The 72,089-nt window shown below is 36.6% G+C and overlaps 2 protein-coding genes across 2 annotated transcripts; both read right to left on the minus strand.

Annotated features, from left to right (window-relative positions):
- Window positions 1-36,162: 36,162 nt before the first annotated feature.
- Window positions 36,163-37,035, minus strand: LOC145100037 (3'-5' exonuclease-like). The gene has a single exon (XM_079037466.1). The coding sequence runs from the start codon at window positions 36,966-36,968 to the stop codon at window positions 36,336-36,338; it is 633 nt and encodes a 210-aa protein (XP_078893592.1). The 5' UTR covers window positions 36,969-37,035; the 3' UTR covers window positions 36,163-36,335.
- Window positions 37,036-44,657: 7,622 nt separating this feature from the next.
- PHYLLO (2-oxoglutarate decarboxylase/hydro-lyase/magnesium ion-binding protein) lies at window positions 44,658-51,955 on the minus strand. The gene is made up of 25 exons (XM_079038475.1): window positions 51,721-51,955; window positions 51,426-51,620; window positions 50,990-51,307; window positions 50,800-50,914; window positions 50,552-50,646; window positions 50,401-50,454; window positions 50,227-50,295; window positions 50,048-50,152; window positions 49,772-49,966; window positions 49,596-49,694; window positions 48,962-49,516; window positions 48,636-48,860; window positions 48,234-48,533; window positions 48,090-48,157; window positions 47,859-48,017; window positions 47,540-47,776; window positions 47,349-47,454; window positions 47,118-47,273; window positions 46,796-47,044; window positions 46,539-46,706; window positions 46,305-46,448; window positions 45,787-46,233; window positions 45,236-45,687; window positions 45,056-45,163; window positions 44,658-44,971 (listed from the first exon to the last, which is right to left on the minus strand). Exons 1-25 carry the CDS (start codon window positions 51,868-51,870, stop codon window positions 44,755-44,757), a joined length of 4,986 nt encoding a protein of 1,661 aa, XP_078894601.1. The 5' UTR covers window positions 51,871-51,955; the 3' UTR covers window positions 44,658-44,754.
- Between the last annotated feature and the right edge of the window lie 20,134 nt (window positions 51,956-72,089).

Below are 72,089 nucleotides of genomic sequence, written 5' to 3' on the forward strand. Positions count from 1 at the left end.
AGTGTGGAAAAACAGATGTTAGTTTCAAAAATTACACTGCGTCAAGTAAGACAGTCGAGTCCTTATTTGAAAATCAATTGAAATTCAAAGATAATCAAAACAAGGGTCTTGGGTATGATAGTGTTCCTCCCCTTTTCAATCATAACTATATATCCATACCTTTGACTCAGGAAGAGATTGACCGAGAACCATTTATGGTATACGGTAAACTAGTTGTTGAACAGGCAACTGAGGATGTTGAGATGAACGATACTAATGATTCTACTTCTTGTGCAGGTAAAGTAGCAGAGGATGAGAACAAGGAGAACACCATTGAACAAACCAACATCTCCTTGAACTCTGAATCTGTTGCTTCGAACTCAGTTGCTTCTGATCAACCTGCCGTTGAGAAATACAGGCCACTAATTCCAACGCAACAGAGTTCTTGTTGCAAGTGTGCATGTGGGAACAACAAGAGACAAGGCAAAGACACGCCACCATGGGCAGGAAGAAACAACTCCACAGTGAAGAAAAAGACATGTTTTCATTGTGGAACACCTGGACACATTGCCAGAAATTGTCCAAATCACGCATACGTTCCCTACTACGTACATGGCTGGCAGAAAACACCAAGAGGGAGATACTCCAAAAGAAACACCTCAAGGCCACATTCAGAAAATAGCGACTGGAATGCCATGAAGGCCACAAATCAACCCCACAATGCCAAGAAATCAACTCCCAAGGTCAAGAAGGGAATGTCGGCCAAGAAGCCAAATCCAAGAGATGCTCCCATAAAGCCAAAATCAAAGTCATCTCAACGGCCGACATCAAGTTCAAAATCAAGTGCTGAGCCACCCATCAGATCGAAAAAGAAATGGGTTAAACCCAACTACAAATGGGTTCCAAAGGCTCACTCTCCCAAATCAACTAATGACTCTAATATTTCTTCATCTTCTGTTTGTGATAAACAGGACATGTCATGGGAGAGAGTATCGTGCAAAGATGACAAAGGTCGGCCCAGTTTCAAAATGGACTGGGTTCCAAAGACCAACTGATCCTGCTCGGTGTCGGAACAGCTATGGAGGCCTATCATCAGACTTCAGTTTGTTGATAGTGGCTGCTCCAGGCACTTGATAGGAGGCATCTCTCAACTGTACAACATCCAGACATTTGTTTGAGAGTATGTGTCCTTTGCGGGAAGGGAAGAAAGGAAGTGATCACTCATGGGGTTTGTGCTTAATGACATGAAGAATTTTCGGATCTATTCTGAGTTTACGCATGCTATTCTCAGAGCTTCTAGATGCAAATTCAATCGGTGACTTACGGTTTAAGTTTTCTTCTCTATACTCCTGAGTTTTTCTTAACCTGATTCGCTTTAAAGACTGATTTTTGTTTTAGGATAGTTTAAATTTGTGCATTTACTTTCATTTCTCTCTTATGCACAAATTTAGGGAGAGAAATAAAAACAAAACAAAAATTTTAAAATTTTAAAAATCCAAAAACATTAGAAAATTAGATAATCAAAAAAAATTGTTGGTTATGAAATGTGCTGCTTGAGGGAGATGTTCTGGGAAGTGATATGATAAAGTGATAACAGGCAACCTGAGTCTGCGTAACGTACCCGAAGTTGAAGGGTCTATGCTCTGGTTTGATGCGTCGATAGGCACGAAAGATTCTAAATGGACATGACTAGGCAGAGTTGAACTTAAGAAATCAAATGACTTGACAAATCTTGACCTAGATAGTTCCATTTAGCCTGACAATACGACGCTTGGATAGGTTGAGCAGGGAGATATATATGGGAATCTACTCGTCACAATAATTGAACCCGTACTTGGAGCCGTGGCTTAACTTTTTCTCGATGTGCGGATTCTGTCCTTAATTCCGGTTGGATGGGGCGACTGGTAAATTCCGATAAATTAGTTATGTAGAATATCATTTTCTTTCTTTCCGTCTGTTAGTCATATGTTGTCTCCTTTGCGTGACTTCCAATCTGACCTGGTACACAACATATGCAACTCTATTTCTCTGCAGGTTATATATGTGAAAGACTTCTTATCTGTTAGCCATATGCTGTCTCCTCTGCGCGACTTCTAATCCGACCTGGTACACAGCATATGCAACCTTCTACTTCTCAACCCCTCTGAAGAAATAAATAATAAGTAATAGAATTCTGAATCTATCCTCTCTCTCTGAATGGTTGTCTGCTCACCCGGTGTAAGGAGTACTCTGGAAGTTCTTGATGGCTGGGGCATATCAGGAAGCGGGAAACACTTTCTAGTACACTTAAAATTGAACACATACAGATTGTCTATAGATCTCGCTGCTCAATTTAAGTGGATAACAATATCCCTGGTCGTCGTCAGATGAATGGTCCTTAAGATATAGTATCTAAGAAATTAGGATCAGATATAATTTTTAGGAACTTAAGTTCACCTGTCTTGTAACAAATAGTATGTCCTAAATTTGTCACAATTTTTCGTGTTTAAGTGGACAACAATACCGACGATCGACCAGACAAAGATGTGAATATGAAAGGTACCGATAAGTGGATAAAGGCTGTCTAAAAACTTTGATCCCAAATCTCTCTTAAAGTTAGATATCATTTTTATTTTTGTTAAATTTTTCATAGTTTCTTCTAATTTAAATATTAGGGGAGAATTAAAAATTAAAAAAAAAATCAGAAAAATTCAAAAATAAAAAAAAAATCGAAGAAAAATCAGAAAATCCAAAAATATTTTTATTTTTGTTTTAATTTTTTTCAGAAAATATCAAAAATCCAAAAAAATATTTTTTGTGTGCTAATTTTTCTTTTAGTTTTGTTTTGTCTTGAAAAGTGATTTCAGACGTAGATGAGACATGTAGAGACTGTATCGAGATTTTTGAGTCAAAGCTTCATCCGTGATCATCGAAGAATTTTCATTCGAAGGAGCAAGAAATGAAGATTATTCTTTCAACATTCAATCTGTCAACCCCAGAAGCATGGTGAAGCTGTACTTGAAGATTACGTGACAGATTGCATTGAAGCCTCCTCAATCAATCTGCTGCTATCTTGAACCTGCTGAAGTGATCCAGAAGTTTTGTTCTCTCCGTTGTTCTCTCTGAAGATTCTCAAGCTGAAAGCGCTATCTTTCAAGAATCAGTACATCAAGCCTCCTCACCTAATCAATTTGAAGACTAATGCTGAAGCCAAGCTCCCAACGAAGATTAACAAGAAAAGCCAGCTACTTTATAGGGGGAGTTTGTTGGGCCAATTAGAAAACAAAGTTATAAACCAAGGGGGAGATTGTTGGGTCAAAAATATGGTTTATACTTTGCTTTTCTAGGAAAATATATTTTTATGTAATGTTGTATGTGTTTGCGGTTTGTGTGTACGGCCGTACACGTGTGTACGGCCGCACACCCTGTGTACGGCCATACATAGGGTGTGCGGCTGTACACATGTGTATGGCTGGAGGTCCATATAAATAGAGGAGTGCATGTGAGTGTACGGTTGGGAAAAGGTGAGAAGAAGAGAGCATCTTGTAGAGAGAGAAAGTTAGAGAGAAGAAGTGTGTGTGTGAGAGAGAATCTATTGTAAGGAGCATAATTCATATTGAATACATCATAGATTCATCTTCTTCTTCTTCTTCTTCTCATTCTCTTCTATTTTGATCTGACATCATCCAATTGATTGGGATTCCGCACCATCAATTGGATCTGATTGATACACAAGCAATTTTGGGGACTTACACCATGGCCTTGGGTGTAAGATCATGTGGGGTAGCCCATGGCAGTCCAAGTAAAGACAATGTGGGGTAGCCCATGGCATCGGGTGTAAGACCATGTGGGTAGCCCATGGCAGCTTAGGTAAAGTGCATGTAGGGTAGCCCATGGAATTCTTGTTGTTTCTTTGTATGCATGGCCTATATGACTTGTACCAGTATTTGTGTTATGTGTGGTGTGGTATGCTCTGGGGAACTCACTAAGCATTTCGTTTACAGGTTGTTGAATTGTTTCAGGTACATCGGAGCCGAAAGGCAAGGGCAAGGCGTGATGGTGCGGCGTGCACTCTATTTATCTCTCTTTTGACCAATATGTTTGGGGACACACTCTGATATTTCATATAATGTAAAAGATGGTGTTTTTAACCAAATGTCTGCTCCATGATTTTATGTCACACGTCATTTAAATTAAATGAAACTTTTTGGTTGTAAAAATTGGGCTGTTACATCTCTTCCCTAGCCCATGAATACCCACTCTAGAGCAAATTTTGGGACGAAATTCCCTCTAACGGTGGAATAATGTGACAACCGGCTATTCTGGGTCAACAAAAGTCAAACAAGTCAACAAAAATCAAACAAGTCAACGAAGGTCAATTTCTTAAGGCCCAAAACATTGTGATTTCGGTTGGCACCTAGGCCGAAATCACATGTGATTTCGGTGGTACCATGACCAAAATCACTTGGTGATTTCGGTTGGTACTAGGCCGAAATTACCTTGAGATTTCGGTTGGTGCTAGGCCGAATCACATGTGTTTTCGGTGGTTCATGCCACTTGATTGGTGGATTTTTTTTCAAGGTGATAAATTACACACTTCAAGACAAATGTAACTTCACCCCACCCCACCCTTCGTGTATATATGCACATATATGACCGAAAACTCCTCATAAAATTCCCATTTACATCTTCAAACTCTCCTACTTTCCTCTCAAGTAACAAGTCCAAGCTTTCCCAGAGAGTTATTCTTCAAGCTTGGTTCCTAGAATTGTGGTAAGCACTTTATTAATCTAGTGTTTTTACAAACACATTTCATGATAGTTCATCTCATTCATACACATTATGTATACAACCACTTTCAAGTATTTTTGACTTGAAGATCTTCGTCGTCACCTCTCTATAGAACTGCAAACACATTCAAGGTGAGTTCATACCCCCTACATTTTTTGAGATTTTCATGTTTTTAGGGTAAGGATACAAGTTAAACACAAGAGAACTTGTATTAATATACAAATCATTACTTATGTTTTCTTACATTTTATGTAAAAATACTAAATACATGAAATAACGTTACTACCAAGCTTATGAACTTTTACATGCAAAGTTTGCTAAAAATACAAAGGTTTTCATTTCAACGGAACATACATTATAAACTATAATAGGTATAGTTTATGGGTCATTTATGCTATTTTGCCATTTCGGGATACAATACAAAAATAATTATTTAAATGCATAATTATTTTACACTACGTAACTACTATGGAAGGATAATACTTCCACATACAAAAATGGTTTTTCATTACACTACACGTAAACCACTACTAGAAAAACAGCCTTTTACGACGCGTAATGTGTGTCGTAAAACACTCAGACGACGCGCAAATACGTGTCATGTCATAACGAGAGACAACATGCTTTTGCGCGTTGTCTATGAATGACGCGCATTTACGACACGCATTTACGACACGCATTTACGACACACAATGTGTATCAAGGAAGGCCCTGTCATAAAGGAAGACGGCACACATTTGTGTGTCGTAACCTTATGACGCACATTTAGGACACACATTGCGTATCATTAAAGCCCCTGTCATAAATGAAGATGACATGCATTTGCGTGTCATAAACTTCAAAAACCATTTATGATATACATTTACGACGCGTCTTTACGATACTCATTTATGCATAAATTAAAAAATATGGAAACAAATATATACTAAAACAATCAATTTCATCCAATAACATCATTTCAAACAAGCTATCAAAAAATTGTTATACATTGATATTAAGGGGATCTAATAGTACATTGTTATTAAAAGGTTTTTCCTAACTATATAAATGATACTACATCCCTAACTATATAACCTGATCTTTCGTGTCATTGGTTTGCCACCTGGTGTACCATGTAAAAATGTTAAACTGGGTGTCATGGGCGGCTGTCCACCAGGCGTGGATGGCAAGTAAGGGCTTGAAGCATTAGCTAAAACAAAATTACTTTTATTAATCACAAAATCAACAAACTTTAGAGGTACCTTATAAGCAAGTGGGAGTATTGAAGTCCTCGAGTTTGCATACATAAGCCTTAAAATCCTCGGCTATCTGCACAACAAGCTAGTTTCCACCAACAACATGGGAAGTGAAAAGGCGTAACATCCACTTGTGATGTTTCTAAACCAGGCTACTTATTTGGCAGCATTAACATTCCGAAATAATTATTTTCATGGTTATTTAATTACAAACTTTAGAATGTGGGGACATAAAATAAAGCAAACATGGACAAAATACAAACATCAAACAATGACTCTGGTTGTCTTGTTCTTGATCTCATAATTGTAACAAATCTTTTTGTTTGTCCCAATACAACTAAAGGGTTGTATGTCAAATTTGAAATGTTGATGCATAGATTCGATGTTCGGTATCTAAATTATAGATTGCTATAATAACAAGTATATGTTTAATAACTCTGCATTTAGTCCCTACTTTCATCCTAATGGTTGTTATATATTGTATTAAAGAGTGTACATCTGGTCAAGAGGAAGTACCTGATCTGGATCCATGGCAGCAAAAAGCTTTGATGCAACTGCTATATCTAACGGAGAAAGAGCAGCATGTACTTCATCGATAAAAGAAAAAGAAGGAAGCCATTTTTGACTATTCCACCGGTAGCTTATTTTTTACTATTCCACCCAGTCATATTTGAACAAAAGATAAACTAGTGAAAATGACTATTTTACCCTTCTCAATCCTCTTCAACCAGAAAATAAGATTAGATTTGAGCAACATGCACTTGTGATGATTTGATTTTATTAGAGCTACTTCTGCTTACTGCTTACTGCTTAGAGAAAGAGAAAGAGAAAGAATGTAGTACAGTAGAGTAGAGTACCTTGAGCATTTCATTTTGTGCTGTCAGCAACTGGTATTTAGTCATGTCTAATTTCGCACCAACACACACACATTATATTATATTACTCAAAACTCAAAACTAACTAACTCAAAAATTACTGCATATTTAGTCATGTCTAATTTCGCACCAAGCAGATCCCTGATCACATCATGTGTCATACTCTCAGTTGTCGCCAATTTAGTGTTTAGCATACATATCTGTTAACACAATGTAACTTACATCATCATTCACAAATCACAAATATATATACATGGGTGCAACTGTGTGTTTGTGTATGAAAGAGAAAGGATCTATATGAATTATTATATAATGATAACCTCTTTTTGTCGACTTGATGCTACTTATTCTAGCTCATGTAGACGAGCCTTGGCCAATGATAGTTCCTGATCCTTCTCTGTGTTCATCTGTTGGACTAAATTCCCAATACATCTGAATTGTGAACTACCCCTTCCTCTCACCAAGCTTTTGTCCAATAACTGTGCTTCTAAGCTAGACTTTGATGGACATGTCTTCATTAAACTAACCATTGCTTCCAGCGACTTGTACTATTCAAACAAATTGCATAATGAATTTTACTTTGTATGGTATTCTTCTACTTGCTGTTAATTCATAACATTCAGAAACAACATAACAAAGTTATATGCTTTTCTACCTTCTGCTGATACTGTAAAGCTTGAGCTTCTGCATGGATTACAAGTTCAGATATATACTCTTTACATTGCTTCATCTGCAAAACAATTCCAAAAAATCAATCATACAAAAAAATATGTCATGGTTTTCCATTTTTTAGGGTCCAACCTCATTAGCTTCTTCTGCTTTTTCATCTTCAAGATCTTTTATCCTTGCTTGAAGTTTCCTGAGATGCCATGCCATCAAATATACCATTATCCAATTAAATCCAAAAGAAAAAAAGGATCCTTTATTTTATTCATCAAATCATGAATAAAATCATACAAAAAATCCAAAAAAAAATGAATTTGTTTCTGGAAGCATATTGAATTATGAACACTTAAAGAGAAGTTATCACTTATCAACAATAGTGGAAGAAGAAAAAAAAGGTAACCTATTTTATCAAATAGGGAGGATCTGGAGCTCTTCCAGAGATTTCATTGTTAGCAACAGCATAGTCAATACCTCTGTAACTGTCAATATGTATCATAGTCAGTAATTAAGGGACATATATGAGTTTTATAGTTCAATAGCTTACAATCCTACATAAATAAAGTGTAGCTCTTTCTTGAACAACTGAGAATGTTGTTTTTTCCCAAATCGCATGAACTTTTCAAAATCATCTTCTGTATGTATGTGAGAAATAAATCGGGTTGAACTAATCAAGTAGGGCTTGAAGCACTTCTAATCAAAGCTCTTTCGTCATACTCATAGACAAACAAAATATACATATCATGCGCAAGAATAAATTTCAAACCAAGGGGCATTTTTGACATTTCCTGATAAAAGCGGGTTGGTATTTTTTGCTTAAAGAAAAAGGAAAGGGAATGTACCTTTTCCTTGGGAAAATTTGCACTGGTGGTTTGAAGGCGATGAAGGTGCTTGAGTGTCTTTTTCTCTTGAGTCAAGTCATCTTCACACCATTCCATCCATTTAACTTCTTTGAACTGTTCATACACTTCTTCTGTGTTTGACATCTCACCTTCCTCTTTAACCAAACCCTCATTTTTCTTCCCACTGCCACTGCTACGTGTCATTTTCATTTTATTTTTAGGAGTTTTGTTTCTCCTGGTTTCCACTGTTTGGCTCTAGTGTGAGAAGTTGGAAATTGATCTGCTTTTTAGTGCCCTTTTGTCCCCTTTTGGCCTTCCCACCAACAGCCACAAGTTCCTTACACAAACAAAATTTAGAAGGTGGAACATGAAAGTGAACGTGAATGATTAATTAAATCACATCATCAAAGAAGATACCATTTGAAGAAGTTGAGAAGCTCTTTCTTTTAATACATCATCAGCCTTGATAGGAACACCAAAAAAATCCAACAATGGCCCCTGATTTGATTAAACATCAAAACAAATCATTTTTAAAGTTAACCACAATCCCATTTCTACTCATGTATTTGATAAGAAACTCTAATGGAATAGAATAGAGCAATTTAAGAAAGTAAGTTAACCTTAGGGTCCATAGTTCTTCCTTTAACTGCTTCTCTGCAACCATCTAATAAAACATCAAAAAGCTCAACATGTGCATCTACTGGAGCAGCTTCAACAGACCCACCAACCTCTGCAGCTATCAACCTCATTTGGCAATAGTTTCCAAACTTTTTCACCTATGATATATTAATTACTCATCTTTATTCACTTCAAAGGAATTAAATTAAATTAAATATGTAAATTATAGAGAGAGACAGAGAGAGAGAGAGAGACTAATTGCACAAAAAAAAACGTGTAGCATCTCTCTATGGTAAGGTCCCATATGAGTAGCCTCTGACCTGAGCAGAAGCTCCTTCAAGTGGTGGTGGTTGAGAAGTAGAATAATCAGCAGCAGGCTTTCTGCGTTTTATATTTATTCCTCTCTCTTGTAGTTGTAATTCAACACCCTTCTTTTTCCTTTTCTTATTTCTCTCAGATGGGATTGACTCAGCATAACTCTTGCTGTTCCTTGCAGCTCTAGGGGCTAAAGCTTCCTACATTTATTTAAATATATAAATACACATTCTCAATATATATATATATATATATATATATATATATATATATATATATATATATATATATATATATATATATATGGGATAGGCAATATACATTACAGCCCCACCTAAGCTTAGGTACTAAACCTCTAAAATATTTCGTTTTAACTTAGTAATTGAACTCGATTTGGTTTTCATTTGGTAAATATATCGTCCCCAATAACATTTCTTCCCTCCATTATCGTTTTACCATCCTTGTTTTCATTTTTCCATTATCGTTTATTACTTCAACCTAGTGAACATTATTGTTTTCCACCGTCACGAAGGTCGAAGATGGTCGATGTTCTTGCTTCCTTATCAAAACTATTGTGTACATCATGAATATACATCTTCAAATGTTAATCGTGAATCCATTAATTGCAATCTTTATATAGTAAAATAACTTATTTTCATGAGGTTTAGTACCTAAGCTTAGGTGAGGCTGTAATGTATATTCACTTTTCCCATATATATATATATATATATATATATATATATATATATATATATATATACACCTCAGCTTGTGAGATGGCATCAGGTTTTATCCAGCGACTCCAGAAACTTCCATTATTTTTAGCAGAGCGGAAATTTGCAACCTGTCAAATCAAATGAGGAATATTATTATTGTTATCACATGATATAACCCTGGAAAGAAGAGAAATTTTATGATATTCTTGCCTTAAATGCACTCAGTAATTCATGTCATGCCTCGTCTTCAGCACCTTTCTGTTCAACTTTCTCTGCTCTTTCAAGAATCTCATCAATATCCATGCTTAGAAGCCGCTTTTTTGCTTTCTTCTTCATTTTTATCTTCTTTAAACAGTTCCTCAGCCCCAAATCTCAAAATAGTTGATAACTCATTCTGGAAACATAACAAAATGAATTAGGTGACTCCTTAAAATTCATTCATTCATATATATATATATATATATATATATATATATATATATATATATATATATATATATATATATATACACTAAAAGCATATATATACTTGTGATCAATACCTTGTCAAATGCATTCCCTTTTTTTGCTTCTTTCTTCTCCAGTCTTCCCTCTGCATTTAGTTTCTGAATAACCAAATGGTCAAGTACCTGAAAAGAATAAATCCAAACATAAGAAAAAGAAGCATATTTGTAGAGCACACATAGAGCTACAAAGAAAAAGTGCATATTCATACTTTCATTAAACCCTTCAAACGAAATATAAATAAAACAACAAATATTTAAAGTAGTTCACATTATCAATACGAGTGAAAAATAATGTATCAATAATATATTATGCAAATTTCTACTTACCATCTTCTTTTTTGCACGTTCCAAGATGTCTTCCACAACACTCTTGCTTGTCACAAACCTATAGATATTAACAACCTCCTGTTGTCCGATTCTATGAGCTCCTTATCACAAACATAATGGTCGTGTATTACCTGCATCAAATTGAAATTGAGGGGATGTTGATTTCATAAGATGACTTTGAATTCACAATATGTATATGGATGTCCACAAATTTGATGCTAAAACCTAGCACAACTGTTTCAGCCAACTTCGACTTCCTCGCAGTCGTCGCCTCAGCGTTGTCGGCACTTTTAGGAACCGACTCATCTTTAACCTCGAAACCATCAGATTCACGCTTCCTAGGTTAAGAGAAACATCGAATTGAAGGCAATCTACGAGTAAGTCGACGACTATTGTTGAGAAGTGTCGAGATAAAGATAAAGTAGGGCTTGTACACCAAAACATACCTTAACCGTAGTTAGGGGCTTGTAACGTTGAGCAGTCGTTGCAGTCTTCGGTGAGGTGAGGTGAGCCCGAGGTTGCCGGTAAAAAGAGATGAGACGAGGTCGCTGGTGGAAAGAGATGAGTCGAGGTCGCCGGTGGAAAGAGATGAGCTGAGATCGCCGACAGGAGGTAAGGTGAGGTAGTGAATGTTACATAGAGAACTCCTTGAAAAAGCCCTAGATAATGGTCTCTGCAATTTTGTGATAAGAGAAATGTTCCGGACACGCACGTTCATTTTAAAAATTATAAAGCGACATGCTCACACGACACACTATTTTTAAAAGGCGCCCTCTGTGTTTTTTTTCGTTTTGACACTAATTTTAGGGCACGCAAGAATGCGTGACCTAAATTCATCAAATTTTAGAGCAGATGACACTATGTTTAGGACATACATTTTTGCGTATCGTAAATCACTGCGTTTCATGGTTTGCGCGTCGTCAAAGGTTGTTTTTCTAGTAGAGAATCGTCAATATATCTTTGTGAGACACGTATTTAAGTACTTACTAGAGTACCTACAAAAGTCCTGTATTATAATCAAAATCTCCGGTAAGAGAGCGTGATAATTGTGTATAGATCTATATGTGACTGGCCATCCCACACCTAAACTATTAGCTATAACTAGACCGGAAGGTCTGGGGTGACAAATTTCTAACATTCCGACGCCTAAGGAATGTCGTTACATGCCAACTAGTCGCTAGCATGGTTATAATAACTCACATGGGGATTTAACAATACATTTGGTTTACGGAGCTATCATACCTTCAAACGATTTTATCTAGATAAACTACATTACACTATTTTCTAGTACGGTACAACTTGCATTTCTGAAATCATACGTACAAATGGTTTTATATAGATTAAAACTACGTTACACTATTTTCCAGTACGATACAACTCGCATTTCTAGAATCATACGCATAAATGGTGTTATATAGATTGAAACTACTATTTTAAGTAGAGTAATACTTATACATATCAGTCTTAAGATTTCTAAGACTAGAACTCATGTTAAGAAAAAATATTGGATTTTCTGGAAACACACTCTATCATTTTACAAGGATAAATGGCAGTATTTTCCTCATACAAAACTCTTATGAGCTTACTAACTTAATTGTTGACACTTTTTCAAAACTGCTTGTATTCTCAGGAAATCCGTAAACATGTAATCAAAACATGTTTTTGAGGATGGAGCGCTACGACATCACATTATATATTTTTGTCACTTGTATTTGATGGGAAAAAATAATGATTTGAATACAATGTAAACGTATTAATTATCCATATGATGGTTGTATGGATTTGATCATTTATATTCAATTGCTATGATAATGTACATGAAGTCATCCACCCCTAGATGTTTCCGCCGTTCTGGTTTGGGGGTGTGACACAGACTGGTACAGGCTCCAGCTCCGACTACCTTGAGGATTACTGATGGGAGTCAGGGTAGAGCAGAGCCCCCAAGGGCTTGGGGACGTGCGTTCTAGCTTACTACTGAGGAGACCAAGACATCACCAGATGTGGTGGCCAGTATGTTTATATTCCTTATCTTGTTGATTATGTTTATTGTATGCTCCAAATATATGTTTGTACCTATGTTAGGTATGTTTTTAGCGAACTACTTCCCTCCTCTTGTATTGTTTGACTCGGGGGAGAGTCGGTCATTTGTCTCTCGATCATTTATTAGGGAGTTCAGTTTGCCTTTAGGAGAGCTAGAGTTTCCGTTACGAGTCTCCATCGCCAACGAACACGGGGTTTCGACTTCATCAGTTTATCGGGGTTGCGTCCTAAAGATATCCGGGGTGTCTTTTCCGATTGACTTGATTATGATTCCCATGGGGGATGTTTGCATTATAGTGGGTATGAACTGGCTGAATCATTTTGGTGCCATGATCGACTGTGAGGGTCAGTGTATGGTAGTTCGAACCCCAAGTGGGGGAGAACTTGTTATCTATGGTGAGGGCACCGGGTTGGGTTCAGGGTCTTGCTCAGTCACCAGGGCTCGACAGTATATTCAGCACGAGTGTGCGGCTTACTTGGCATATGTGGTGGATACGCGGGCCAGGGATCAAGTCTCGGTTTTAGATGTTCTTGCCGTTAGAGATTTTGCTGATGTGCTTTCAGAGGAGTTACCCGGAGTGCCTCCTGAGAAGCAGGTCGAGTTCAGGATCGACCTTGTGCCAGGTGCGGCTCCTATTGCCAAGGCGTCGTACCGATTCGCACTGCCTGAGATGCTGGAGTTGTCATCTCAGTTGCAGGAGCTGCTAGGCAAGCAGCTCATCTGTCCGAGCAATTCTCCATGGGGAGCGCCGATCCTTTTCGTCAAAAAGAAGGATGGTTCACACCGGATGTGCATTGACTACCGGGAGTTGAACAAGTTGACGATGAAGAACCGTTATCCCTTTCCACAGATAGATGACCTCTTCGATCAGTTACAAGTAGCATCTATGTTTTCCAAGATAGATCTGAGGTCTGGGTACCATCAGTTCAGGGTAAGGGAGGAGGACATGGAGAAGACCGCGTTCCTGACTCGTTACGGACATTACGAATTTGTGGTGTTGCCTTTTGGGCTTACCAATGTGCCGACAGTATTCACGGACCTGATGAATCGGGTATGCAGGCCGATGCTCGATCGCTCAGTTATTGTGTTCATCGATGATATCTTGGTGTATTCCAAGACCAGAGAGCAGTATGAGGAGCATCTCCGCGAGCTTTAGGGAGTTTTGTGGCGAGAACGGCTTTATGCCAAATTCTCGAAATGTGAGTTTTGGTTGCGAGAGGTTCAGTTCCTTGGACTTCTCATTAACCAATATGGGATTTTGGTCCACCCAGCCAAAATCAAGGCGGTGATGCGGTGGGAGGGTCTGAAATCTCCCTCGGATATCAAGATTTTTCTAGGTTTGGCAGGGTACTACCGGAGATTTATTCAGGATTTCCCGAAAGTTGCAGTACCCCTCACTCGTCTGACGAGGAAGGGGGTAGATTTCTGGTGGGGCCCGGAGTAGCAGACAATGTTTGAGACCCTTTGACAACGACTGTGCGAGGCTCCAGTCTTGACCCTCCCAGAGGGAGTGGAGGATTTTGTGGTTTTTTGTGATGCATCCGTCACCGGATTAGGAGCGGTCCTTATGCAGAGAGGACGAGTGATAGCCTACGCGTCACGGCAGTTGAAGCCGCATGAGATGAGATATCCCACACATGATCTTGAGTTGGGAGCATTGGTGTTCGCTCTCAAGATCTGGAGGCATTAGCTCTACAAGGTCCGTTGTACCATCTACACGGACCATAAGAGCTTAAGACATATTATAGATCTGTCGAACCTGAACATGAGACAACGCAGGTGGCTGGATGTAGTCAAGGATTATGAATGCAAGATCCTTTACCGTCTCGGTAAAGCGAACGTGGTGGCAGATGCCTTGAGCCACAAGTTGATTAGATCTTCTATTCCGAAATCATGTATGAGGATTTCTGTGGACTCTCCATAAGTGGGATTGATTAAAGAGGCTAAGGCTGAGGGAGTGCGAGAGGAAAATTGGAAAATTGAGATGATCAGGGGCGAGATCACCCGATTAATTCAGGATAGTCGTAGGTTGTTGACCCGCTGTGGTTGAGTGGGCGTTCCGGTGTCTGGCGGGCTTAGATATATTGTGTTGGAGGAGGCTCATAAGTCTCATTTCTCTATTCACCTAGGGGGCACCAAGATGTATTGGGATCTGAGTTTAAGTTACTGGTGGTCGTGCACGAAGAGAGAGATCGCTTATTACATCAAGAGGTGCTTGACCTGCAGGATGGTCAAGGCCGAGCATCAGAGGTCGCATAGCAAGCTGTAGCCTTTGGAGGTTCTGATGTGGAAATGGGAGCAGATCACGATGGACTTTATCACCAAGCTGCCGAGGATGGCGAGAGGATATGATGTTATATGGGTCATCGTGGATTGATTAACCAAGAGGCCCACTTTCTCGCTATTCGGGAGAGTTCTTCAGTTGAGAAGTTGGCCGATATGTATATCTGTGAGATCGTTTCTCGCCATGGGGTGTCGATCTCTATTGTCTCAGACCATGATGTTCGATTCACCTCCCGTTTTTGGCAGAAATTCCATCAGGAACTAGGCACGAGACTGCATTTTAGCACCGTTTACCACCCACAGACAGACATCAAGAGCGAGTGGACCATTCAGACCCTCGAGGATATGTTAAGGGCATGCGTCATCGATTTTGGTGGGAGTTGGGACTCCTACCTACCCCTCACAGAGTTCTCCTATAACAACAACTTTCATTCCAGCATTGGTACTCAACCTTTTGAGTTGTTGTATAGGCGGAGATGTCATACCCCAGCCTGTTAGGGCGAGGTTGTTCACCATGTTATGGGACATACCGAGGTTGTTCTGCAGACTACCGAGAAGATTCAGTAGATCAGGCAGCGACTGCAGACTGCTCAGAGTCGACATAAAAGTTATGCAGACCGGCGCCGATCCGAGTTGGAGTTTCAGGTCGGCGATATGGTGTTGCTAAAGGTCTCACCCTAGAAGGGTGTGATCCACTTCAGGAAGAGAGGAAAGTTGGGTCCCTAATATATTCGACCGTTTTGGATTATTGCTAGGGTTGGCAAAGTAGCATATAGATTGGCCCTTCCAGAGGAGCTCCGTCAAATTCATAGCACTTTCCACATTTCATAATTGCAAAAGTTCATATTAGACGAGGATGCAGTGGTCTCATTGGATGACATTCAGGTTGACGAACGCTTGAATTATGTTGAGTAGCCGGTGCCTATTTTGCAGAGGAAGATAAAGGTCCTACGTAACAAGGAGATCCCTTTCGTAAAGGTACAATGGCAGCATCGGAAAGGATCTGAGTGGACTTGGGAGCCGGAGGAAAAGATACGGGAGTATTACCGGGAACTATTTGCTGTAGCAAGCTTCGAGGACGAAGCTGTGACAACCCGTTATTTTCTATCTTGTAAAAGTCAACAAAAGTCAAACATATCAAAAAAAGGTAAATTTCTTTGTTTTTTTAATTTAATAAAGTTAAAATAAAACAATTTGATATGTATAAGCATTGTGTTAAAGTGTTGTAAAGTTGGGAAGTTAAAACACTCAAGAAACCGAGGATTCTCGCCTCAACCGAAAACCCTCGGACTCCCTTAGAATTTCAGACCGCAAACCGGAGGGCAGCAAACTGAAGGGAAACAAACCATTTATGGCCGAGAACTCTCGGAACGCAAACGTGAGAGGCAGTAGAATACTACCACGGAGGGTTTCCTCTTCGGACCGAAACCCTCGCATGCTTATCTTTCTCGGGTAGAGTTCCCAACCGAGAACCCATCGCCTCGGTTTGTCTTCTCGGCCGAAAACTCTCTAGTATATACATAAGATGCCCAAAATCTTCCCTCATTCTTACACATTTCAGCCGAAAACTACACTTCTCTCTCAAGTATCATCAACCGAAGCCTCTTCTCTCCTCTCAAGAACATGCAGAGCCTCTTATTCTCTTGATCTTCATACGAAAATCACTTGATTCTTCTTAGAATCTTGCAAGTATCATCCATTGACCTTGTTATCATCCATTAACACCTTCCAATCTTCTTATTTTGGGCCGAAAACACCAAAATACATTAGTTTTCAGGAAGAACACGAAGAACACCCATACACTATTCTAAGGATTATTGTAAGTCTTTTTACAATAATAAAGTGTTGTTTAACACTTTAAACTTCATTAAATTATCTAATTTATATTTAATATAATGTTAATATAAATTAGTATTCGGTTTTATCACGGGTTCTAGCTTGTGAAATTAACGCGACTACACAGTATCTTTAACCGGAAACTCACAAAAGGTGAGTTCATACCCCTACATTTTCATGATTTTTAAATGTTTTTTTTTTGGGGGGGGGGGATACAAGTGAAACACAGTAAAAATTTTGTTGATATCTAAATGTTTTTAAGGTTTTTAAAATTTTGTCATCATCAAAATTATATATATATATATATTGATGGGTTTTAGCTATAAGAACATCCTATGTGCTCATACAAACCCTAATGCTTGGATCTAGGTTTCTCTATTGTACATGCAAGTTATCCAAGACTATAAACCCTAGATCTAACATATGATAATCAATATAACATATAAATTAGGGTTTAGATCATACCTTGATTGTTATGTAGTAATAACAATCCCAAATCCTCCTTGTATTGACTTTAGAAAGCTTAGAGTCACAAATGTCACTCCTCTAATGGTTCACAAACACCAAGAGCAAGAGGATGAAGAGGAGAAGAGAAGGAGGCTGCCCAAAACATGTGGAAACCCTAGAAGAAGGCTTGTCCACGTTTTTGGGGCATAAGGGCTCTTTAAATAGTGAGGTTATTAGGGTTATCTAACAAGGAAACCCTAATTTGGATGCTTAAGACCTAAGCAAACCATGGACTCCTTTCCTTAAAGGCCTTGGACGATTTCCAATGGGTTTCCCCATAGAATTCGTCCAACCTTATAATATAAGGCAATCCATGGCCCAATTGCAATTATCTTATAATTACAATTCTAGTCCCTTAAGTTTAATTAATCTCTTTTAGTCACAAACTTAATTCTTATTAATTCTTGACTAATATTAATTAAACAATATGATTTCTCCTTTAATATATTATTCTCATAATATATTAATAAATCATATTTAATCCTTTCTCTCCATAATTCATCCTATCAAGTTGTTTTGGTGAAGGCAACCCAAAAGGACCATGCATCATCGGGTCAAGTACATACCAAAATAGTTATGGACTTAGACACTAATCCAACAGTCTCCAACTTGGATAAGTCTAATAACTATTATGTGTATGACTTCAGATCTTGATCTGCAATCGTAGCTGTCCAAAGCCGTTGTCAACTCTGATCCTATCAGATACGCGTGTCCTTTAGATAAGGGATCATATATTCCTCCATTCTAGATATCGTATGAGACATGATTTCTAATCACTCTCTCTGTACTATTTCTCGACTTCCGATTTATGACGACTGACTAATTGAACAAATCAAATTAGCCCTAGCCCGGCCGAGCATTTACGTTTGTCATCACTAAATCATCGAGGGGCCCAAAGATATCGCTTTTATCCTACTTTGGATAAAAGGAACGGATAAACTTTGATTCAATGTTCACTTGCACTCACTCACTGAATCACACACAACAATATGTTTTATGACACCAAGTTACTGGTGCCTTTACATATTATCAATGTGCAACCGATTTGCAAGATAAAACTCACACATCTCGGTTTCAAGAATATAAGATGTTATCGTCTCACCAATCACTCGTGATACAATTCATGGAGTGATCCAAGTGAGCGTGGGTTTAATCCAATGCTCAAATTCATATTCATAAGCACTCATGAACGTTGCAGCAAACATTTGCTTATGTCTAATACTCTTTAGACATTCCACACACCAATTCATGACAGTCTTCATTCATACCTACTTCCAACATATGAACGACTGTGGTCCGTTCGAATAATTTGATTGTTCTGAACCAATTTAATTATTCAGGAAGTCAAAACATGCAAAGTGAAACACAAGAATAATACTAATCCCATATGGCCCCAAACTCTAGGTATACATAAAACATTTTATTTAATCACCATATTGATTACTCATTATTTGTTGTTTCGGGTAATCAACTTCTTACTTGAATTATTACAACACTTGTCCCATGCTCTTAGCATGCACATAATGTTTACCTATGGTTCTTACTTTGTGAAATAGATCAAATGAACACATATCCAATCATACTCATTTCACAACTCCGAATCCTTTTCACAAGTGAAAGAATATCAAATTCTTGCCACTTATGGAATATGATCTAACATTTTATGCAACGATCCTTTTTGTAATGTCACTGCACTAAAGTCACAATGACTATTGCCAATGAAATTACAAAGTCCTCTATCGGAGATTGTTACAATACAATTCCTTAGATGTGATGTCTCTCACTCAAACTACATTCCTTTGAGCATCCTTTTGCATAAAAGTTTCTAATCTAGACATAGATTCTCAATATTCAATTATGGAAAACTTTCCATACTTACCATATGAAAACTCATTCTCAATAGAATCTTACCTATTCATAGTAATGTCGATATGGTCCATCCAATACTATACTTCCAACTACTCACAAGTGACCAATCCTAGGCGAACTTTGGATTGTCCTTTGATAGTTGTTTAATTATCTTAGTCACAACCGATTCTTGTCCTTTTTCCCTCTAAATGCGCTAGACATTTGGAAAATTTTAGAATAGTCAAATATTATAGCATTTGCAACCAATCCTATACCCGAAGCGTATGGAACACGATGCATAATGTCTTACATGAAGATTCGATACTTTATCAATCTTCTGCCATAATATTTTATGTGCTACGTTCTCAAAATTCGAACTATGAAGAGGAATGCCATAATCATAATCGAATTTTTAAGAACGCGCTATGTTTCCTTGACTAAATTATTAACATTCCACAACCTAAGCCTTTAGATTTGAAATGAAGCATAATATTCTCTCCCTTAATTATAGCAAAACAATTTTTTAACCCTTACAACTTTGCAAAGTATAACTCTTGTTTTCTATAATTAATATTGCTAACTTGCAATACTTGCCTTAATAATCATACAATCATAACATTTATGCTCCCACTATCATGATGATTATTATAAACATAACACTTATGCTCCCACTAGCTTTGACATGTATTCAGAAACCAGCTTAACTTCCAGAAAAACAATACTTCTTGAATTTCTTAAGTTCATGTTTTTAATACCTAATGCTTTGATAATCCTTTATCAAAGCTTATACACCTTTGCCTTAGATAGCTCATATGTTTGTCTAAACAATTCAGATTAATTGCTAAACCTCATAATTCAAATAATGGAAAGGGATACTGTAACCATAATCGAATTCGAGAATCCAATTTTCACAGTCACTATCTTTTTAAAATCTCTCTTAGTGAAAGCATTTCCTCACTGTCATTTTTATGAAGGAGAGAATCTTATGACACTTAGATTTTAATGGTGTATGTGTTCCTATCCATGTGAATTTGTCAAAACCAAAGTTTACGACAAATTCAAACTCATATGGACCGAACTTTCTTAATCTTGACTTCTTTCCTTATGGTAGCACAGCTGCCCACCATGTCTTCCAAGTAGTTAAGCAGCTCACCTTTTCCTATCAATGTACTTTCCATTGATCAAAGTGCCTGCCTTTTATGCGTTCAAATGAGAACTCATAGAACTCATATGCATAATTAACTCAATTGGAACGGCACAGAAACAAAATGGTGTCAACACGATAGGCTGTAATCCTCAACTCATGTGCTAGTGATGATCGATAAGGTTTATTTTGATTTGTTCTTGAAACCTTTCAAGACCATTAAGACTCCCACTGACTCCTTGACATATAAGATTCTCTTGTCAATAAACATTTCTTGACAAACAAATATTCAAGAGTTAGTGTAGTTTTTATCAAAACACTTCATAAATTGGTCCTAGTTGGTCTTTGTCTTATCCAAGACACCACAACTTTCCACATTTGATGAATGTTATAAACCTTCTTAATACTTTTCACTCAATATCACAATCTTAACTCTAAGACTTGTTTTGGAACGAAGTATGATTGACTTCTTGATTTAACCATTTCTTCAATTCTTGATTCCTCTTCTTAGACATACAATTGTACTAAGACTCACTTAGAGGATCAATTGAGATATGGTTCTTAATCATTAAGACCTATCATAAAGCATAAAATGTACTCTCCCTTCTTCTTAGAATGGAGAAACTTTTATCTTTCTGCCTACTTGATTCTTCTTATTCGTTCTGCTATTGATTTAAACTTTTTCAATCAATTCAGAATTACACTTAACATCAATTTTTCATACCCGCCATTGCAAGGATAAATAAATAGTATAAAATCAAAATTTATTTTATTGCGGAAAAATTTGTCCTTACAATGCAATTCATTAAAAAAAACTATGCTTATACATATTTCTTAGCAATCTCATTCTAACTCTAAGTAGTAGCTCAAGAATCTAATCTTCATGTAATGCGATCGAAATCCATTCCTTCATGGTTAGATTCTGCTCACTTCTTCCCTTAAGCTTCCTCTTTTTTCTTTGATCCTACAAAACATCAATTGTAATCTTATCACATTATGTATTAAGAATCTAGAATAGAAGCTTAAAAGAGTTAGTCAATGGATTTTACCTAAAGCAGAGCCATACGTTTTGACTCTCCCATCTCTTAGATCTCTTAGGTAAATAGGGCAGATTCGTCTCCAATGCCCCTTCTCTTGGCAATAAAAGCAAGTTGACTCTTTTGGAACAGGACATGGAACTACTTCAGACATTGCCTTTCTCTTATGATCAAACTTATAGCATGTCTTTCGTTTCCATTGTCTATATCTATAGAGGCCTTGAAGGCAGATTCACCAATCAACTTTGCTTTTCTATTGCGCCAAACCATTGCTGATTCAGCAGCAATAAGCATATAAGTGAGATCTATAAGGGTCACGTTGTGGTTCATCATATAGTACTCTCTTACGAACTCACTATACGAGTTAGGAAGTGACTGAAGAACCCAATCAACAGCCATCTCCTCACAGACAACGGATCCTAACATTCTTATCCTATCAATGTGTGACTTCATCCCTAGGACATGTGCATGTTGGATTAATGTCTAAGTCCATAACTATAATTGGTAAGACTTGACCCGACCCGGCATGGTCCATTTGGGTTGCATGGCATCATGCACTTGGATAGACTATAATGAGAGAAATAAGACACTTATGGTTATTAATATATTATAAGTTCTAGTATATTAATAATAAGAATAATAAGATTATTTAATTAGTATTGATCAAGAATTAATCTAGGATTAATTAAGTGATCAAAAGAAGACTAATTAAATATATGGGTTGATTGTGTAAATCATCCATACTTGTATAGTGGGCTAATGCTCCATGGATAATCAAGTTGGGCTAAAACCCATAGTATGGTCCATGGATGCTCCATGGTGTATTTGAACCCATGGATCCAAGGAAATTGAAAGTCATGACAATTAGGGTTTACCCTAATTGTAACACTATATAAAGATCTTATTCTTGACAAAAATCGGCCACTAGAGTGTGTAAAAATAAGGGCTAGCCGATTTCATGAGTTGTAGATTTCTCTCAAGTCATTCCATGTGTATTTGGTGTTGTGTGAACCATTTGAGGTGTCACACTTGGGGCACTAGGCACTCAAGCTTCATGAAGACTTTCTACATCAAAGAGGTATGTATTCTATCTTGTTATATTCATTGTTGTGTATGCTAGATTAGGATAATACCTTGGATGTTCATATTTGCATGTATAATAGAGAAAACATAGATCCAAGGTATTTAGGGTTGCATGTACACTTAGGAGTGTTAGAATGCTCAAAACCCAACAGTGGTATCAGAGCCTAGGCTTGTTTTCTTGTTATACTTGCAAAACTTCTTAAAAAATCGAAATTGTTGCTGTCTGATCATCAGAATCGGCGAGTCCATCAGGAAACTCGGCGAGTCCATGCCTAAAAAGTGATCAAATCGATCCAACTCGCCGAGTTGGTTCATGAACTCGACGAGTTGGACCCCCAGACAGCATAAATTCAACTTTTTTGGCTGGAATTGGACTAGGAACATTACCCTAAGATGTTTTTGAACTTATAAACTTGTTTTTGATGTAGTAATGTTCATGCTAATCCAGTTTCAAAGATAATTGTCAATAGATTCATGTTTTCTATTAGTTTAAGGTTTAGATTAATTACATGAAAAAGTTTGATTTGAATTATCTTGTTCTTATGAGTTGCTTAGATTAATAGAAAAGTTGAGTGAAATAGTTGTTTTCAATCCAAATTAATCTAAGAGTTGATTCTAAAATGTGTTTTTGTAACTTGTCCTCAAGTTATATGAAAAGTCACATTTAAGTTTCATAAAACTCATAAAAGTTGGCAATGGTTACAAAAGATGAAGAGTCTTGTCCTTAAGTTATAGAGGTTCAAGAGTCACTTCATTAATAAATAAATAAATAAAGTGTAACCTTAATTAATTCCATAAGTTATAAAATAAAGAAAAGTTAATTCTTTTATTAGTTTAAAGTCTTCCATAACTTGTCCTCAAGTTATGGAACTTGAAGAGTTTTTGGATTAAAACTACTTTAAACACATAAGTTATGGAATTAATTAGTTTTGAATAGTTTCAAAACTTGCCCTCAAGTTTTCGAATTTGTAAAGTTTTCTCTTATGAATACTTTAATTCCAAGTTAGCCCTTAGAATTTTAAAAGTTAAAATTCAACCCTTATACTTTATAATATTATAAGTTAATAATATATATATATATATATATATATATATATATATATGTATAAGAGTAAAGTCAGTCTTACCGCTAGTACGCCTCATTCACGAAGCCGGTCTATAAGGTGGGTATAAGGTTGTTGCCTATAAAATGGCAACTTAATGGGTGTCCACTCTCACCCACCGCTTGCTTGACTGGTGGAGGGTCGTTAGCCGAACGGGTTTGACAGGACTATAATTCTCCCTTCATTAAAAGTATTAATGATAAATACTAAGTAACTAAACTCTTAATAATACCCAATCTTAGTTACTTAGGAAAATGTGAATAAGGTGCTAATCCATGAAATTACACTTTGCACTTTGTTTAAGTCGATTAATGGAGCGTGTGTGGTTAACCGGCAGACTAACTCGTATTTAACAAGGTAGGCAAAGGGTAACTTAATGTTTATCATAGTATCGATGGAGCGTGTGTGGTTAACCGGCACATCGATTGAGGGGTAAACACTTAAGGGTACCAAGTAATTTGCATGGTTACTTCACACCTTGTTTTGTGATCCTCGGCATCCCAGTCACAAAACCTGAAGGGCACACTCGAGATTGAAACATGCCATTGAACAGTTCAATGAATCTCAAAGATCTAGGAGTTTCAAAACCAATTAAAACCTAATAATACATTTCGTTTATCTTGGTGGAAATTGGTGAATCGTCATTCACCTACCTTCAAATATTTTATAGCTTTGATTACGGCCTACCTCTTCTTAGTTATAAAATAGTTTGTTGGGTCCTAGCCTTAATATTTCATATTGGGTGTCATATTAAGGACTTAAGATCAACTATCTTGAATATCTCCCAAAAGATGTCTGGTTTAGACATTTATGATCTTCCCAAATCACTTGAAACAAGCTTTCCTAATGAAGATGATGTCCCATGGATATCATACTTCTTCACCTCTTCAAATTATTCTCCCCAACCCACAAGTTCTTGAAAAGTTTAAGGTCACTCAGGCCCTATTGGCAAAGCAAGGTCTAGGTGTGGTCACATCTTGGAGATGTAGTCACATATTGACAAGCCGGGAGAGTTGGGTGTCAAAGTCTTGAGAAAGTTGGTGGTTCAACTACTTTCTAAGTCACATAGTGAGTTCTTTTGGAACACCTATGAAACAGACTATGACAAGACCCTTAATGATCTTATCTATGTGATAAGATCAACTTCTTAAAACTTGATGGACATTGACAATAGTGACACAGGAAGGGACATTGGTAAAGAGAAAACCTAAGTCCGTGATAGTCCCGTGTACCATTATCAAAGGGTCCATATGTTTATATTGCCAAAGAAAGGGGCATTGGTTGAGAAGCTGCCAAATTTACCTAAGGATGTTAAAGTCAATGAGTTTGACTCTACTTCAGGTAAAGTCCACTATCTAACTCTGTTAAGTTTCTATTTTGAGATTCTTATTACATGATGTGACTGGGTCACATGTTGATGTTTTAAGAATCAAAGAAAAGTGAAGAAACTTAAAGAAAGAGTATGTTGAATCTGATCGCATAGATGGATTTATATCACACAGTTTGAAGATCGGATTCTTGAGCTACTTCTTAGGAGTTATGAGATATTGCTTAGGAATAGATAACAACAAGTTTTCATATGGATTGTAAGGATAGTTTTTCCGCAAAGTTTTTAAAATAAAAGAAAAAAAATGATGATTTTATTTGTTTTAAAATATCCTTACAATGGCATTTGAGGAAAAATTGTTGCTTATATGATTCCATTAATAGCAAAAGTGGAAATATGAAATTGATTCTTTCATTTGTGTAATGTCTAAATTTACCAAATAAGGAAAGATTCTCATCACCCAGTTTCAATTGGACTGGAACTTGGAATCATGCAAGTTGTATTGCATGATGAATGAGAACTTTCAATTATTGGAAAAATTAAGACTAATTACTTGTTCACATGGATGTGTGAGTCAAGTGAAGGACTAAGGGATCGAGTACACATTCTTGTGCACTGATTAAGTCCACCACAAAATTCGTCATAGTTTACTAAAGCTCAGTAAACATGATTATACTTACAAGCTTAAGTGTAACTCTGAGACATTAGAAAAGGTTCCAATGTATGGCAGAGCGAATAAGAAGAATCAAATTAGGCAGAAGGATAAAAGTTTCTCAAATCTGAAAAGATGGGAGAGTACTTTAGTATCAGTTTTGTGATCATCTTAATAATTAAGAAACCATAGCACAATTAGTTCTCTAAGGAAATCTTAGTGCATTCTTATGACTAAGAAGAGGGATCTTGAATTGTTGAAATGGTTAAATCAAGAAGATGAGTCATACTTCGTTCCAATACAAGTCTTAGAGTCATACTCCAAGATTGTAACTTGAGTGACATATCTTAAAGAAGGTTTAAAACACTTGTCAAATGTAAGAGTAAAAGTTTTCTACTCTTGTACATTTGAAATTGGTAAGTTGTGATGTTTTGGATAAAACAAAGACCAACTTAGGCAAATTTTGTGAAGTGTTTGTCTTGATTAGAATCCACACTATCTCTTGAATAACTGACAAGAAAGTCTTATGTGTCAAGAGGACAGTGGGAGTCTTAAAGGTCTTGAAGGTCTCAAGAACTAACCAAGAATAAAACCTGAAGTTCTTCACTAGCACACGACTTGAGGTTTATAACCTATTGTGTTGACATATCCTGTGCCCATTCCAGTTAAAGTTGGCTTTGCATATGAGTTCTTAGAGTTCTCAATTAGTTGCACAACAACTTGGAAGCAATGGCAGGCCCTTGAGCTGCCAGGTGGCAAGAAATTAAGATTGAGTTCAATCCATATGAGTGTGGATTTGTCATTATCCTTGTCTTGTTTCTATGGTTTTGACAATTCACATGGATAAGAACACATACACCATAAAAATCTAAGTGTCATAAGGTTTTTCTCCGATTCATGAAAATGGTGGTGAGGAAACACTTTCACTAAGTAGATTTTAGCTAGATAGCAATTGTGATATTTGCATTCTCAAAGTCGTTAGTGGAGCGTGTGTGGTTTACCGGCACACTAACCTGGACTTGTGAGAAGTGGCAAAAAGGTCTAACCATTATGATTACGGCATCCCTCTTCATAATTGTTTAGACACACAAGTGTGCTATCTAAGGGAAGGTGTATGATTTTGATAAAGTTTTATCAAAACAATCTAGTATCAAAAATCTGAACTTTGGTAAGAAAGTCAGCTGATTTCTGAGTACATGTCAAAGCTAGTGGGAGCATAAGTGTTATGCTAATAATCATCATGTTAGTGGGAGCATGATAATTATGATAAAGGTTGCAAGTTAGCAATGTTAATTATAGAAAACAAAAGGTTTCAATTGGGAAAAGTTGTTTTGCTATAATTAAGGGAGAGGAAATTATACTTCATCTCAAATCTAAAAGCTTAGATTGAGGTTTTAATCGTATTTAGTCAAGGGTATATATATGAATTTCATGTTGGAATGGCTCAACATAAGGAAATTCTATATATGGGTCCATTATTTGCGTTCTAAAATTTGATTATGATTACGGCATCCCTTTTCATAATCTGAATTATGAGAACTTGGCAAATTGAAATGGTAATAGTATAGCAAAAGACTGGTTTAGTCTTTATGTGAGACATAATGAATCGTGTCCCATATGCTTCAGATATAGGATCGATTACATGTGCTATCTTCATCCTTTCTAAAATTTTCCAAATGCCTGGGGCATTAAGAAGGGAAAAGGTTTAGAACTGGATATGACTAAAAGGATTAAACAATTGTCAAGGACAATATAAGGTTTACCAAAGATTGGTTGCTCAAGGACAGTTGGAAGTATAGTGATAATTCTGGAAGGACCATATTGACATAATCTGTAAGGAGGCAACTCTTGTTCAGAAGTGATAGTCAAAAATGGAATCTGGAAATGTTTCAAAGTTAGAATTTTTAATCTTTTTAAGATTAGGAAACTTAATGCAAGAAGGATGTTTCCAAGGAGCTGATCTCCTTTGGAATACTTTGTAATGATTGTTGTCAAGTCTTTCTGACTTTGTGCATAATCATTACAAGAGGATCTATGCATATAAGTTTAGAATCTAACAGATTTCAATAAATGGCATGAATTTGGAATTCTTGCATTTGCAGTAAGGATTTGGGAGTGTGAAAAGAGAATCATTGGAGTTATGTTCAATTGATTTATTTCACAAAGTAAAGATCATAGACAAACATAGTATGCATACTTGGTGTGTGGCATGACTAGTGTTTAGAAAACATAGTGTACATGCTTGGAGCATGGGACTACTATTGTTTTAAATTCAAGAATAAAGTTGATAGCTGAAACAGTATACAATGAATAATGTGCAATCATATGATGATAAATAAAAGGTGTTTTATTTATGTTCATAGGTTTTGATACCATATTGGATTCAATTATTATTGTGTTTCATTTTGCATGTTTTGACTTCCCGAATAAACTAGGTTATTCTTCCGGAATGACTAAGTTATTCAAACCATCCACAGTCGATCATATGTTGGAAGTAGATATGAATTAAGACTGTCATGGGTTGGCTTGTAGAGGTCTAAGGTGTTGGACAAAGGGCTACAACACTCATGAGTGCTCATAAGTTCTGAGTATTGGATTCAACCCGCGCTCATTGGAATCACTTCATGGATTTTATCACGAGTGATCATGAGACGATAATATCTTATATTCTTCAAACCTAGAGATATGAGTTGTTACTATGAGTTGGTTGTACATTGATCGCACGAAAACGCATTTGGTAACTCGGTGCTATAAAACGTGCCTTTGTGTATGATTCAATAAGTAGTAGAACAAGCCATATGAGTCGAAGTTTATCCATTCCTTTTACCTTCGGGATAAAAGCGATATCTGTGGTCCCCTCGATGATTTGATGATGACAAATGGAAGTGCTCGGCCAGGCCAGGACTGATTTGATTTGTTCAATTAGTCAATCGTCATAAATCGGAAATCGGGAAACAACAAATGGACAGAGAGAATGATTATAATCCATGTCTCAGTCCCTATGATATCTAGAATGGAGGAATATATGATCCCTTATCTAATGGACAAGTCATTGACAAAGGTCTGAGTTCATCGACAAGGTCAGAGTTCGACAGAAGCTTTTGAGAGCTACGATTGCCAGTTGGTTCCTGAAGTCATACGCAATAATAGTTTTAGACTTATCCAAGTGGGAGACTATTGGATTAATGTCTAAGTCCATAACTATAATTGGTAAGACTTGACCCGACCCGGCATGGTCCATTTGGGTTGCATGGCATCATGCACTTGGATAGACTATAATGAGAGAAATAAGACACTTATGGTTATTAATATATTATAAGTTCTAGTATATTAATAATAAGAATAATAAGATTATTTAATTAGTATTGATCAAGAATTAATCTAGGATTAATTAAGTGATCAAAAGAAGACTAATTAAATATATGGGTTGATTGTGTAAATTATCCATACTTGTATAGTGGGCTAATGCTCCATGGATAATCAAGTTGGGCTAAAACCCATAGGATGGTCCATGGATTCTCCATGGTGTATTTGAATCCATGGATCCAAGGAAATGGAAAGTCATGACAATTAGGGTTTACCCTAGTTGTAACACTATATAAAGATCTTATTCTTGACAAAAATCGGCCACTAGAGTGTGTAAAATAAGGGCTAGCCGATTTCATGAGTTGTAGATTTCTCTCAAGTCATTCCATGTGTATTTGGTGTTGTGTGAACCATTTGAGGTGTCACACTTGGGGCACTAGGCACTCAAGCTTCATGAAGACTTTCTACATCAAAGAGGTATGTATTCTATCTTGTTATATTCATTGTTGTGTATGCTAGATTAGGATAATACCTTGGATGTTCATATTTGCATGTATAATAGAGAAAACATAGATCCAAGGTATTTAGGGTTTCATGTACACTTAGGAGTGTTAGAATGCTCAAAACCCAACAGTGCACACACCGACTTTCCTTCTCTATGTTTCCTTGCCAAAAGGGCTTAAGTGAGCTTGAACTTTTCAAGCCTTCGAACTCGTGGGTTAGGGAGAATAATTGGAGGAGGTGGAGGAAGAGAAGCGTGATCTCTTGTTCCTCGATCAAATCGTGGAATATCATCTTCATGTGGAATGCTTGTTCCACGGGATTTGGGAAGACCATAGTTGTCGAACTTTGACATCTACAAAACGGGAGAAAACAAATTCAAGTCAGTTGATTGATTGAGTCCTTAGTAAATCACCCAAATGAGATACTAAGGCTAGGACCCAACACAATACGCTACAACCTAGAAAAGAGATGTCGTAATCTAGTTGCAGAATATTTGAAGGTAAGTGAATGACGATTCACTAATTTCCACCATGAAAAACGAAAAAGAATTTTAAGTTTTAAATCTATGAAAACTCCTAGATCCTTTGAGATTCATTGAACATTTCAATGGCATGTTTAAATCTCGATATGCCCCTCTAGTTTGTGACTGGGATGCCGAGGATCACAAAGCGGGTGTGAATAACCATGCAAATTTACATGGTGCCCTCACATGTTACAGTCACCTATTCGATGTGCCGGTAAACCACACACGCTCCACCGAACTATGACAAACATTGAGTCGCCTTTTGCTACCTTTGCTTAGAACCATTTAGTGTGCCGGTAAACCACACACGCTCCACTAACGTCTTCGCAAGGGCACAAAGTGTAATTTCATGGAATTGCATCAATTCACTTTGCCTAAGTAACTAAGATTGGGAATTTGTAAAACATTTAGTTACTTTTGTACTTCATTATACTTATAATGGAAGGTTTCGTCCTAACCTACCCGTTCGGATAACGACCCTCCACTAGTCAAGTGTGCGGTGGGTAAGAGTGGATACCCATTCAATCACCATTTTATAGGCAATTTCCTTAAACACCCCTTATAGACCAGCTTCATAAATGAGGCCTACTAACGGTAAGACTGACTTTTACTCATACATATATATAATGTTAGACTTTTAATGTTATATATAGTATAGGGTGTATAGGAGGTCAAATTTAACAATTATACTTTTAATTCAATTAAATTGTAAACCTAAACTTTTATGGATTTATTAAACCTCTTTTAATTACACACCTTAATTAATTAATAAAACCATAAGGGTGTGATTTGAACTTTTCAAAACAATACTAGGGTTTTAGAATTTAACATTCCTAAATTAAACTTTTAAGCAACTTTTAAATTCCAAAACTTGAGGGCAAGTTTTGAAACATTTCAAAACATTAGGTTTAGAATTTAAATATATATCAAAATTAAACTTTTAATCACAATTTAAATTCCAAAACTTGAGGGCAAGTTTTGAAACCTTTTCAAAACATTAGGGTTTCAACTATTTAAATTTCAAAACTAAACTTTTGAGTTTAAATTTAAACTATAAAATGGAAAAATTGAAACTTTTCATAACACAAGGATCAAATAACAAATAATATAAGTTAAACAATTAATTTCATCATTATCTATATTTGACCTAATTTTCAATTTCTTGCAAAATAAGTTACCCAATTAATACAAATAATCAACTTTAATCATATAAGGAAGTTATAATCTAATCAATTGGTAATTATCTTTTGTTTAATCAAGGATATACTCAAAAATATGAATAAAATCGGATTTTAATGATCTAAAACAGATAAGGCAAGTATCCATGAGAAAAACAGCAAGAAATCCCGAAATCCCCTCTTTCTGACGCTCGAACTCGCCGAGTACCCATATGGACTCGCCGAGTAGGGGCCTACTCGCCGAGTCCACAATGGGACTCGCCGAGTTCATCAGGCAGTTTCACAAAAATCGAATTTTTCAACTTGAACAAACAAACAAGGTATCAATACAATAGAAACCAATCAAGGCTCTGATACCACTGATGGGTTTTAGCTATAAGAACATCCTATGTGCTCATACAAACCCTAATGCTTGGATCTAGGTTTCTCTATTGTACATGCAAGTTATCCAAGACTATAAACCCTAGATCTAACATATGATAATCAATATAACATATAAATTAGGGTTTAGATCATACCTTGATTGTTATGTAGTAATAACAATCCTAAATCCTCCTTGTATTGACTTTAGAAAGCTTAGAGTCACAAATGTCACTCCTCTAATGGTTCACAAACACCAAGAGCAAGAGGATGAAGAGGAGAAGAGAAGGAGGCTGCCCAAAACATGTGGATAACCTAGAAGAAAGCTTGTCCACGTTTTTGGGGCATAAGGGCTCTTTAAATAGTGAGGCTATTAACAAGGAAACCCTAATTTGGATGCTTAAGCCCTAAGCAACCCATGGACTCCTTTCCTTAAAGGCCTTGGACGATATCCAATGGGTTTCCCCATAGAATTCGTCCAACCTTATAATATAAGGCAATCCATGGCCCAATTGAAATTATCTTATAATTATAGTTTTAGTCCCTTAAGTTTAATTAATCTCTTTTAGACACAAACTTAATTCTTATTAATTCTTGACTAATATTAATTAAACAATATGATTTCTCCTTTAATATATTATTCTCATAATATATTAATAAATCATATTTAATCCTTTCTCTCCATAATTCATCCTATCAAGTTGCTTTGGTGAAGGCAACCTAAAAGGACCATGCATCATTGGGTCAAGTACATACCAAAATAGTTATGGACTTAGACACTAATCCAACATATATATATATATATATATATATATATATATATATATATATATAAAAGGATATTTATACTTGTGATCAATACCTTGTCAAATGCATTCCCTTTTTTTGCTTCTTTCTTCTCCATTCTTCCCTCTGCATTTAGTTTTTGAATAACCAAATGGTCAAGTACCTGAAAAGAACAAATCCAAACATAAGAAAAAGAAGCATATTTGTAGAGCACACATAGAGCTACAAAGCAAAAGTGCATATTCATACTTGCATTAAACCCTTCAAACGAAATATAAATAAAACAACATATATTTAAAGTACTTCACATTATCAATACGAGTGAAAAATAACGTATCAATAACATATTATGCAAATTGCTACTTACCATCTTCTTTTTTGCACGTTCCAAGATGTCTTCCTCAACACTCTTGCTTGTCACAAACCTATACATATTAACAACCTCCTGTTCTCCGATTCTATGAGCTCCTTGTCGCAAACATAATGGTCGTGTATTACCTGCATCAAATTGAAATTGGGGGAATGTTGATTTCATAAGATAACTTTGAATTCACAATATGTATATGGATGTCCATAAATTTGATGCTAAAACCTAGCACAACTGTTTCAGCAAACTTCGACTTCCTCGCAGTCGTCGCCTCAGCGTTGTCGGCACTTTTAGGAACCGACTCATCTTTAACCTCGAAACCATCATATTCACGCTTCCTAGGTTAAGAGAAACATCGAATTGAAGGCAATCTACGAGTAAGTCGACGACTATTGTTGAGAAGTGTTGAGATAAAGATAAAGTAGGGCTTGTAAACCAAACCATACCTTAATCGTAGTTAGGGCTTATAACGTTGAGCAGTCGTTGCAGTCTTCGGTGAGGTGAGGTGAGCCCAGGTTGCCGGTAAAAAGAGATTAGACGAGGTCGCTGGTGGTTAATCACATAAAGTTTCCAAGTTTATGTGCATGCATGGCTAAATGGGACTCTAGAGCTCAAAAGAGCTTAATACTTGACTTAATACATGCATGGAACCAAAACACCATAAATTTTGCACCTTTATGCCCAAGGAACTCTTGATATATCTAGATCTACAATTTTAAGCTTCAAAAACGACTTTAACTCCCACTCATCAACCAAAAGGGGTCAAAATGACCAAAAATGCACCAAGAAGAAGATCCATGAAATGAAAAGGCAAGGTTTGAACTTTTTACCTCCCAAGCTACCAAAAAGAGATGCAAGTGTCGGATCTCAAAGCTTTCCTTCAAAGAACAAGTCTTCAAGTTTTTCATTCTTCTTCTAGATCCACAAAACCCTCCACAAATCTCACAAGAGCTTCAAGATCACCAAACATGGGCTAGGGGGTCAAATTAGGGTTTTTAGAGCATGGAGATTGTCTTAAAAATGATCAAAAGGGGATATCATAAAGCTTATATAGGGAATAACACAAAAATTAGGGTTTTCTAACTGACCCTCGTACGCCCAGTGTACGAGGCCTCGCACCCCTGCACTACCCTTCACAGTACGTCATGCGTACACTAGTTTACACCAAGCTTAATGACCTCTGTAGCAGTACACCCCGCGTACTCCCTTCGTACGCCCCGCGTACCAGGGTTCCCTATAAAACCCTAAATACTCCGAAGGCCATAACTTCCTCGAACTAAGTCCGATTCCGACGAACTTTATATACACGAAAAGGTGACAAGAAAACCTACACTTGAGCAACTCATTATAGCCTTGAAGTTCCCCGAACCAATACCCAAAATTCATGAAGGACCGAGTTAACAAATTACGATTATTCCCTTGGGCTCCGAAACACCATCGAACACTCGAGTCACTTAAACTTTAACATCCTCATCCAAAAAGGGCCAAATCTTTTCTTCCCCAAGCTCCCAAGCCTTATGATAATTGATGATCGGGCTGCAGCCCCGAATAATGAAGCAATTAGAACCTCGGTGTTATAGAATTATATATATTAAACTATGAATTGACTATATTAAGGTGGTATTTTTTATGTATTAAATTATGAATTGATTGTATTAAGTTGTAAATTAGTTGTATTAAGCGGGGATTTTTTTTTTTATGAATTTTGTGTTGCTTTTGAAACATGAAATGAAAGAAGCATTATATACAAATATGATTTTCTCTAATTTTGAAAAAAAATATATATGTGAAATTTAAACTGTGAATATAGTGTAAATAAACTTTAAAATAAGCACTTTGCTATAGATCTGAAGGTATCCATGTAAGTTATAAGTTGAAAATATGGTTATGAATGTATAAATTTTGTTTATTAAGTTGTTAAACTTTATATTAAGATGTGAATTTTGTGTGTACTAAACCGTGAATTAATTGTATAAGCTGTGAATTGACTATATTTAATTATGAATCTTTTTTATGAATGTTGTGTTAAAATATGAGTTATTTATATATGAATGTTTGTATTAATTTCTTGTGAATATATTCATTTTTTTGTGTTGTATAAATACATAAGAATGTATTGGTCTTATGATTATTTTGCATTAAACTTTGAATTAGTGAACTAGTTTGTTTATTAAACTATGAACATGGTATTTAAGTTGTGAATCCATGATTTTATATATAAAGATTTGTTTTGGTAGAAATTATTATTGTACCGGTAACACATGTGGTAGGTGTCTGCATGTGGTATAGCAGTGGTAGAGTTTGAGTTTGACTTCTTTGAATATGTGAATTAGTGTATAATTGATTATATTATGTTAGTTTTATGTATTAAACTAAGAATTGAATGTATTAAATTTAATATTTTATATAAATTTTGTGTGAAAATATGAATGATTGTATGCATGAAAATATTAAAATATGTATTATTGAATTAATGTATTTATTAAACTATGAATATTGTATTTTAAACTGTGAATATGTCTTATAAATGATATATATTTTTTAATAAAAATCTACAATTTTGAAGAGAGAAAAATAAATGTCATGGTCTATCTATTTTTCTATTAAATATTGTATATTTGATTACAAAAATGAAATGATATGCGTCAAAAAGTATTACCAAAGAAAATTGAAACTACAATATTTGTTCTATTAAACTGTGAATACCACCAAAAATATGCTACTAAATTTTGTATTAGTCCAACGGTTGGTCTGGCGGTGGTTCGATAGCGATTTGAATACAAATAGCAACAAGTTGTAAAGTAAGGAATAAAAAAAGTTTATTTAATATGATATTAATGTTTAATTTGTCCAAAACGTCCTTAATGAAAGCATTTAAAAAATGGTTGTTAGGTTCTTGTTTGAACCACTCCATATATATATATATATATATATATATATATATATATATATATATATATATATATATATATATATATATATATATATATATATATATATATATATATGACTGTTTGGTATATTATTTGATTATATTAACTAATAAAAGAATAGTAAAAAATCAACATCTAAATACTAACACTCTGCTCTTGAGTTGAAGGAAAAAAAAATTAAAAAAAAATAAAAAAAATAAATAAAATAAAATAAAATAAGGAGAGAATAGAAGGGAAAACAAATTTGTCATTGCTCCGAGTTGGAGAGAAATGGAATGAAAGTTAAACATTTTATTCTTTCTTTTCAAATACTTCCAAATCGGAAGAAAAATTAGGAAAGAAAGTGATTTTTCTATTTCCTTCCACTTTCTTCCATTAATAAGACTCGGGAACATCAATCTCTCTTACTTTCCTCTCATTTCCACCTATTTTATTTCTTTTCTTTCCTTAAGGTGAACTCGGGAGCGGAGTGTAAAAAAAATTACAAAAACGTATTCAGATAGTAAACATTTTATCATAGTTTGCTTGAATTTTCACCAACTCCAAAAAGTTAATTGGTGCAACGCAATTCTTGATTAAAACAAACCATAGACCAACTTACCAAAACCTTGTAACTCGACACATAAGGCATAACCACATGACTAACATATGTTGCAAACAAAAACCTGAATCTAATCTGAAAAGAAAAGCTTGTAAGCAATCTTGTATGAAGCATAGGCATCGATACATCCATATTCAACTTGATTTTCATTTAAAACTCTTGCCTCCCAGTTACTCATACACACATGCTTTGGCTTCTTCATGTGAATCCCTGCAACTTCCATAGCCATATCCTTCAAACCTGGTCGTCGAAACCTTCCAGGAAATTTCTTTTTCGCCTCTTCACGAATATCAGCACTTTTAGCACAATCCAACCCATACTCATTCTTCAGCTTTGATATATCACCCTCAACCTCAATGCCCACAAAAGTGAACTTAGGGTTGAGAAGAAAACTCTTTAGGGACAGTGGGATTTCATCCATGTAAAACAGTTGAAGGATTAAACACTTGGTGTCGATGCAGAGTTGGAGGGTGGCAGATTTGTTGCTCATGTAGCTGATATGGTGAGGACGCCATTCAACATCCAGACCTACCACCATGCTTGGGTGGTTCGCATAGAGCATGACGATTTCGCCCACCCATTCCTCAGCGACGGCAGCTTTATCAGTGACAGTTGTTACAATGGTTTTGCGGTCGTAGTTGACGTGATACTTGGAGGATGTAGAGTCGTATGTTATAGTCGGATTGGTGCTTTGAAAAGCCATGGCTGCTGATCGTTGTGGTAAGAAGAAAGGGCAAAGCACTAGAATAGATTTAATTGATCGGTGAAGCAATGTCAATTTATATGGGGTAAATATGATCCACATTTAAAACAGAATATAATTTAGCATGATACACATGCATTTAAATTTTAAAATCCAATAATCTAAAATTATATTGTATATATAACATTATTTGATGGTATCCTACATGCTATAGTTGATTTTTCAGTCCTATTTTCAATTTTTATAATGCGAATTTCATTTTTGTTATTGGCGGTTTAAATTTTTTATTAACTAAAAGAACTTAGATTAAGAACCTAGTTTAATTGAATAAATCAAACATCTTATATAATTAAATAATATATGGGGATACCAATAGAATCACGATTTTTTTTTTTTGAACGGCATGCATAAATTAAAAGAAAACTAGCCAGGGGCTAGGAGGTACAAAGTGTTCCAAAAACAACAAACAACATAAGACAGCAAAGGAAAGAAAAGAAGAGAAAAAGAGAAAAAGCTACATTCTACAATAGCACTCCAAGATTGGGTCACAACACCACTCGATCCATCGAAGATTTTGTCCTTTCCGACTCCGCGTATTGATCCAAAGGTGCGAATGAGCTTGTACTTCATATGCCAGTGCCGATTTTGATAAGGAGTTTGTGTTCAAATGAGTCTTGTTATTTCTGAATCTCCAGATTACCCATAAGAAGACCAATATTATAGCCTCTTGAACCACCTTCAGCCTTTGATGTCCACCTAGCAAATTCTTACAATCTAACAACTCTCGACAAGAGTTAGGAGATAGATCCAGTAACCTCCACCAGCTACAGACCTGCAACCAAACTTCCTTTGAGATCTGGCAACCCACAAAGATGTGATCTACCATTTCTGGGGCTTCATGGCACATCGGACACAGGTCTGAAGAGCTAATGCCGAACTTAAATAGGTGCCCCATGCATGGAAGTCTACCATGGCAGACTCGCCAAGCAAGAATGTTTAATTTGCCCAGCACCAGTGGGTTCCATATCCATCTGTCGTTACTATGAGGCAGGGCCAGATTATCGATATGAATCCATAATGAAGAAACATAATATTCCCCCGAGGGATCAAGCGACCATGACCATTTATATGTACCATCTACATTTAAAGTGTTCTGGAAGTAGTTTAAAAAAGGCACCTGATCCTTTTCTAACATTTTTGGCAGGCCTGCAATTGTACCCCAACAACTGCTTCTTCTTTTTGCTGTCATTGGGCGTGACACTCCTCCATCGGGGCCATGAATGGCTTTAATCACCAAAGCCCATATGCTTTCATGCTGATTTCTGAAACGCCACTACCATTTTCCCAAAAGAGCAAGATTTTGTGCCTTTAGGCTGCTAACACCGAGCCCACCTCTTTCTTTAGCTGTGAGGATCATGTCCCATGCGACCCATGCCATTTTCTTTGATTCCATGCAACCTCCCCAAAAAAACCTCATCCGAATTCTTTCAAGAATTTTAATCACCTTTGCAGGGGCCTTGTATATAGAGAAGTAGAATGAGCCAAGGCTACTTAGAACAGCTTTGCATAGGGTCAATCTACCCCCGAACGACAAGGTGGAAGCTTTCCATCGAGATAATTTCGCCTGAAATTTTTCAATGATCGGTTTCCAATTTGATTCTCGAGCCATAGAAGCACCTACTGGAAGACCAAGGTAGGAAAATGGGAGAGAGCCAATCGAACAATTGAAGCTACGGGCCACTAATTCCAGCTCACAGTTTTGTACACCAAACCCATACAATTTGCTTTTTGACATATTAATCTTGAGCCCCGATGACAGTTCAAAACATCTTAGAATTCTGATCAGGTTTTTCGTGTTTTCCAATGACCATGATCCCATAAATATTACGTCATCAGCGTATTGGAGGTGGGAGATTATTGGGCCACGGTGAGGTAGCTGGATTCCTTTAAAAATACCCTTTTCTTTCGCCGATTCTAATGCAACATGAAGTCCTTCAGCTGCGATGATGAACAAGAACGGGGATAATGGATCCCCCTGCCGAACACCATGCTCCATACTAAATTCTTTTGTTGCTGACCCATTGATAATGACTGAGACCCGTGTTGAAGCTAGGCAACCTCGAATCCATGATCGCCATTTAGCCCCAAATTCCATTTGTTGCATGGTTGAATCAAGGAATTCCCAGTTAAGGCTACCGAAAGCCTTTTCAAAATCTACTTTAAACGTGAAAGCTTTCTTTTTATTCTTCTTTACCCAGCTAATGACTTCGTTTAGGATAAGAGGCCCATCCAGGATATTTCTATTTTTAATGAAGGTTGTTTGTGTTGATTTAACCACAAGATGCACCACCTTTTTCAACCGTTCAGCTAGGACCTTTGAGATTGTTTTATATAAACACCCGATTAGGCTGATAGGGCGGAAATCGTTTATTGTGATCAGGTCTGGAACCTTTGGAACGAGAGTGATAAAGGAAGAGTTACATCCTTTATCAATGAGCCCTGTAGCTTCAAAATGCTTTACTGCAAGATAAAAATCCCCACCAATCACATCCCAATGTTTTTTTAGAAAAGCGAAAGAGAATCCGTCAGGCCCAGGAGCCCTGTCCGAGCCACACGCCCAGATAGCTGACCTGATTTCATCGAGAGAGAAAGGCCCTTCCAAGAACTCAATCGCATAGGGGGGCAGTTTCGAGAATTTTGAGCTGAGAAATTTAGGGCACGATTTAACAGGCTCAGCAAATCTCTCCGTGAAATGCTTAGTAACCCTCTCTTTGATGACAGTCGGATCGGTTATCCAGAAACCATTTTCCTTAATACCATTTATCCTCTAAGATCTTTGGTGCTTTTTAATCAGACCGTGGAAGAATGCACTGTTCTCATCACCTTCTAGAGCCCATTTGGTTCTAGATTTTTGCTTTAGGTCCTCAATGCGCCCAGATTCGATTTCAATGATTTTTTGGTAAGCATCCTGTCGACTTTTAAGCAATTCATTATTTATCGGTCCCTTCTCAGCCAGGAGATCAATGTCATTTATTTTGGATGTGATCTCATCCATCTCCCTTCTAGTTTTTCCAATAACTTCCTTCCTCCATGACTTTATATGCTCCCTTCTAGAATCACGAATTTATATTCATCTTGTAAGTTACAAGATGTTTGGAATTCCCATGAATCCTATCAGTCAATAGACCTTTTGGATTTCCACACGTATTGTGTCAAATATCGCTTAAATTAAAAAAACAAAAATCTTTTACTCCGGATAAAAATTTTCACTTTAATGTTGTTTTATTAATCTAGTCTTTATGGACAAATTATGCAAAAGACTCAACATTTTGGGATTTTTTTTCATTAACGCAAACTTGTCTTTTTCTTTTCTTTAAAGACAATTTTTGATGGGTTATGGTCATAAGACATCCTATGTGCTCATACAAACCCTAATGCTTGGATCTAGGTTTCTCTATTGTACATGCAAGTTATCCAAGACTATAAACCCTAATTCTAGCATATGGAAATCGATATTAACATATAATTAGGTTTAAGGTGTTACCTTGATTGTTATGTAGTAATAACAATCCCAATTCCTCCTTGAATTGACTTTGGAAGGCTTAGAGTCACAAGTGTCACTCCTCTAATGGCTCACAAACACCATAAGCAAGAGGATGAAGAGGAGAGAGGATGGAGGCTGCCAAAACTCGTGTGAAACCCTAGCAAGAAGCTTAGCCACGTTTTTGGTCCTTAAGGGATCTATATATAGTGAGGCAATTAGGGTTATCTAACAAGGAAATCCTAATTTAGTTGCTTAAGCCCTAAGCAACCCATGGAGCCCTTTCCATAAGGCCTTGGACGATTTCATATGGGATTCCCCCATAGAATTCGTCCACCTTATGATATAAGGCAATCCATGGCCCAAATTGCAATTATCTTATAATTACAATTCCAGTCCCTTAAGTTTAATTAATCTCTTTTAGTCACAAAACTAATTACAAATTAATTATTGACTAATATTAATTAAACAATATGATTTCTCCTTTAATATATTATTCTCATAATATATTAATAAATCATATTTAATCATTTCTCTCCATAATTCATCCTATCAAGTTGCTTTGGTGAAGGCAACCCAAAAGGACCATGCACCATCAGGTCAAGTACATACCAAAATAGTTATGGACTTAGACACTAATCCAACAATTTTTTGTCTAGAAATTATTTTCATTTTGATTCATAATTTCCATGTTTTGTTGCTACTGATTGGTATATTATGCCCAATTTTTGTTGGCAAAATTAGACTAGTTTGACATCTTAGATTGAAAAAAACTAAATAAATAGGGAAAATGACTCTTGAGGGTAATTAACTTTTGCGTTTGTACTTTTGACCGGCTTTTGACCTGTGATTGTAACATCCCGGATTATCAAGAGTAAAGTTGAAGGGTTAAAAGAGTAAATTGGAAAGGGCAACTCGGCGAGTCCACGAGTGGACTCGGCGAGTAGGGTCGCGATTTTGGCCGCGTGTTGAGTGGCCGACTCGGCGGCTGGACTCGGCAAGTAGGCGCTGAGTGGAGAAAACCCTAATTTCGGAGGATGAGCCCTATATAAAGGACATTATACCCTCTCCCCAGCCTCCTTACCTTCCCTTAAGTCCAGAAAACCCTAGAAACGCGATTGTGAAAGATTGGAGTGCAATTGAACCTTGGAAAAGAGATTTGGAGGAAGATCTTGGAGAGTTAGGAGGCTTGGAGCAAGGGGCTTTGCTTAGATTCAAATTTATTTGCTGTTGAGGCTTCCTTTTGAGGTATAATCTCGTTCTTGGGCTGTTATTCTTCTAGATTCATTATTCTTGGAATGTATGGGAGGTTTAGCTTGTGGTATCTTGAGTTTGAAGAGTAGATCTGAGGTTGCTACCTCAGATCTGGAGTGGAGGAGGTCTAAAGTGCATTAAAGTCTATGTTTTTGAGTGGTTAGTGAAGCCATCATGTCCCAAACCCTAGCCCTAAAGTGTAAAATGCCTAGATCTCTTTGGATTCACATAAAGTTTGCCACTTTACGTGATGGATGGGTTGTAGGAGGCTAGATCTACGTTTTGGATCAATTGCATGGCCTGGAAGGTTCTGTTTGGAATGAGATCTAGAGGCACTCGGCGAGTCACAAAGGTGTACTCGGTGAGTTGCTTGAAGATGGTCTGGAACTCGGCGAGTTGGAAGAACAACTCGACGAGTAGGTTGAAGATAGCCTTGGACTCGGCAAGTCTGTTCTTGAACTCGGCGAGTCTGGTCGTAAGGTCCAAGTTTCTTCTGGTTGAGCTGTGACTCGGTGAGTCGAGTGAGAAATGACTCAGAGTTGTTGGACTCGGCGAGTCTTGGGGTGAATCGGCGAGTTAAGTCGCGGTTGGGGGAGATTCTGTGTATGTGGACGGTGAGTCATTGGGATGACTCAGCGAGTAGAGTCAGTCAGGGGTTGGCTTTGGCCAAGGGTTGACCAGTTATTTCCTAGGGGCATTTTGGTAATTGTTGGATATTGTTTTGAGTTCAGTGTCTTGGTGTTGGCCAGTGTTGGAGATCGTATCAGTGGTTGGAGTAGCTTGGGTTATCAGTTCAGTCGGCAATTTCGAGGTGAGTTATCCTCACTATATCAACAAGGTCTAAGGCACCAAGGCCGGCCCTTTATCGGATTGAGATCCGGGTAATTGTTGTTATGATATTGCTTTAATATGTTGCATCCTGGTAGCTGGGATGGTATATGTTAGAGACCTGGTTGAGGTCGGTATCCTGAGATGTAGGGTGATGCTATGCTAGTGACCGGTTAGGTCGGTATCCTAGTTAGGATGATGATATGTTATGTGATCTGTTTGATCGGCTTGTTGATTGTGAATTGTTATATGATTGTATGTTTATGTGCACATGGTTGTTTGGACTGGAGTTGGGTTGAGGCGGGTCCTGCTTTGTGCTGTAGGCCAAGATACCCAGGGCGGACCGGTTGCCCCGAAGGCCCAGCGAGCGGTCCGGATAGGCTGTAGGCCCCAAGAGGGCGGACCAGATGTGCCGAGGCTCGGAGAGTGGACCAGGCCGACTGAAGGCTCGGTGCGGGCGGACCAGTCATACTGTAGACTCGGAAAGTGGACCAGGTGGATTGAAGACCCAGTGCGGGCGGACCAATCACACTGCAGACTCGATGTATATGGCTAGACTCGGAGGGTGGACCAGGTGGACTGTTGGCCGGTGCGGCGAACCAGTCACACAGTAGACCCGAAGTGCATGACTGTTTTGTGATCGGATATGATATGGCATGATTATGCGTGTATGGTATATGTGGTTGGTATTTTGGGGATATCTCACTAAGCTTTCGGGCTTACAGTTGTGGTTTTATGTTTTTCAGGTTCTTCAGGAGACCGTGGCAAGGCGAAGGCGTGATCGTACCGCTCCTCATGTTTATGTTGTGATGTGATTCTGGGAATACTCTAAATAAATTGTATTTAAAACCTTTTTGTAATAATTTAATGAAATCGGGTTGTTTTTGAAAAGTTTAAATTGGTTGGAATTTTTCGGTCGTTACAGTGATAGTCGGTCAAAGGGTTATGGTGAACACAAACAACAAGTTCGATGGTATATTGAGTACAAAAAAAAGGATAGGGACCAAATGAGAACAAACGCAACAGTTGGTTACCCTCCTGATTCATTTTCCCTTTACTCATTTACAACAAATCCTACTGATATTAATGACTTTATGAGATTCATTCTTGCTTCTCTTCAAAACATAACCTACGAAAGGACATTATTCATGCATGTACAACTTTGTAATGCACTTGAATATTTATTAGGGGAATCTTGACTAAGCAGACGCATTTCATAACTACATTTACATTTCCAATCAAATGATTTATCGTATCATGGATTCTAAACAAGTCTACAAACGAGTGGAATCACAAGTGTTATGATTTTTGAGTTTACTTAGCTTTAGGATCGAACTCATGGGATAAGATACAACATCCATATGTACAATATTATGATGATGTGTCTACAAAAGCAGCATGATATTGTACATATTGATGTTGTATCTTATTCCATGAGTGCGATCTTAAAGCTAAGTAAAATCAAAAATCACAACACTTGTGATTCCACTCGTTTGTAGACTTGTCTAAAATCCATGATACGATAAATCATTTGATTGCAAATGTAAATATAGTCATGAAATGCGCCTACTTAGTCAAGATTCCCCTAATAAATATTCAAGTGCATTACAAAGTTGTACATGCATGAATAATATCCTTTCGTGAGTTATGTTTTGAAGAGAAGCAGGAATGAATCTCATAAAGTCATTAATATCAGTAGAAGATGATGTGGGATTTGTTGTAAATGAGTAAAGGGAAAATAAATCAGGAGGGTAACCAACTGTTGCGTTTGTTCTCATTTGGTCCCTTTCTTTTTTTTGTACTCAATATACCATCGAACTTGTTGTTTGTGTTCACCATAACCCTTTGACCGGCTATCACAGGTCAAAAATCGGTCAAAAGGGCTATGGTAAACACCAACAACAAGTTCGATGGTATATTGAATACAAAAAAAAAAAAAAAAAAAAAAAAAAAAAAAAAAAAAAACAAAAAACAAAAAAAGGGACCAAATGAGTACAAACGCAAAAGTTAATTACCCTCACGAGTCATTTTCCCAAATAAATAAACAAACAAAAAAACATATAAAGTTGTATACAATGGTAAGCCCATAGGAAAATCAAGGGAATCGACCCACAAAGTTTGAAATTATTTATTATTTTGAGTAATGCATATAACTGACTCTGTTTATGAATCAAGTCTAGTGAGAAACTCTGTTATCGATCGGATTACAAGGAGTGGGCTCTCTATATGAACAGCATGCCCACAATTAGGAACCTCAACCACTCTACTCTTGCCAAGTGTCACGCACATCCTCTCACCAATCTTCTTAAATTTCTCATCTCTCTCACCAACAATAACCACAACAGGAGATTTCACATGCTTTAGATCTTCCCACAATGACCTATCATCAAAACTCATAATTAATCATATACCAAAACAATAAATGAATTATTTATTTATTTATTTATATAATGATCAAACATACGGTTGTCTTCCGGTGCTTAGGCCAGAGAGTGTTTTTACAAGACCTGACACGTCATCATGTTTTGACCGGTCAGCAACTATTTGCTCAAATTGTGGATGGCTTCTTAAGCTGCATCATTCATAAAAAAATTATAAACACAAAGTAACTACAAAATTTATTTATTTTTAAATATTAAATTACCTTTCCCACATCTCTCCAGAATACCATGTCTCAATGAATAATTCAACACCATATGAAACAAGTGCACATGCTAAAGAATCGTCTTTAACACTTCTAGACTTTCTTTTTGCCACGTCATCCAATCCAGGGCTTCCAGATATCATCACTACTCCTTTTACCATATTTTTGAATTTCAAAGCCATGTATAAAGTGATCCTCGCTCCCATGGAGTATCCGACAAGTGTCACTTTTTTAGTGGTAAGCACAAGGACCAGTTTCTCTAGCATATCTGTAACTACCTGCATTGAAAGCTCAACTCCTTGTGCCACGTCATCAATGGCATCCATCTTTGACCCACCATGACCAGGGAGGTCGATTGCGATACATCTAGAAGATGCTGACATGGCGTTCATGATGGGAATCCAATCTTCACTACTCCCAAGGAATCCATGAAGAAATACAATAACATTATCCTACATTTAAAAAAAAAAAAAAAAAAAAAAAAAAAAAAAAAAAAAACATCATATACATCTGCTAAAACATATTAAATTAGAAAACTTTCACTTTCTTACATTTCTTTTGTCTCCAAGCTCTTTCACATTGATGGAAAATGTCATCCCCTCAACATCCACCTTTTGTGTATAATTCCGTAGTTTCTCACTCTCAAAACTCCGGAATACCGAATTCCGATTGATTTTGAAGTTGGTCAAAGTTTGACCGGCATCAAAAACAGAAGCTTGACTTTTCGTAAAACACAATGACTCGGTGATGATGACATCATCTTTGAGCCACTTGTATGTTCCAAGACCATGTGCCACGTCAGATACAATTTCCTTATTCATTATTTTGCAAATATCTTTATTTTTCATTTCAAGAAAACAAGAAAATTGAACGTAAGCTGACAAAGATATTCCACTTTCGAATGCAGCACTGACAACAGCTAATTTTCCATGATGGTGGGCCCACCTTGCAATGTATGCAGCCTTCTCAAATCCACCAACAAAGCTTGGTTTAATTACCTGAAAAGAGGTAATTAAATAAATTACTTAATATTTAATATGTAACAATTAATCATTAATCATTTACTTACAACAGCAACAATTTTGTCATGTGTGAATCTTGAAAGAGCTTGAAGAGGATTTTCTTGAAGATTGTCAATGGTTTCATCTAGGGCTACAGGTATTCCGCTTTCTTCACAAAATTTAATTATATCATCTTCATCATTTACAGGCTCCTGAAATTTGGAAAGTAGATTTTTATATTTTTACTATATAAAGTATAAACATATGCATCAACCAAGAACAAAATAATAAATAATAAATACCTCAATATATTGAAGTTCACATTCCTTCACATTAGAACCAAATTGAAGAGCATCATTAAAAGACCATTTTTTATTTGCATCAACACGAAGTTGAATATGGAAACCGATTTTCTTCCTTATTTCTTGTATGACTTGAGCATCTTCAATAGGATGGGCCCTACGTGCCACCTGTCAGTTTATTATGGAAAATGGAAAATTGGAAATTACTTACTTTCATATGATAGTAGAAACAAACATAAGATCAAATTTTTGCTTACTTTTAGTTTGATTGTAGTGAAACCTTCTTCAACAAGTTTGGATGCAAGATAAGCAACTTCAGAAGGAGTTCCATTAGAGTCAAGAAGGGCACAAATTGTAATATTTGATGACTTTTGAGGACTTTCTTGTTTGGGTGCTGAAGGGTGAAGGATATTTAACATACTGGAAGAACAACCTTGTACTGAAGCTATAGCATTAAGAATCGCCATTTCCAAACCACATCTAACACTTGGAAGAATAGAATCTGGCTAAAAAAAAAAAAGATTTTCAAGACTTTTAACAAATTTTGTAAAAAGAAATTACTGGATGAGTAGTACATACTGGGATTCCTAAATTGGTCCATATCCATGAAGAGAAGGATCCATTTAGAAGAGGAAGAGATGAATGTAAAGTGGATCCTTTTATAACATGTGTAAGAAACTGAAGTTGCTCTTGTGCATCTTGAAGAGTTCCCTTGTGGGTCCCAAGTGGTGCCACCTGTCATTGTGAACAATAATTAAACCTTATAGGTAAATAAATAAATAAACTTGAGATAGAAAAGATAAAATTTACCTCTCCAATTCCAGTACTTCCATCTTCAAGATACAAAGTTAACACAAATCCTTCTCTATAATTGTCATTAACAACAGGAGTTGTCAATGGAGCACAGAGTTGAATTCTGTCATAACATGATAATTTATACATTATAAATTTATAATAAATCTTTATAGATGATAGATCCATTTTTTTAGTAAAAAGCTGACCTGTATTGAAAAAACTCCAGTTTATGAACTTTAATTGAATTGAGAACTGATAGCTTTGAAATAATGGATAAAGAATTCCCTGCTGCTTGACATGAAAATTGTCTTAAATTACTGTGAAAGTTTTTATTGGCATCAATGGAGCTCTCAACTTCAATAACACAATCACTTTCTTCATGTTGAGAATTTAACAGAGCCTTTTGGAGCTCAGATTTTGTGCTGACATGTACATGCTTCACACTATCATGTGAATAAATAAATAATCTCAAATTAGCAATCAGAAATGATGATGAAATATGAATTGATGAATGATGATCATTACCCATGTGCATTGCATAAGTTGTGAATTCCAACATCATGAGATGTGTAAAAATATTGACTCAGTATTTTTTCTTCAGCTTTATTTGCAATAGGTAGAAGACTAAAAATCGCACCTCCATGGTTGTTGATCACAATTATTGTCATCTGTTTTCTTGAAATCCTTCAAAAACATATGAAATAATAAATATAAATATAAACTGAATTCAAAATCTGAGAAATATATAAGTTGTACCTCTGTTTCAAAAGTGCTAATCCATTTGTATCATGTAAAAAGGAAACATCTCCAATCACACAAACAACCTGAATTTAAATTGTAGAAATATTAAAAGTATAAAAAAGAAAATAAAACAAAAAAAAAATCAGATACTATACTCACTTTTTTGTTGTGGCCTACAGCAAAACCAATAGCAGTACTGAGTAAACCATCGATACCACTAGCACCTCTGTTTCCAGCCACTTGTATCCAGGTGAATGGAAAACCTGAGGGTAATTTGGTAATTTTACCATGACTACCCTTTCCATGACTACTTCCATACATATCTGCATCGCGTATTGGCATGCTATTTCCTATGAACATTGTGGATCCAAATTCAATAGCTTCTGAAGTCACATGAGCAACATATGGTTCACTCAAATTGTTCTCTGAATGTATTAAAAATGATATCTCCCACTCAACCTACAAAATTAAAAATCCAATAAAAGTTATAAATTGCATTTTTGGATCAGATTTCAAAGACTGAAACTAATAACTGTTTACTGTTTACAGTTTACAGTTTACCATCATGTTTATTGAACACAGGAAATTTGTCCATTGGGTGTTGATTTTGGTTGTGCAAGATCTCATCACACAATTGGTAAAATGACGGATATGACCTTGAATCCTATGTGTAATTGCATGTGAGGGATCATGTCGATTAGGATGGTTATCCACTAATATATATTGACATGGAGAAGAATCTTGTATCATCTGTGAAACACGTTTGCTTGTTATTCTGCTTCCAATCTGTATTCAAATTTCAAAAACTATAAATAATAAACCCATAAAAAAGTCAAACAAATTAAGTTGACCTGACCAGTATATTTTCTATTTTTCTCTAACTATACCTGAAGAATAACATCTGGATTTATCCGATTTCTGACTTCAGGAGAAAGTAGCAAATGATCCAAATGATCAACAAAAAGAATACTCTCATTAAGTTTCAAAACAGAATTTTTATATTTTCTCAACCTTAAACCTGATAAAATATCAGCAAAAACTGGCCATTTAAGGTGTTTAGCTAATAATAAAGATGCCCAGATATCATCCTCTTTAAAAATCGCACCAATTAGCAGAATCCCATGTTTTGCACCTTGTATTACACCTAACACATCTGCCACATCACCATGTGTGAAAGAATCATGAGATTGGAAATAGTTTGTAAATGGTTGACTACTTGATACCCAAAACTCTAATCCTTTTAAACAACTTTGACTCCATTCTTTTGGTGTGTTTTCTAGAGGCTCCCTGAAAGGACAATTGATATGTACAGGTCCACAAGGTGATGACGTGGCATGATTTACAGCAGAGTCAACAGTTGTTAAAACCATTCTTGCAGAAATATCGTCTGTGGGTACAGGAAGATTGAAAAATTGCCTCACAAATGACCCAAATATGTTAACCTAGAAAAGAAAATGTTTAAAAATGAATATTTAGAAAGAAAAGTAATAAATAATAATCATTAATTATTAATTAACATACTTGATTAATTGCTTGGTTGGCTCCAGTATCAAGAAGCTCAGGGGGGCGATCTGCTGTGAGTAATAGAAGAGGTAAAAAATCTTGAGAAGCTTCCACTACCTGTAAAAGTGTAAATTATCCAACTTTTTATAAAAAATGGAAAAGGATATAAATTTATTATTTTTTTACAGACTTACAGCAGGTAAAAGATTTGAAACTGCAGTGCCTGATGAGGTTATAACCACAGCTGGTTTTTGAGAGCCTTTTGCATAACCAATAGCATGAAAAGCAAGTGATCTTTCATCAAAGCATGCAATGCAATTTGTCATAGGGTGAGAAGTTGCAGCAATGGCTAGTGGAGTGGAACGTGATCCTGGAGCTATACAAAAGTACTAAACAAAAAAAAATTAAAAAAAAAAAAGTTAAGAGTTTTTAAACAGGAAAAAGGAAATGAAATTTATCATTTATCTTACAGTTAAACCGAGTCGATAGCATTCTTCGATTATTAGTGATGCCCACAATGTATTGATGTTTGAAGATTGTTTTAAAGAATGAGCTATATCTCTGAACTGATCCAGCTGATTTTGAAATTTTATAAAATATAAACAAATGTAGCATGTAATTATGTACAAAATGTATAATTCTACCATACCATGTTATTGCAGACAGCTACAGTAGCTGAAAGTCTTAGGGAGAACTGGCATGATGATGATGTGTTTTCCTATGGAGTAAAAAGGGAATTTAAGAAGGATAAATTTATACACAAGATTGAAAAGTGAATAGAAGAAATATTGAAGTTAAATAATTACCAGGATAAAGAAGATACCAGTTCCATGTGGTCAAGGCAACCTTCCCTCAGCAAAAGAGCATCTGTATATACCTACAAGAAGAGTGCTACCATTTATATGATTAAAAAAGTTTATATAATTAGAGTAGTTAAGTTAATTTGTAGTGTAAGTGAATGTTAATGTATGTACCATTTGTGCATGTTTATCCTCCACCATGTTGAACTTTTTTAGAACAGCATTAATTGATTTGTTCAGACATTCATTTGCAATGGGCCTTGTAAGAGCTGGCCTAAAAGAAAATTTTGTAAAATATGACAATTGTGCACATGAAATACATAACAGAAACCTGTAGTATGAGTGTAGTTATTCAAACTATAGGTCTGTATTCTGTATAAAATATTAAACACTGGAGAGTAGAGAAGATAGCCACAAAATACCTGTTGTGAGATAAATAATAACATCAAAAGCCTTGTCATATGGATAAAGGGAAGAGTCATTCCATGCTAGTGTGGCGGATAATATGGATAACCCATCAGACTCGACTAATTCTATCTGTGAAATTTTGAAATTCAATTAAAATCATGAATGTATTAAAATTTAATTTGAAAGTATGGTTATGTGGATTACTTGGGGAATGAACATGTAGGGTGATATGTTCTCATACTTTAAAGAATTGTGGCCAAATAAACTATAAGCCTGCAGATGTGCTGAATCAAGGGACTGATATCTTCTGAAAGAAATGCCCTCTATTGAGGTAGAGGAAAAAGGAGTCTTGATGAAAACTGCAGCACCAATTCCAAAGACTCCATGACTTCTAGTCAATGAGAGAAACTTATTGGTTGGCTTCTCAACCTCTGTAGAAACAAAAAACTGAGGAAATACTCCTAGTGATGGATCTTGACTGCAAAACAAACTCAATGCTCTTGAACCAGGGGATACAGCAATCTGCAAATGGCAAGTCAATATTTTGAACAGATAACGTAAGAAATTTGCTAGAACAAGCATAAGACAAGTGAAATTCTTAATTATATGTTTCTAATCAAAATTGAATAAATCTGAAAACCTGATATCTGTACATTCCAGCTTTAGCACGAGGTTTCGACTTCAAGTCCTCAACCGAATCTCTAATCTTTTCGAGTCCCGATTCTAGCGTTAGTGCTGGAGGCAATGTACGCGTAATGCAGGTAGCCAGGAGTAGTTCGGCCTCCTCCGCCTCCATGAATTTAACTTCGTTTACTTGCATTGAACTCCGCACAATCTATACACACAAAATCATATATTTCTTACAAAATTGGAAAAATTATTAGAGGAAAACAGGAAGCAAACGCTGAATGCACATGGAAATTCGTAATTTGGACCTTGAAATTCGGAGCATTCCGGCGCTGACGAAGAAATGTGAAGCGATTGCGGGAGGGTATGGTGATGTTGGTTTTAGAAGGCAGAAAGGTGATAGTATGGAAATGTAGGAAGGAAGAGGGAGAAGAATGTAGCTTGATCTGGAGATTCATAGTGTCACCTTAGAGGATAAGGAAACAGGGTTTCAGGACCTAAAGGCGTTTTCCCATAGGATAAAATAAACCGAGTTCGGTTTTAAAAGATATGCACACCTTGAAAACCTTATTTATTAATTTCATTCGATCGGGTCCCTTCCACTCGAAGGACCCAACCCCTATATTTCGTATCAATACTAATTTCTAGGAGGCCACTCTGGGACGCAAATCCTAGGACGACTCTAACAATCTCAGTTATGAATGTAAAAATGTAACAGGTATCAAATCAAGGTTTGCTAGTGGTACCGAAGCACACAATAGAAGTTACAACTTGAAAAGCCTCGTGACGAACAACCGAGTTACATCAAGTGGCGCTATCCATGGGACCCCCATCAAATCAGTCACAACCTCACGTGGTCTTATCCATTCTTTCCTTAATCTCGACACACCGGTTAATATTTGGCTACCGAAAAGCTTCGACATCGAAAAGCTTCAAAATGTCATGTTTCTTTGAAAACTCATATACATTGTCTTCATCATAAATTCTTATATTACCAAGTTTCTAAATAAAGCAAAAGAAATATGATAATTAGTTATGCTTAAGCCATTAAAGGTTATACAACCGAAAGCTTTGCCAAAATAAATGTTTTTATTTTTTGCCTTGCTCGTTATGTACATAATATATTCATAAAAGTATATGTTTCTGGATATAGTACATATTGCATCGTAGTTTGTATTATCAACCGAAAACAAAAGTCAAAGTCAGCGTCACGTCGTAACCATTCCTTGGTCATGTCGTGGGGATGCAAAGACAAAACAATCACGAATCCGGACTTCGGCACGTCATGGTCATTCACTGGCCACGTCATGGTAACTGGCAATTTGCTCCAAAACTCCATTAAGAAGTTAATACATACAGATCAAGGCCCAAAACTTCAGATCTACTCTTTCCACCCGACTTAATAGATATGGTTTCCAAATTTATCCATTAGGATCTCACCACAAGACAAGATCTCAAACCCTAAGTCTATAATAGCATAAAATCTTCCCAAAACATGCATGGCTTTAAGAACAATATCAAGATGCAAACTTTCCCGGTCCAATCAAGATTATGAGGTGATAAAATAAGCTTGAAGAGGTGTTGGAGTTCACTCAGCTCTAACAAAAGTATGGGTTCAATGCATCTGCTGGAAAATATGGGTTCAATCACATATGGTTAGGCATTTGTGTTTGGTTCGGTATATGTTGCTCAGCATCTCCAGAGTTCGGTATACATATAACGATATGCTTCGGACATCGGTGGTTCCGTATATACAGTTCGGTATATATGCTTCCGTTATTTGTGGCTTGGTATACATAGAACGTTAAGTTTTGGTCATCGATGGTTCGATATATATGGTTGACTTATCTATGGTTCGGTGTTCATAAAATGATATGTTTCGGTCATCTGTGGTTTGATATGTATGCTCTATGGTTCGGTCATCTGTGGTTCGAGCATCTACACTTCGGTTGTTTGTGGTTCAGGCATCTGCACTTCGATCATCTACGGTTCGGGAATCTACACTTCGGTATACATGGATCGACTTCACAACTTCAGTCACGTATGGGTTGGCATCCACGGTTCAGACAAAGTGGTTACCTATAGATCTGATTTCGTTCATCATAAATTTCCCGCCCTACATCTTGAATCGAATTTTGTAATTAAATTTAGTTGATAAACACGCCCTGTGAAACCTCTTACTTATGTCATCCACGTAAAAGTGTGACATCCCTAAAATCACGGCCAGAAAAGACCGGTTTAATTAAAGATTTTAAAATAATTTTAGAGTAATCATTTGATTAAAAGAGTTGCGAAATTTGTTCCCAAAACAAAATACGATAAAAATAAGATTTACCAAAGCATTTCTTAAAGAAATGTATTTTTCATTATATAACAATACTCAGGATGTCATGTTCCGATAAACAGACCAAAAGCATAAACATTTCAATACATACCTTACAACAGTTAAATATAATGACAGGTCTATAATCCAAAAATAACTTGACAAGTCATCCAACTTATGCTTTGACGCCACTACCTGTAATACAAAGAAACCGAGTGGGTCAAACTTGGGAGCCTGATGAGCATATAGGATTTTCAAACCACAATAAATAATTATATTTAATTCCACCAACCAACAATAACCCAATTACCCATTCCCGTTATTCTCACTTTACGTCCCTAAAACAACTAACACAAGGGACCTACTCTTAGAATATTTCATCGGGGCGACAACACATGAATTCGGGGGTTTCCCAGCAATATATGTCAAATAAGACAACCATGAGGGGGATGGAGTACAACGAATGAACACCCAAGTTCATTAACACCTACAAGTGGCGAACCTGCTAGCGTTCCACAGGACTGTCTAGAAAGTCCGTGGTCGTCATCTAAACTCCGCTAGATGACTGAATCAAAAACAACATCGAGGCCTCTCATCTGTTTATCACACATCAACTATCTACCCATGTTCTACCCAACATATTAGTAGATAAAAAAATATATTTTTATACATAGTTTAAAACCTATATAGCATTCTCATTCAATACATATTCCAAACAACAGATCAGACACATACACATGACACGTATTTCATAGAGAATAAATCATATCTATGAGATAGAAGAAAGTGAATATACATTCACACATATAACAACAAAATATACACTAACATGTATTTCGTATAAAATACTTCATAATTATGCGTTAGAAGAAAGTGACTACACACTCACTTGATCAGAAGATGATCGGACAGCACTACGGCTTGTAGAAGTAGTATTATCCGGTAGATCTGGAAGATCTTCACAAAAACCGGGCTCCTCGCGGGCAGAGCTTCGGCTCGGGAATTTTACTTCTCGGGATCTTCGGGGCATCGGGACTTGCTTCGGGTCTCGGGAATGATATCGGGGCTTCGGGATATTTCTTGCACGAAAAACGAGGCAAAACGGGAGAGAAAGAGAGAGAGAAGAGCAATTGAGCAAAGAAACTCGGAAGCCTCGATTCCCTTTTATAGGGGGTTGGATCCTTGATTTACGCTGGGCGTAAATCCTAGTTACGCTGGGCGTAACCCGGATAAGATCGCTAACTCCCCCCTTTGGATAATATCAGAATTTATAATTAAATTTAATATTTTAATTATTTAATAAACTTCAAAAATTCATATCTTCCTCATACGAACTCCGTTTTCGACGTTCTTTATATCCCCACGTAGGTGAGACTACGCTCTACAACTTTCGTTTAGACTCCGTCGGAGAATTTTGAATTTATTTTTTTATTATTCATTTTTAGTAGGCCGGGATAGGAAAACTCCGTTATAAATTCATAACTTTTTCATCTGGCGTCCGTTTTCGCCTGTCTTTTTATCGTTTCACTACTATTAATGAGATCTTCGATTCTTGTTTAGATTGTTTCGTCTAAAAACCGTTTGGTCTCAAATCGAGTATTCGGGCTGCATACTGCTAAGTCGAAACTTCGAAAATCATAACTTCCTCATACGAAGTCAGATTTGAGCGTTCTTTTTATGCACGCTCTCGGTTTAACGAACTCTATGATTTTCTTTTAGATTACTAAGGCTAAATATCGCTCTAACATAAATTTCACATTTTACGTCATTCAGCGTTGCCGGTTCTGTCGCAAAACTTCGACAGGTCATAACTTCTTCGTTATAACTCGGAGTTCGGCATTCTTTATATCTCCGGAATCCTTGTTTCAACCACTACATATTCATGAAAAGATATCGGTCTTATCTCACACTTTAATTTTAACGCTTATTTTATTCTTAATTCATTAAATTATAATAATTAAGAAAATAAACACATAATTCACATAATACTCAAAGATTTCATCATTAATACTTCAAAAAGAGTTACAAGGGTTAACCTAGAGTATTACATCAATGATAATGCCTAGCCTGAAAACACGGGCATTACAAAAAGTGCTCGATGTATTTTCACGTTGAAGCATATATCACCAAAGTAAAGGTACTTCATACTAATAGAAGAAAGCCAAGATGGCTTTGATGTTTTGTGCTCTCAAAACAAATCGAAGAACCGACCTCCTATATATCTATTTCAAAATTACTCTAAAACCGAACATCCATAGTCACCTACTGATATTCAAACAATTAACCATTTTTGTCCAGACATCGCAATAATAGCCATAGTGATGCAGTTTGATCTTAACCATGTCTACCGCATAAATGTTCCTTATTTTTCTGGATTGAATCTTTGAAAGAAATATTGCATCCCCATACATTTATCTGTGATAATTTCATAAACATGCTATTGAAGGGAAGAAAGAAGTTGCACACTTAAGAAGGGTCACCAAATTTCAAGCTATGAAGTAACTTAAAGATCAATCTGAGGCTGTATCACATTTTGAACATCTCCCAATCTACTACCATGACATGTCAATACTTCATATACATCTGATAATTAAAAAGAAGATCCTCCCTAGAAACAATCAGACGAATGCGACTATTTTCTCGGTCAAACTAATCAATCTCATAAGTTAAAAGAATATAATTTCACTACGGATATATCTACCTGATTTTAAACCACCAGCTCTGCAATTTCTGCCATATTCATGATAAAGAGTTGTTATCATTCTTCATGTTTATCTCAAAAGCTTCTTCAAGTGCAACCCAACTTTTTATGTTTTCATAATCCACAAATGGTTTCTTCAAACTAAAGGACAATCATCAAACCACAAGGAGAAGATATTCATAACAGGTGAAATCGACAACTTATATTAGGATATGCTAGTTCCAAGGAGTACCATAAAGACTAAGAACCTCTCAAACATTAGGAATCGACAACCATACTTTCTACTATTATGAGCTCTCACACATCTTTTTGATGTATTGTCGTTTGCATTGGGTTCATGATCTTTCTATATATATATATATATATATATATATATATATATATATATATATATATATATATATATATATATATTAAACTTTGTTCTATATTTTCTCATCATTGACAGTTGGAAACAAATGCCTAAATTGGAAAAACATAAGAAAGGAAAGGCACTAATCTAGGAACATAAGAAAGGAAAGGCACTGATCTAAGAAGTAATCTAGGAATAAAGAAAGGAAATCAAATCAGAAAATATTTTCCATTCTATACTCCCCTCAAGATCGAGCGTGTAGATTACAAACACCAAATTTGTCAAGTACAAGCATCAGTTGTCCAGCACACCAGATAAATTGATAAGCCGGGCATTCCCGGCCCACCAAGCGAAACCAGTGGTTTCTTGGTCACGACCAGCTAAAGCTAAAGTTCCATTAAAGAGCGTTTCCACGGGGTAGAACCTCCTCAGGGAATATAAGGTTTTCATGAGGCTGATCTTGAGCCGCCATCCAAGCACGAATACCTTCGTTTAAGAGAATATTTTTCGTGTAGAAAGTTTCAAATTCAGGATCTTCCGCCGCGCGAATTTCCTGAGAAACGAAGTCATAGGCACATAGGTTCAAGGCCAGACCGACTACTCCAAGAGCACTCATCCATAAACCAGTTACTGATACAAATATATTAAAGAAATGTGGCCTTTGTGAAATTTTGAAATTCAATTAAAATCATGAATGTATTAAAATTTAATTTAAAAGTATGGTTATGTGGATTACTTGGGGAATGAACATGTAGGGTGATATGTTCTCATACTTTATAGAATTGTGGCCAAATAAACCATAAGCCTTCAGATGTGTTGAATCAAGGGACTGATATCTTCTGAAAGAAATGTTCTCTATTGAGGTAGAGGAAAAAGGAGTCTTGATGAAAACCGCAACACCAATTCCAAAGACTCCATGACTTCTAGTGAATGAGAGAAACTTATTGGTTGGCTTCTCAAACTCTGTAGAAACAAAAAACTGAGGAAATACTCCTAGTGATGGATCTTGACTGCAAAACAAACTCAATGCTCTTGAACCAGGGGATACAACAATCTGCAAATGGCAAGTCAATATTTTGAACAGATAACGTAAGAAATTTTCTAGAACAAGCATAAGACAAGTGAAATTCTTAATTATATGTTTCTCATCAAAATTGAATAAATCTGAAAACCTGATATCTGTACATTCCAGCTTTAGCACGAGGTTTCGAATTCAATTCCTCAACCGAATCTCTAATCTTTTCGAGTCCCGATTCTAGCGTCAGTGCTGGAGGCAATATACGCGTAATGCAGGTAGCCAGGAGTAGTTCGGCCTCCTCCCCCTCCATGAATTTAACTTCGTTTACTTGCATTGAACTCCGCACAATCTATACACACAAAATCATATATTTCTTACAAAATTGGAAAAATTATTAGAGGAAAACAGGAAGCAAACGCTGAATGCACATGGAAATTCGTAATTTGGACCTTGAAATTCGGAGCATTCCGGCGCTGACGAAGAAATGTGAAGCGATTGCGGGAGGGTATGGTGATGTTGGTTTTAGAAGGCAGAAAGGTGATAGTATGGAAATGTAGGAAGGAAGAGGGAGAAGAATGTAGCTTGATCTGGAGATTCATAGTGTCACCTTAGAGGATAAGGAAACAGGGTTTCAGGACCTAAAGGCGTTTTCCCATAGGATAAAATAAACCGAGTTCGGTTTTAAAAGATATGCACACCTTGAAAACCTTATTTATTAATTTCATTCGATCGGGTCCCTTCCACTCGAAGGACCCAACCCCTATATTTCGTATCAATACTAATTTCTAGGAGGCCACTCTGGGACGCAAATCCTAGGACGACTCTAACAATCTCAGTTATGAATGTAAAAATGTAACAGGTATCAAATCAAGGTTTGCTAGTGGTACCGAAGCACACAATAGAAGTTACAACTTGAAAAGCCTCGTGACGAACAACCGAGTTACATCAAGTGGCGCTATCCATGGGACCCCCATCAAATCAGTCACAACCTCACGTGGTCTTATCCATTCTTTCCTTAATCTCGACACACCGGTTAATATTTGGCTACCGAAAAGCTTCGACATCGAAAAGCTTCAAAATGTCATGTTTCTTTGAAAACTCATATACATTGTCTTCATCATAAATTCTTATATTACCAAGTTTCTAAATAAAGCAAAAGAAATATGATAATTAGTTATGCTTAAGCCATTAAAGGTTATACAACCGAAAGCTTTGCCAAAATAAATGTTTTTATTTTTTGCCTTGCTCGTTATGTACATAATATATTCATAAAAGTATATGTTTCTGGATATAGTACATATTGCATCGTAGTTTGTATTATCAACCGAAAACAAAAGTCAAAGTCAGCGTCACGTCGTAACCATTCCTTGGTCATGTCGTGGGGATGCAAAGACAAAACAATCACGAATCCGGACTTCGGCACGTCATGGTCATTCACTGGCCACGTCATGGTAACTGGCAATTTGCTCCAAAACTCCATTAAGAAGTTAATACATACAGATCAAGGCCCAAAACTTCAGATCTACTCTTTCCACCCGACTTAATAGATATGGTTTCCAAATTTATCCATTAGGATCTCACCACAAGACAAGATCTCAAACCCTAAGTCTATAATAGCATAAAATCTTCCCAAAACATGCATGGCTTTAAGAACAATATCAAGATGCAAACTTTCCCGGTCCAATCAAGATTATGAGGTGATAAAATAAGCTTGAAGAGGTGTTGGAGTTCACTCAGCTCTAACAAAAGTATGGGTTCAATGCATCTGCTGGAAAATATGGGTTCAATCACATATGGTTAGGCATTTGTGTTTGGTTCGGTATATGTTGCTCAGCATCTCCGGAGTTCGGTATACATATAACAATATGCTTCAGACATCGGTGGTTCCATATATACAGTTCGGTATATATGCTTCCGTTATTTGTGGCTTGGTATACATAGAATGTTAAGTTTTGGTCATCGATGGTTCGATATATATAGTTGAGTTATCTATGGTTCGGTGTTCATAAAATTATATGTTTCGGTCATCTGTGGTTTGATATGTATGCTATATGGTTCGGTCGTCTGTGGTTCGAGCATCTACACTTCGGTTGCTTGTGGTTCAGGCATCTGCACTTCGATCATCTACGGTTCGGGAATCTACACTTCGGTATACATGGATCGACTTCTCAACTTCAGTCACGTATGGGTTGGCATCTGTAACGCCCGTAGATCAGGGCTAGTCAATTTAGAGATGATAGGCGTCAAAAATGAATTTTTGATGAAAGATTATTTAGAATGAATAATCTTAACTAATTTGTAGTATATGTTACAAGGATTCCGTACATATAAAGAACGCTGAAATCCGAGTTATAACGAAGAAGTTATGACCTGTCGAAGTTTCGCGACAGAACCGGCACGACACAACGCGACGTAAAAAGTGAATTTACGTTAGAGCAATATTTAGCCTTAGCAATCTAAATGAAAGTCGTAGAATACGTTAAACCGTGAGCGTGCATAAAAAGAACGCCCAAGTCTGACTTCGTATGAGGAAGTTATGATTTTTCGAAGTTTCGACTTAGCGGTATGCACCCCGAATACTCGATTTGAGACCGAGCGGTTTTTAGTCGAAACAATCTAAATGAGAATCGAATATCTCATTAATTGTAGTAAAACGATAAAAAGATAGGCGAAAACGGACGTCAGATGAAGAAGTTATGATTTTATAACGGAGTTTTTCTGTCCCAACCTATTAAAAATAAATAATAAGAATAAATTCAAAATTAGCCGACCGAGTCTAAACGAACATTGTAGAGCATAGTCTCACCTACGCGGGGATATAAAGAACGTTGAAAACGGAGTTCGTATGAGGAAGATATGAATTTTTGAAGTTTATTAAATATTTCCGATATTTAATTTAATTATAAATTAACCGATATTATCCATGGGGGGAGTCAGCGATCTGATCCACATTACGCCCAGCGTAATGTAGATTTACGCCCAGCGTAAATGGGTTTCCAGCCCCCTATAAAAGGGTGTCGAGGGCAACCGACTTCTTTGCTCATTTCTTCCCTTTCTCTCGCGTTTTTGCATCGTTTTTCGTGCAAGAAATATCCCGAAGCCCCGGTATCATTCCCGAGCCCCGAAGCAAGTCTCTAGGCCCCGAAGATCCCAAGAAGTGCAATTCCCGAGCCGAAGCTCTGTCCGCGAGAAGTCCGGTTTTTGTGAAGATCTTCCAGATCTACCGAAGAATACTACTTCTACAAGCCGTAGTGCTGTCCGATCATCTTCTGATCAAGTGAGTGTGTAGTTACTTTCTTCTAACGCATAATTATGAAGTATTTTATACGAAATACGTGTTATGTGTATAATATAAAGTTGTTTATATGTGTGAGTGTATAGTCACTTTCATCTTACACATAGATATGAAGTATTTTATAAAATACGTGCTATGTATATATATATATATATATATATATATATATATATATATATATATATTGTTGTTTATATGTATGAGTGTGTGGTTACTCTCTTCTAAATACATAAATATGAAGTATTAGCTATGAAATACGTGCTATGTGTTATATATTAGTTGTCTATATGAGATGGGCTTGGAATTGATGTTTTTATATGGGTGTTAAATGATTTAAACTATATATATAATTTATATCTACAAATATGTTGGGTAGAACATGGGTAGATGAAATAGTTGATGTGTGTTGAAAGAATGTGATAAGAGAAAGGTGAGTATATAATGGTGATGATAATTAGGTGATGAATTACGAGTCCAGGCGATGTTGTGGCTACGTATTCATGCGATGATAGTCTATCCCTTATTATGAATTACGAGTCCAGGCGATGTTGTGGCTGCATATTCATGCGATGATAGTCTAACCCTTATTATGATTTACGAGTCCAGGCGATGTTGTGGCTGTGTAATCATGCGATGACACCCTAACCCTTACTAGACATATATTGAGGGAGTGATCCCCGAATTAGTATTGTCTATATGATACAGGCGATAATCCTTAGGAAAAGTTCTTAGGAACAAGCATATAAGGATATAAGATGTAAGGAGATGAATGGTAAATATGATATAGGAGATGACCCTTAGGATAATATCTTTAGGGAAGATTAAAAGAAGATAATGGGGATGGGTAATTGGGTTGATTGTTTGATGATTGAATATAATAATTATATTATTGTGGGTTGAAAACCCTATCTGCTCACCAGGCTCCCAAGCCTGACCCACTCAGTTTAATTGTATCACAGGTATTGATACGAAGCTGCTTTGCACTGAGAGATTAAAGGAGATGTAAATCATTAGTGTAATTGAATGTAAGTTTTGTTTATGCTTATATGTCTGTATCGGAACATGACATCCCGAGGTTTTATTATTAAATGAAAATACATTGTCTTTGAGAAATGTTATGATAAGTTATTATCATATCTTGTTTTGGGAACAAATTCCGCAACCGTTTTCTTTAAAAGATTACTCTGATTTTATAAAACAAAGCATAAACAAATCATTCTTTTCTGGTCGTGAAAATGGAGATGTCACAGCATCCACGGCTCAGACTAAGTGGTTAACCATAGATCTGATTTCGTTCATCATAAATTTCCCGCCCTACATCTTGAATCGAATTTTGTAATTAAATTTAGTTGATAAACACGCCCTGTGAAACCTCTTACTTATGTCATCCACGTAAAAGTGTGACATCCCCAAAATCACGGCTAGAAAAGTCCGGTTTAATTTAAGCTTTTAAAATAATTTTAGAGTAATCGTTTGATTAAAAGAGTTGCGGAATTTGTTCCCAAAGCAAAATATGATAAAAATAAGATTTACCAAAGCATTTCTTAAAGAAATGTATTTTTCATTATATTACAATACTCGGGATGTCATGTTCTGATAAACATAGCAAAAGCATAAACATTTCAATACAGACCTTACAACAGTTAAATATAATGACAGGTCTATAATCCAAAAATAACTTGACAAGTCATCCAACTTATGCTCTGGCGCCACTACCTGTAATATAAAGAAACCGAGTGGGTCAAGCTTGGGAGCCTGGTGAGCATATAGGTTTTTCAACCCACAATAAATAATTATATTTAATTCCACCAACCAACAATAACCCAATTACACATTCCCGTTATTCTCACTTTATGTCCCTAAAACAACTAACACAAGGGACCTAGTCTTAGAATATTTTATTGGGGTGACAACACATGCATTCGGGGGTTTCCCAGCAATATATGTCAAATAAGACAACCATGAGGGGGATAGAGTACAACGAATGAACACCCAAGTTCATTAACACCTACAGGTGGCGAACCTGCTAGCGTTCCACAGGAATGTCTAGAAAGTCCGTGGTCGTCATCTAAACTCCGCTAGATGACTGAATCAAAAACAACATCGAGGCCTCTCATCTGTTTATCACACATCAACTATCTACCCATGTTCTACCAAACATATTAGTAGATAAAAAAAAATATTTTTATACATAGTTTAAAACCTATATAGCATTCTCATTCAATACATATTCCAAACAACAGATCAGACACATACACATGACACGTATTTCATAGAGAATAAATCATATCTATGAGATAGAAGAAAGTGAATATACATTCACACATATACAAAAAATATACACATAACATGTATTTCATATAAAATACTTCATAATTATGCGTTAGAAGAAAGTGACTACACACTCACTTGATCAGAAGATGATCGGACAGCACTACGGCTTGTAGAAGTAGTATTATCCGGTAGATCTGGAAGATCTTCACAAAAACCGGGCTCCTCGCGGGCAGAGCTTCGACTCGGGAATTTTACTTCTCGGGATCTTCGGGGCATCGGGACTTGCTTCGGGTCTCGGGAATGATATCGGGGCTTCGGGATATTTCTTGCACGAAAAACGAGGCAAAACGGGAGAGAGAGAGAGAGAGAAGAGCAATTGAGCAAAGAAACTCGGAAGCCTCGATTCCCTTTTATAGGGGGTTGGATCCTCGATTTACGCTGGGCGTAAATCCTAGTTACGTTGGGCGTAACCCGGATAAGATCGCTAACTCCCCCCTTTGGATAATATCAGAATTTATAATTAAATTTAATATTTTAATTACTTAATAAACTTCAAAAATTCATATCTTCTTCATACGAACTCCATTTTCGACGTTCTTTATATCCACACGTAGGTGAGACTACGCTCTACAACTTTCGTTTAGACTCCGTCGGATAATTTTGAATTTATTTTTTTATTATTTATTTTTAGTAGGCCGGGATAGGAAAACTCTGTTATAAATTCATAACTTCTTCATCTGACGTCCGTTTTCGCCTGTCTTTTTATCGTTTCACTACTATTAATGAGATCTTCGATTCTCGTTTAGATTGTTTCGTCTAAAAACTGCTTGGTCTCAAATCGAGTATTCGAGCTGCATACTGCTAAGTCGAAACTTCGGAAAATCATAACTTCGTCATACAAAGTCAGATTTGGGCGTTCTTTTTATGCACGCTCTTGGTTTAACGAACTCTATGACTTTCCTTTAGATTACTAAGGCTAAATATCACTCTAACGTAAATTTCACTTTTTACGTCATTCAGCGTTGTCGGTTTTGTCGCGAAACTTCGGCAGGTCATAACTTCTTCGTTATAACTCGGATTTCGGCATTCTTTATATCTCCAGAATCCTTCATGCAAAGATATCGGGTATCTCACACTTTAATTTTGACGCTTATTTTATTCTTAATTCATTAAATTATAATAATTAAGAAAATAAACACATAATTCACATAATACTCAAATATTTCATCATTAATACTTCAAAAAGAGTTACAAGGGTTAACGTAGACTATTACATCAATGATAATGCCTAGCCTGGAAACACGGGCATTAAAAAAAGTGCTCAATGTATTTTCACATTGAAGCATATATCACCAAAGTAAAGGTACTTCCTACTAATAGAAGAAAGCCAAGATGGCTTTGATGTTTTGTGCTCTCAAAACAAATCGAAGCACCGACCTCCTATATATCTATTTCACAATTACTCTAAAACCGAACATCCATAGTCACCTACTGATATTCAAACAATTAACCATTTTCGTCCAGACATCGCAATAATAGCCATAGTGATGCAGTTTGATCTTAACCATGTCTACCGCATAAATGTTCCTTATTTTTCTGGATTGAATCTTGTAAAGAAATATTGCCTCCCCATACATTCATTTGTGATAATTTCATAAACATGCTATTGAAGGGAAGAAAGAAGTTGCACACTTAAGAAGGATCGCCAGATTTCAACCTATGAAGTAACTTAAAGATCAATCTGAGGTTGTATCACATTTTGAACATCTCCCAATCTACTACCATGACATGTCAATACTTCATATACATCTGATAGTTAAAAAGAAGATCCTCCCTAGAAACAATCAGACGAATGCGACTATTTTCTCGGTCAAACTAATCAATCTCATAAGTTAAAAGAATATAATTGCACTACAGATATATCTACCTGATTTTAAACCACCAGCTCTGCAATTCCTGCCATATTCATGATAAAGAGGTGTTATCATTCTTCATGTTTATCTCAAAAGCTTCTTCAAGTGCAACACAACTTTTTATGTTTTCATAATCCACAAATGGTTTCTTCAAACTAAAGGACAATCATCAAACCACAAGGAGAAGATATTCATAACAGGTGAAATCGACAACTTATATTAGGATATGCTAGTTCCAAGGAGTACCATAAAGACTAAGAACCTCTCAAACATTAGGAATCGACAACCATACTTTCTACTATTATGAGCACTCACACATCTTTTTGATGTATTTTCGTTTGCATTGGGTTCATGATCTGTCAATATATATATATATATATATATATATATATATATATATATATATATATATATATATAAACTTTGTTCTATATTTTCTCATCATTGACAGTTGGAAACAAATGCCTAAATAGGAAAAACATAAGAAAGGAAAGGCACTAATCTAGGAACATAAGAAAGGAAAGGCACTGATCTAAGAAGTAATCTAGGAATAAAGAAAGGAAATCAAATCAGAAAATATTTTCCATTCTATACTCCCTTCAAGATCGAGCGTGTAGATTACAAACGCCAAATTTGTCAAGTACAAGCATCAGTTGTCCAGCACCAAGGGCCTTTGTGAACAAATATGCAATCTGGTCTTTAGAATTAAAATTTAATGGCTCAACCTCCTTTAACTCAACTTGTTCTCTTATAAAGTAGCAATCCATCTCAACGTGCTTTGTATGTTCATGAAAAACCGAGTTATTAGTTATGTGTTTCACAACTAGGTTGTCACAAAATAATTTAGTTGGATGATTCTGATCAACATTCAACTCCTTCAAAAGCCATTGCAACCAAAGAACCTCACTGACTGTGGTTGCCATCACCCGATACTCGGTTTTTGCCGAAGATCTTGATACGATTGATTCCTTTTTTGATTTCTAATATACTGGTGCCCCTCTTAGAAGGAGTAAAAAACCATTTCTTGATCTTCTCGTGCCTTGACAGACAAGCCAATCTAAATCTGTGTAAGCAACAAGGCTTGTACCACCCTCCTTTGGGAGTAAACTTCCTTGCCCTGGAGTCGTTTTCAAGTACCCCATAACTCTGAAAGTTGCCTCCATATGACTTTGTTGTGGATCAACCATAAATTGTGTAACGTCCCAAAAATACAAGCCAAAAATTTCATTTTTAAAACATATACTTAGCAAAACATTTAGGAATAAACGTTCAATGATCATATCATTTCACAAAGATGTTGCATGTCTGGAAAACATTTTTATAAAACATAAAAGTGTCAGAGTACAATTCCCAGGAAGATCTCATAATGCGGAATACAAAGCATGTGTGTGATGTACCGCTACCGCGCCAACTCCTTCCCTTTCGAAGAAGAGGTACCTGAAACCAAAACTGAAAACCGTAAGCACGAAGCTTAGTGAGTTCCCCCAACATACCACATACCATACAATCACGTATCATGCATACTTCCGGGTAATTCTGGGGTGCCCGACCTACCCGGTACGACCATTCTGGGGTGCCGACCTACCCGTGTCAAGCCGTTTTGGGGTGCTGACTACCCATCGGTCCTAACAACCGATCCTCGGGGTCTATTTCACCCCCTACTGCTACTATCACATATATCATAACATAACATATTATCAGAAACTTGGGGACTATTCGCCTCCTACTACCACTATCACATATAACATATCATGCCAGGATATAAACATATCATCACATACTGTCAGACATATCTGGGGTGTCTGACCTACCCTTCAGTCCTGACAACCGAACTCTACTACTATCATATATACATATCATGCCAGCATATAACATATCAGGTAGTAGCAAACCTAGATGATATCATAAAGACAATCATCTAAAATACATCTCCTACTGGTGGGCCGGCATTGTGGCCGTAGACCCACCGCTACTGGAAGGTAACTCACCTCAAAGTAGCTGCTGATCGGTGTGGGAACTGACTGTCTTCTGCTGCTGCTGCTCCGGAAATCCTCCAGCTATAATTCCCACAAAACACTTAGTCAAATACTGCTAACCGACCTCAGGGTAAAACGACCATTTACCCCTTATCCAAACCAAGAGTCAAAGTCAAAGTCAACTGCCAGTTGACCCGACTCGCCGAGTCCATGAACAACTCACCGAGTCCATGCGAGCAGACTCCCCACTCGCTTCCAGATCCTTATCTGAACATCCTTATGAGGATTTGGGGTTTCTGGGACTAACGGAACATGTTAGATTGCTAATCCTTTGTGAAAACACGAAGGGTTGGACTTCTGGCACTTAAACCCTTTGTACTCAATAACAGTTCATGCAACTCGCCGAGTTTGAAGAACAACTCGTCGAGTACCAGACAATCTTCATAGGACTCGCCGAGTTGTTCATCCAACTCGCCGAGTCTAAGGCCATATTCATAGAACTCGCCGAGTCCCTTGACCCATTTCCCATATGAGCCAAATCTGCGACATGCAACTCTTCAAAACCATAGATCTATGATCTGAGGGCATGCTTAACACGTAAAGTTGCAAACTTTACGTGCATGCATGGCCCTATAAGCTCAAAAATGGAATTCTAAGCTCTTTAAGAGGTCATGCACTCCATGGGATCCTTAATCACTTCAACCACAACAACTTTATGCTTCTAACACGTCCATAAAGTCTAGATCTGAAGTCCTTTCGGATTATTAAGCACAAACACATGGAGTTTGGTGTTTTAGGGCTTGCAAACCACCAAATTGGGACAAAATGGGATCTAAAGAACTATAGATCAAGGTAGAGACTTTAATACCTGAATGAAAGCTTCTCCCAAAGTAGATTTCGGATCTACTCCCTCTCTTGCACTCTTCAAACTCTTCTTTTTCTTCTTCTAAGCTCCAATTCCCTTCACCAAGCAAGGACTCACTCACAAGCACAAAATGGGGGACTAGGGACCCTCACTACAGCTCTCTGGAAGTGTTAAGGACAAGGGGCCGAGTTAATGTGCTTAAATAGGGTGACAATGCTCGGGTTAGGGTTTTTGCCCAAACAAGGCCTACTCGCCGATTCGGGAGACCGACTCACCGAGTCCACGGCTCGGACCCCGTGTCCCATCTTGCTCCTACTCGGCGAGTTGGTCCTTCAACTCGCCGAGTCCAAGGCAAAATGCAAGAATTAAGAATTTAAAAATTACAAGAAGTACGTACCGGGAACCAGGTGCTACAAATTGACCGAATATGCGGTGTTTGGTTTGGTTTCTTGTAGGTAAAGGAGTCTACCTACTAACATTCGATATTTGCTATCATCAACACGCACTTCTTCATCATCCCTTCTAAGTTTAGAATTTTGTTCCATGGGAAAGGCACTTGGTTTGCACCTCGTCATTCGAATATCCTCCAGAATATTCATGTTGGGAAGTCAAAAATCTTGGGTTCATTATCTTTTATCACGGGGATGTATCGGTGTTGTATCGAAAAGCATATTCAAAGAACCTGACATTCCTTGACACGACTATTTTGTCATGCTCTACGTCATAAACTTTGTAGCCTTTCATCCCCGGGGGATAACCTAAAAACACTCCTGGTATCCCCCTTTCCTTGAACTTATCACATCCTGTTTCACTATTATGAGAATAGGCAAGGCAGCCAAAAACCTTAAAAAAAACTTATAATCAGGTATTTGATTTTAAATAATCTCATACGGTATCTTATTTTCAACTTGTCGAGTTCTTCTATGGACTCGACGAGTTCCTCTATGGACTCGATGAGTTCCTCTGTCTTTTTGGGCCATCTTAACGGATTAAGCCCCTACATTTGAGATCTAAGCTTCTTGTTTCTCATACACACTAAAAACGTCCTTTTAAGGGTAAAGTTTCCAACTTTACCCATTAATAGCTTCATTTGACGAGTTTGGCTCAAACGCTAACTCTTTAGGACTTAGATCTTGGTCCACAAGTCATCCATACTCCAAACTAAAGCATACAAACAAAGATCTAGGCCTTAGACATCATTTGAAAACGTAAAGTTTTTGCCTTTATCTCCATGCATGGCCTTTTGGGGCTTAAAAGGGCCAAAATGTCATCCTAAAGCTTGCATGGGGCTTCAATGGCCATAAAGTTTGCACCTTTATGCCATGATAGCCCTCCAAGGTCCTAGATCTAGAAGAATACCCACCTTGGTCGTCCATTTCCCAAAAGCTAACATTCTTGGACCAAAAACCTGTTGGGTTTTAGTATACTACAACATCCTATGGTGAACATATAACCCTAAATGCTTTGGATCTATGTGTTCTCTAATTATACATGTAATATTGTTTTCAAAGCATTAAGCCTACAACTAGTATACAATTGACATAAACAATATTGAATACTAGTTAGGAGTTTACTTCTTTATATAGTTTGTAGAACTTGTTGTATTTGGCCTTTAAGAACTTAGCACCCCAAGTGTGCCTCAAACGGTTTACAACAAACCTAGGACAAAGGAGAACTTGAGAGAGATGTTGCTAGCTCCAAATCGTCTCTAATGAACTCCAAGAACTCTAGTGTGCGATTTTGGGTGCTAAGGGATTCGTTTTATAGTGTGGCAAAGTCTAGGGTTACATCCATGCAAACTCTAATGCCCATGACCTTCCATATTACTTAGGATCCATGGGTTAAACCTCCATGGACTATCCATGGAATACCATATTGGTTTAGCCCATCCTAAATAACAATTGGTCCACACCATAAGAATCATTGATTTATCAAATCAATCCCCGTATATTTAATTAGTCTCTTTTGATCACATAACTAATTCCAAATTAATTCTTGATCAATACTAATTAAATAATATGATTTCATATTAATATATTAGAACTTATAATATATTAATAAATCATAAGTAACCTCTTACTCAAGTATCCATCCTATCAAATTGTCCTTGTGATATGCAACCCGAAATAGACCATGTTACTCTCGGGTCAAGTACATACCAATTATAGTTATGGGCTTAGACACCTAATCCAACAAAACCCCCATAAAAGTGAAATGAAGAGATCTAAGAAATCATTAAGCAAGTTTGAGACTTGCTTACTCGAAATGCTGCAAATGAAGTGGACTTTCTGTATCTACTATATTCTTCTTAAGTCATCTAGCTTCCTCTTCTTCCACAAGCTTCAACGGCACAAGATTTCTCTCAAAAAGGTCTCACAAGCTCACACAAGGCTCTAGGGTTTCATGGCTAGTGTTTTGGGACTTGGAGGCTGTAAATGAGGCTGGCATAAGGGGATTAAGATGCTTAAATAGGGTGTAAAACCCCAAAATCAGGGTTTCACTCTGGCAGTCCTACTCGTCGAGTTGAGGCTTCCAACTCGTCGAGTAAACTACAAAGCCCGCGTCCAAATCCATTTTCTACTCGACGAGTTTGGGCCTCCAACTCGTCGAGTTCCTGACTAAAAATGAACAAAATTATAATTTAAAAACATACCAGGAACCTGGTGTTACATGACTCTCACATATAACATACATACATATGTATAAAAATATATAACATAGAGAGTGTGTGTGTGTGTGGGTGTGGGGGGGGGGGAGGTTTAACTCACCTTGTTAGTTCATGAAGATTAACTAGCCCTCCATAACTCCTATCTTCATTGATGTATCTTGGCTCATCTTCTTGCTCAAGGCCTATTAATACAAAATTTAAAGTTCCTTAAAACTTGTCTTAGCCTATTAAGAGCTTATCTACTTCTTAGTGTCAAAATGATCACTTAATTGATCATAATTCTAAACTTTGATGATCTACTTCTAAATTCAATCCAACCAATGAATAAGCATCACATACTACTTAATTCATCATAATCTAACATCTAATGCATTAATTAACATAATTGCTAGTTTAGGGTGATCAAACTCTAACTCTCAATACCACTTATCCCATTGACCAAAAAGTTGGATGTCCTTACAAACCGTTTGTAGAAAATCCAAGTCGGTTGAAAGCATACCTCCAGCAATGATTCTTCTCCAGTTCCAGTTAAAAAAGAGATCTTGACCCACCTTAACCAGACGCTAACCAATATCTACCGTATAGAGCCTATGGAAAAATACAAAATTTTTTTGTGTCCCCCAAACCAAGTGTCAAACCAGAATTTTGTATTTCTATTGAAACCAAAAGTACGAGAAAACATGACATTAAAGTTTAATTGATATCTATTTACATGTATTTTCAGCAAGCTAATTGTCTGCCAAACACATCCACATTGAGTCGAAGGACTACTACACTCCGTGCCACCATTACTACTGTAACGTCCCAAATTTCAAACCAAAACTTTCATCTAAAATTTAAAAGAACTTGTTCCAACTACAACTTCTAAGATATAGTAAAACAATTTAACTAAAAACATTTATCATAGCAAAGTCATAAGAGTTATTAAGTGCAGAAAAATCTCCAATGGATGTGATACAATCAAGTCGTGCCTTTCATTCAATATAAGAAAACCTAAAACAATTTAAACATAAAACCGTAAGCATAAAGTTTAGTGAGTTCCCCAAGATACCACATACAACCATACATAATGTAAATGATTGTTATGGGCCAAATTATAGTCTTACAATCACTTCCTGCAAGGGGTTAGATCCTAGTCATTCATATAACTGACAGTGGCTAAATCCTGGTCTTTCATATAATTTCCAGGGGCCAAATCCTAGTATTTCATACAATCCATGCAAGATTCACAAAGACAACTAGCATCAAATGTCCTACATAGTAGGTCGAGAAGACTTACATGAACTATTCAA

This window comes from Lactuca serriola, chromosome 4 (assembly GCF_051521515.1).
Source record: "Lactuca serriola cultivar US96UC23 chromosome 4, Lser_US96UC23_V15, whole genome shotgun sequence".
Lineage (NCBI taxonomy): Eukaryota > Viridiplantae > Streptophyta > Magnoliopsida > Asterales > Asteraceae > Lactuca > Lactuca serriola.

Bases quoted from the DNA above. Each gene is read 5' to 3' on its own strand.
- LOC145100037 (XM_079037466.1), bottom strand. From the start codon at position 36,968: ATGGCTTTTCAAAGCACCAATCCGACTATAACATACGACTCTACATCC.
- PHYLLO (XM_079038475.1), bottom strand. From the start codon at position 51,870: ATGAATCTCCAGATCAAGCTACATTCTTCTCCCTCTTCCTTCCTACAT. The intron at 49,517-49,595 runs GTATGTTAATTA...TTTCTTTTCTAG, and splicing joins CCAACCAAGCAATTAATCAA to GTTAACATATTTGGGTCATT. The intron at 48,158-48,233 runs GTGAGTATAGTA...ATTTAAATTCAG, and splicing joins CTGTAGGCCACAACAAAAAA to GTTGTTTGTGTGATTGGAGA.